Here is a 72,089-nt window from a genome sequence, read left to right as displayed (position 1 = left end):
CACAGTAAGCAATCAATAAATATTTGTTAAATGGATTTAAAAAGTTAATGCAGTGGAAGTAAGTTTGACAAATGAGGCAGCATGGTATAGTGCTAAGAACATAGCCTTGAAATCAGATATATCTTCTTTCAAACCACAACTCAGCCATTTGTTAGCCTTGTGAAGTTGATTTAATCCTGCTGAAATTCAATCTCCTTGTCTCTAATATAAGACTAATAATACCTTGAGAGCTGTTGTGAGGTTATAGAATGCCTGGTGTCCTAAATCTATAAATATCACTCTTGTGCTACCGTGATATTCTACCCATATTATGTTAAATCTAAAGAGTTGGGGTATAGGATTATAATACAAGTAGTATGACGAAAAATGCTCCTGTCACTCTACTTCTCACCCTGCTAGTCTTCACTCTCTTTTCATGCTGTGGGCCTTCCACACATTAGACAAAAGATGTATCACCATGCAAGCCTCAATGGCAAAAGGTAAATATTTCAAGGTACACTTATTAGATTTCCCCTTCAAAAAAATAGAGTATCTTCTGCATAATGTCATACCAGATGCTGGGACTATGGACCTACAAATGCACTAGTTTTCATGACAATAAAAGAAGGAAGGTAAAGGAATTAGAAAATATATTTGAAAATAATGTTCTGATAAAATCAAGCAAAAATTTACTGAGGCTCTTGGTTCACAATTAGTTTCTGGCATGCAAATTCAAATCTTATTCTTGTCAAATAGATAGGATATTTAACTTCACTGATTAATGCAATCAAACTTCAATCATGATTTTTTTTTCTTATTAAAATGTATCCACAGCCTAAATCTTTCTTTAGAATGAGGCAAATAAATCTACAATGTCAAATGGAGATCTTCACTCTGATGTCCTATATATACCTCATACTGAAAACATCCCAAAATGAATTTATTTTTCTAACCCACAAATACTGTATACTTATCCTCATTTACTATTTAACTGAATGCCTTAATTATTCAAACAGTTGTTAAAGCTGAAAATCTAAGAATAATTCTTGCCATCTCCTCATTGGCTAAATTTTCTATATTGATTTATATATTCATCAGCAAATATTTGTTGAGCACCTCCTAGACCTTATGCTACATAAAAAATTCCTGTCATCATAAAATTTATATTCAAGTGAAGTAAAGGCCTTATCAACATGCAAATCACTTATAAGCAAAACAATTTCAGATGCTAAAATTCCAATGAAAGAAATAAAAGTGTTGTGATAGAATAAAAATAGAGGGTGGTTGCGGAACCACCAAAGAAAGGTCTCTGATAAGATGACATCTAAGATGGCATTAGACATGCAAAGTCAGAAAATGGGTACTATTCCAGGAAGAGGAAAGAACTAACATAGATATTACAGGTCAGGACACACTCACAGAACAGGAAAATTAGTACTGATAGATCACCATGAGTGATGGAGAATATATTAGATGAAGCTTGATATATTAGCAAGCACATGGTGAACTAAAGATTTTGTAATTATGTGAAGACTTTTATTATTGGAGTAATGTGTGGGTTCTTTCTCTCCATTGCTAGTGTGGGAGTGAGGTTCTTGGGATGTCACTGGAATAAGAATTTCTGGAGGCCTGCATCGGAGGATAAGATGTAGTAGAAAGCTTTCTTTGCATGGAATTACATTCCTGGGATTCCAAAGTCCCATTTCCCTTAACCCAGTCCTGGAAAATGCAGAGCTGGGGATTCAGTAGAGCTAGAAGCAAAGCCAGTGTCAGAGTGTTTTTTCCATGGTGGAGCTGGATCCAGTACAGCATTAGACTAGTTACAGTCCATTAGTCCATTGTGTGTGGGGTTCACATGGCCATGTGGGCAAATGCAGGAGAGTGAGAATCCCGCAAGCCAGGACCGTGCACCAAGAGAGGGCAAACTCCTTTGTTTAAGAACTTAAGTATCTCCAGTCTTCCCTTGTTTGCAGTGGTCACACTTACTCTGGCCAATGATCTGTTCCCAGGTGTGACTGAGAAGCAAGTACTTTATATCACCCATACTTTACTGGACATGAATTTAAATTGCAGCTTCCTGGCAAAGCTGCACAAATGGCATGCCTATATTTGGTCTTCCCTTTGCTCATTTCCAGTTAATTAATAACTGGTTTAATTCGTAACAGTATCACTTTGACTTATTCCCAGTGTGAAGATAAAACGTTGAAGGAGTCACATCCATTTTCCCTACTAACATCTTACATTAATGTGGTCCACTGTTACAATGAAAGGACCAATGTGGAAACACTATCATTTACTAAAGTCCATGATTTATTCAGATTTCCTTAGTTTTAACTTAATATAATATTTTTGGGCCAAGATCCCACCAGGATACCCAGAGCATTTAGTCAACGTGTCACAAAGTTAACTTTTTGCTGACTGACAGTGTCTCAGGCTTTTCTTATTTTTGATGACCTTGACAGTTTTGAGGAGTCAAGTATTTTATAGACTAACCCTTTATTGGATCTTGGATGGTTTTCTCATAACTAAACGGGACTTGGATTTTGAGGAACAAACCACGTAGGAAAAGTACCATTCTCATCACATCATACCAAGGATACATACTCCCCGCTTGACCTGTCACTGTTGAAGTTGCCCTTGGTCACCTGGCTGCCGTGGTGTGTGTCCGATTAATGTTAATTCCCCCTTCCCTTTCCATGCTGTAGCCTTTGAAAGGAAGTCACAATGCACAGTCCACACTAAGGGAGTAGGAAGTCACGTTCCACCTTCTTCAGAGTAGAGTAGCTACATAAATTATTTGGAATTCTTGTACATCAGGGAATTCTCTATTGAAATTACTTTTTTAAATATTGTTTTGTAGACAAAAAAGGGGCCACATACTAAACCTGACAAGCTTAAGGGAGGCCTGTGTGGCAGGCCTTACAAAGTCAGATATGATGGTCTGAAATTAAAACTTCCTAACGAAAAGCTAGTCATGGTGGTATTTATGACTTAGGCTCATACTATCTTCCTTAACAAAGATCAATCTTTACCTTAACTGAGCCTGTCTATTGCATCTATGATAACATCCCTTTGAAATGTCAGAGTAATTCCCTTATCCCGGACTCCTCAGGGCACAATCTCCCACCAAAATAGGAGACCGCATAACCCTTCATTGTTATCTTGTTCTCCCACATACCAGCTCTATGTGGTCCATTAGTCCATTGCAGTCCATTAGTCCATTGTGTGTGGGGTTCACATGGCCATGTGGGCAAATGCAGGAGAGTGAGAATCCCTCAAGCTGTAAATGTTGTTAACTAATCCTGTAAACCCCTCGCTCAGTGTAAAAGAAGTATGTGTCTGTCCATTTTACTTTTTATCCAATCTCAGAGATTTCTCCACTTTGCCTTTTCCTCCCTTCCTAATTTATTACTAATAGATTTCATGTAGTCCCCTTATATCTTCCCCTTTGATTCTGATGTAGAAAATAAGTGGCAAAACTATCATTTTCCAGAGCATTTTCTCAATCCATTGAGATTTTGTTTCCCAGCAACTGTCATCAGTTTGGCTCAAATAAACTTATAAATATTCTCTATAGGTTTAAATGTGTCTTATGTAGACAGTTTACACTTTATTTTCAGATCCGCTTTAAATAAAAAATCTTAAAATGAGTATAGGTGTTTACCTATGCCATTCCTGGCCTCAGAGAATTAAATCTTAATCCATACTTAACAAAGATATATATTTTTGTTTGTCAATTTTATCAATGAGACACAAGATGAAAATATAATAAACCTGCCATTTTTTTTTTCTGGGGAGTTACGTGTTAATTTTTTTCTGACAGGTGAAAAGATTTATTTATATATTCATTTTTATCTCCCCACCCCCCATACATACATCAAAATTGTATATCCAGGGCCAGCCATAGGCCAGTTGTGAAGTAACTGAAATTTGTCAGAGTGGTACAAATCTGTCCCCTTGTCAATCTTTATGGCAGCAATTCTCCCCATCCTTTTGAATGAATCCCCTACATACAAAATTTCCCTAAAAAAACTCCTATAGGATTTAATACATCTCTGTTTACATTGTTTTTATTAGAAAATCAGTGAATTTAATTAATTAACAATAAATAGCGCTTGACACTTTTAAGAAATAACATGCCATGGAATAAATGGAGGTACAGAATACATTTCAGACTGAAGAGGGAGACATAGAATCAGATGATAGAGTATATAGTATTAATTTTGGTATCTGATATGTGGTTGACTTGAAATCCAAGATGATTTTAGATGGGAGAAGGTAAGTAAGATCTCTGACTTGACTGAAGAAAGAGAAGCAAAACTATAAGTAAGTGGTCAAAGAATCAAAGTGGTGTTTACAAACCAATTAACTTTTAATTTTGTCACCATGTAAAGTAGTTTGGTAAAGTTACGAGTAGTGGATGGAGACCTGTAAAAAACAGCCTTGCTTAGCACTAGGAGAAGACACAAAAGTAAATATAAAGAATATCCAAGCAAATATTAGACAAAAAAATTGTGAAACAAAAGATAAATGTTCTTGATTTTAACTCAGAGCTTGTTTTATTGTTTGCAGGTTGGCATTTCATTTGTTGCCTTTTAGATTCATGGATTTAAACATTTAGATTAATCTGGTTATACAGAGACATTTGAATTTTAGGGTGAATCTTCTGCCAACTCAATGCAATACACTTAAATATAATTTTATCCCTTAACAGAGAATAAGTAAATAAGATGTTTATTTATTTTTTCACATTTGAATTTGTCTTGGATGTCTAGATAATCCATTTGTCTTCATAAAAAGGCCCACAGGTAAAGGAATAGGAATGTCTGGGGATTAGGGTGGGGATTGGGGTTGGGGGTGGGGCAGGGAAAGGCACTATTGTGAATTCAAACTTTGGAATTGTTTAAACAGCGTTAACATGTTTTTATTTTGCTTTATTTTATTTTGTTTTGTTTCAAGACTTCTGTAAGACTCTAACTTGTTAATATGCATTGTGAATTTTTAGGAGGGAGAACTACTATACAGTCCTCCCCTCATTTATCTGGGCAAAAGTTTAAAAAAAAAAATTCTGATCATACAGCAATGAACCATATAGGCATGCTCCCTGCCCTCACAGTGCTTACTGTAGTCAAGAACTAGAGGGCTCATTACAATATGTTGCCTCAAATAAGTGGAAATTTGGAAACACAACACAAGTTAAACAGTATTGCTTAACTTTTATGTATACCTGAACCTAAAATATCATGTTGCATTAAAAAGTGTTCATTTGCCCGGCTGGTGTGGCTCAGTGGTTGAGCATTGACCTATAAACCAAAAGGTCAAGGTTTGATTCCTGGTCTGGGCACACGCCTGGGATGCAGACTCTATCCCCAGTAGGGGGTGTGCAGAAGGCAGCCAAGCAAAGATTCTCTTTCATTAATGTTTCTGTCTCTCCCTCTCCCTTCCTCTCTGAAATAAATTTTTAAAAAAGTATTTATTTGTCCCCTGGTTGGGAATGGACACAGCTGGGTACACTCTAATAGTTTCTTATGGGAATTAGCTTCACCATAAATACATTTTTAAAGTCCAAAGTATTTTTAAATCATTTAAAAATAATTTATGTTACTTTTTCATTTTTCTTCCTTTGGACTATGAACTGTCATCAAAATAAAGCAAAATATAAAAAAAAAATTAAGAGAATTAGGACATTACACAGATGTAACTAAGTGAATGAATCAGCATACCTCTATTTGTTTGATGTAGCAGCCAATTACATGATTACACATCATAGGATAAACCTCGTTAACAAATCATGCACATTGTTCCCTTGTCTCTATTCAGAGGATCACACGTTTAGATTATATTCTTTGATAAGTGTTTCCATTTGCAGCCTCAGAACATAGAATTGCACTTCTGTTCACTTCTCTCCCCTCCCTGATGCTATTTCGATTCTAAGTCATTTGTGCTTGGCCAAGATTAAGTATGTTGAATGAAATTTTATTCCTTCTATCCAATACAGTTCTTAGTGCAAAGATAAAATAAAAGTAAAATGTGGAAAATAGAAGACATTTTGAAATGCTATTCTGATTCATATTGTGTTTAAATTCATTTTATTCTAATACACAAAAAAACCCCACATTTTTGTAATGCTGTCTCGGTATCTGAAACCCTATCCTATTTTGCAAATGTTCTAAATTCCTTCTTCATTTTTGTGAATATTATTTGCAGACTAATTTAATTTTAAACCTGAAGCCCTACACTTTTTTTTGTCCAAGTAGTCTATATAATATCTTTATTAATTTAGATATTAGTTTAGAAGGTAGACAGTGACTTCAGGCCATCTTTTTTTTTCTTTTTTAAAAAAAAAAGATTTTTAGAGAGAGAGGAAGGGAGAGAGAGATAGAGAGAAGCATCATGTGAGAGCCATACATTGGTCGGCTGCCTCTTGCACGACCCTTACTGGGGATTGATGGGGATTGAGCCCGCAACCTGGGCATGTTCCCTGACAGGGAATCAAACCTGAAACATTTCAATGAACTGGATGATGCCCAATCAACTGAGCCACACGCACCAGGGCATCTTTATTAATGTTTGTATTACGTTTATTTATGGTGCTTTATCAAGCTTTAGTCTTAGTCTTCGAACTAATGAAGATTGCTTTCAATGCTCAGAGCATTGATTTTAGCTCAGAGCTTGTTTTATTGTCTGTAGGTTGGCATTCTGTTTGCTGCCTTTTAGAAGCACTGATTTAACCAATAAATTAATTTGGTTATGCATGAACATTTGAATTTAATAATAAATATTCTGCCAATGCAATGCAGTAAATGTAAATATAATTTTATCTCTCAAAAGATAATAGCTAAAGCCCTGGCTGGATGGCTCAATTAGTTGGAGCATTTGTAAAAGTTCATGAAAGTATAGAATTCACATTTATAACTTTTCTCTATGTAAAATTTCAATCAAATGTTTTGAATTAGACTTTTTTTTTATCTCTATTAAACATCTAAGCTTGACCTACTTTTTATATGAAATTCTAAAATTCCCTCACCACTTCTTTAAAACACATCTGTTTTTTTTATGAAGGGTAAACTCATGCTTCTTCATTCACTTCAATGACCATATTCTTACAGTTTAAATTTTAAAAAGTTTCAAAATCATATTGAAGTTATAAGTGAAGTTATAAAAATGTGCAACTTGTTCAACGTGACTGTATATGAGAAGACTAGAGGCCTGGTGCATGAAATTGTGCATGGGTGCGGTCCCTAGGCCTGGCCGGTGCTCAAAGCGCAAGCGTCTGGCATGCAAGGGCAGGTCCCAGCTGACCTCTGGGTCCTGGGCAGCACCTGGGACTGCAGGCCCCCACGCACCCCCCTTCACCTGAGTCACGGTGAGCACAGCTGGATGCCGTGGCCCAGGGTGCAGCATGGGTCTCTGGGCTGCCCAGCAGCACTGCACGGAAGCCAGGCGGCCTCACAGACTGGCTCCTGTGCGAACCCATGGAGAGCCCAACTGGCCCCTGTGGCCCCAGCAGCTGCAGCCCAGCTCACCTGGAAGAGGCCACGCAGGTGTGGGGAGGGCTCCTCACAGCTGCCCGGCACCTGAGAATGGGGTCTTCCCCACGCGTGAGCCCTGGTGTCCTGGGGGAGGGTAGCAGGTGGAGTGAGAGCAAGTTTGGCGGACCACCATCCCCGTCACCCCCACCCCCCAGGTACCTGGCTAGAGGTCGAAGCCCCCCACCTGGGTGCCATGGGAGGTTGGTCATTGCCACCCACCCCCAGTTTCCCATCCCAGCCCGGGCCCCTGCCCTGATCAGGAGATCCGGGCCTGTCGACTGCTGGTCGCCATCTGCGAGGCAATTGGTTGGGGCCAGGCCCCCCACCCCAGATCCCTCAACACCTGGGAGCTGGGTGGCAGCCCTGCCCCCCACTGCTGCCTCTGGTTGCCATCTATGGGGCGATTGGTGGGGCAATCAGGCCCCTGCTCTCACCTGTCTTGGCCTGGCACCACCTGTTCACCTGCTCCACCATCCCAGCTGCGGTCCCGGTCTTATTGGGCCCCATCAGGGCCAGCAGCGCCTCCACTGCTGCCTGCTGCCAGTGCTGCATCGCTGACACCTGCCATGTTTCACACTGCCCCCTGGTGGTCAGAGCATGTCATAGCAAGTGGTAGAACTCCTGGTCTCCCAGTTGAACTCCTGGTCAAACGACCACCCAAGGGTACAATTTGCATATTAGGCTTTTATTATATAGAACTAGCGTTCCCGTTGCAGGAAAAATCCTGCAATAGGGTTTCCTGCTGCACTCTACCCCGCCCTGCCTGCTCTCCTCCCTTGTCCCCCGCCCCGCGATCTCCGCCAGCCCCCCTGCTTTTCTAACTTCTCCGCCAGCCTGCTCTCCTTCCTTCTTCCCCGGCCCCGCCTCCGCTCCTCCCTTCTCTCCCGGCCCGCCTTCTCCGCCAGCCCGCCTGCTTTTCCCTTCTCCCCCGGCCCCGCCTCCGCTCCTCCCTTCTCCTCCCCCCGGCTTGCTTGCTTCTCTGCAGCTTTGCTCCCTTCTGCAGCTCTTGGCTTCTTTCTAAGCTGTCACGATATGCAAATTAGCCACCATCTTTGTTGGGATAATTTGCATATTTGTCCTGATTGGTTGGTGGGCGTGGCTAGGCTGGTGGGCGTGGCTTGGGCGTAGCGAAGGTGCGGTCAATTTGCATATTTGTCTATTATTAGATTAGATGTGGAATTCTTTAAAGGTGTATTAAAAATTCAGACAATTATTAAAAAGGAACATTATTTTCTAAATCCAACAACAAAGGTCCCCTGCTACACAGATAATGTAGACAGTTCTAGTTATCTAGTGGATGAGTACTTAGCCGATACTTAAGTTTTTTTCAACTCTATTGTTTTGTTCATCTGTCTCTCTCTTTTGTTCTTTATTTCTTTCAAAATATAGGAACTAGAATCAGATTCAAGTTAGATATTTTGGCAAGAATTAATCATGGGTGGTTTGTGTATTTCCATCAGAAGATACATATTAGCTACTTGTCTTGTTATTTTACTAGTGGCTGTTGATTATCATTGCCTAAATTCATAATTTCATTAGAGATTTGAAAAACATTATTTTTATATTTTTTCTTTATTAGCTGCAGGATTTCTATAGAGAGGAACATCTCCCTGATAATTATTTGGTTATTTGTGATATAGTTGTCAAGATGTGTCTGACAAGTTTATTTTCTTTTATTTTTCAGTTTTCAAATGGCAAAGTAAATCTAGATATCTCTTAAAAGTGAAGAATGGACATTTTAAAATATTTTTATATCTTGATAAACTAAAGGAATTTGACATATTATGTTTTAATATATTGCAGTGGTTATTCTTGTTAATGCTCTCATTTTTCCACTTTTGACTTGTAGAAGACTTTTCAAGGAGTTTATGATGTAACTCTAGCAGTCTTTGAAGTCCTTGCTTTCACATGGGGCAACATATTCTGCATCTTTCCTAGATTTACTAATTATTAACATTTTGTGACTTTTGTTTTATCTATCTATCTACCTATCTATCATCTATCTATCTATCTATCTATCTATCTATCTATCTATCTATCTATCATCTATCTATCTATATTAATATGTATGGATATATACACTATAAATATTATTTTGCTAAAACATTTGAGAGTAAATTTCAGAAATAATAACCCTTTTAAATGTAAGTACTTCAACATACATCTCCAAACCAATATATCCAAATCAAATTTAGGGTTTCCAGGTTGTTTTGTTTTGTTTTTCCCCAAAAAAATATCTTAAATCTTACATCTGTAGAGTCTGTCTCCTACATGGAAACTTTGTTCTCAATAACAACAAAAAGATCATTCATTTGCATTTACTTATTTCTTTTGATGGCAAGTGTTTTTAATTTTATTTTTGCCATATTTATTATTCTTATTTTACTTATTAAAGATTGATCAAAGCAATGAAAAATTTTCAAAGGTTATAACCTTTACAAATGTATATATTTTATCATTTTCTAACATCTGACCTCTTTCTATCTCCTTTAGTTCAAATCTTATTTCTGTAATTTCATGTCAATTACCTCTAGTGAATAGCAGAACTGGTTGAGATTAACGTTACTAAAACAGCATTTAATTGGTAATTCCTTGCTCAGCCTTAGAGAAAATGTATTTTTCTCATCTGGTGGATCTGATGCTAATGTCTCTGCCCTTTTGTGAATTAAGGCAGTGCTTCTTAAACTCGGTATATACACATATCATCTTGAAATCTTGTTAAAATGCAGGTTCTCATTTAGTAGGTCTGTGTGGGGCCTGAGTGTTCTGCATCTCTAACAAAGTCCTAGGAGATGCTGATGATGCTGGCCCCTGCACCACACTTTTTGAGTAGCAAGAGTTTAGGGTTTGCTGGGTTAAGTGATTTTCTTTTTTTCCCCAGATGATTGATGTGCTACATTTCTTCTCTTTGTCATCTTGTAATTTAGAGTTTTATAGATGTTTAGGTAGGTATCTGAAGATGTAGCAGTACTCACATTGAGGTGGCTATTTTCCCTGGGTTCCATTTTCTCGATTTTCCTCATTCTCTTTATTGATGCTCTCTCTAGGGTGTCATTGGTAGAGAGGCCCTCTGTGAAGTGGTTATCTGCCGGCTTAGTGTACGTTCTGTTTTACTGGTCTAATTTCTTTACCTTAACCATGTTTGACGGCACTCATAGTGACTCCACATCTAGTGAGGTGACAGTCACCAGCATTTTCCGTAATGATGGCATTATTGGGCTGCTTTCCTGGAGCCATCTTTGAATTTACCTTTCTCATGCTTATTGTGTTACTGGTGCTAATGGCAATTTGGGGTGGTTAATGCCTATGATGGTTGTCATCTGCTACGTTTTTACTGCCTTGAACTAGCATCATCTGTAACATTAGCTGCTGCTGTACCTAACCCCCTTCAACAACATCAGAATCCATAGTCTCTTTGCCTCCTAAGTTACGTCCTGATTTACCTACTTTACGGCAGTCTTCTGGACGACAAGAACTTGCACTGTGTTATTCATTTGATTATACCTTAAATATGTATTACAGAAGATGCTACTTGAAGATGTCATGAGTTTGCGGTCATTGAACTGTAGCTTCCTCTGCAACTCACTTTTGCCTGTGGTGCATTTTCCGAAATCGGGGGAGACCCAGTGGTAAGTGGCAAGCAGGTTCCTTTCTCACTGCTCAGCCACTGCTGCAGTGACCACAGCCTGCTGCCAGGCCTGCCACTCTTTTCTGTGGGAACATGGACCAGGCCAGTGATGGTGATCTGCTAAGGGCTTTCTTAGACTCACTCTTTATTCCCAGGACCAGTCACACTCACCCTAGTTCTCTTATCCAAAAAAGTAAAGAAAAAATCTATTTAAAGCACATAATATAAAGCAAATGCACAGAATAGTTGCCAAAACATTTTAAAATATAATAATATTTATGAATTCAGACAAACAGGGCTTTGACCTTAGATAAATTGCTTGCTACCTAGTTAACACTGTGCTAATCAAAATGGTCAAAAAACGAATCATGCTTTGCAGAGTAAGGCTGTCATTATCACTGTCCATTACTAATGAGACTCCCTAGACATGCGAAAGTAAGTTAATAAAGGCAGAGATGATTATGATTTGTATCTGTTGGGAGATTTTATTTTCTGCTAAGAGCCTATAATTCAACAAGTCCATCTCATATGGCAATAGGGTATATATGTTAATATGTATATATTTTTAATATTTATATTGTAATGTAATATATAAATATATTTATGTATTTAAAGTATGTGTATGTTATGTATATACCTATATTTATATGTATTAAAATATAAATATTTAATGCATATTATTATACATATATTATAATAGAAATATGTATTTTAAACATATAAATATGTGGCATATTTTAAAGAAATATCTTTCACCAGTGTCATATTTATTATTTAAGAAACATTATCCTATATAATAAAAGGCTAATATGCAAATAGACTGAACGGTGGAACAACTGGTCTCTATGACACGCACTGACCACCAGGGGGCAGATGCTCAACGCAAGAGCTGCCCCCTGGTGGTCAGTGCGCTCCCACAGGGGGAGCACCGCTCAGCCAGAAGCTAGCTCATGGCTGGCAAGCAACAGCGCGAGGGGACTTACCGCCCCCCCCCCCCAGTGCACGAATGTCGTGCACCGGGCCTCTAGTTTAATATATATTTATTTAATAAATATATATTATACATTTGCATATATATTTTTAAATATATAAGTATATAATATATTTTTATTAAGAAATGCCTTTCTAAAGTGCAATATTTTACAATATTGTCCCAAATTCAGTTGTCTCTCATATCATAAAGTTTCAATGTCTAGGAAGATGGTTGGGGAACATTATTAGGCGAACCACAAAGAGTATGACACTTGTACCCATGATTTGGAAGTGCTTATCCTTGGAGGTGCTCTACTTTCTTCTCATTTTTAGCTCTGTGTGCTTTGTGATATTTAACATTGTCCACATGCAAATGGAAGTGGAACAAAAGAGAGAAAAATAGATATAAGTGAATGGAAGTTTATATGTGGATATTGAGAAATTTCTAAGAGTTCTTGGATATATTCTTTTCCATGTTCTCTTATGACCTTGGGATATAAGATCATGTATGGTGAATGGGATGCCAATAGGTTCCAGAGAAACTTTTAAGATAATGCATATTCACTTTTGTCCATACAGAGAGAGACTACATAAACAATTTGGGGCATTTAACATACTGGAGCTTGCTCGGTAACAACTGCAGACACAATTGCTATAGAAACATCTGATATGTGAAAATACCTTCAATTATAAGGTCTTAGCTTCCCCTGTAGTAATGTTCATTCTGTAGTAACAGGATTTGGGAAAGCTCCAGTGTTTGTGATAAAGGTATGTTTAAAAGTTGAAAATAAATCATCAATGCAATGATTTAAAAAGTAGATGTTCAGACCTACGTAGTACTCAATGATAGAGGTGGTTTCAAAAATGATTAAAAGAGTATTCCTTTAAAGGTGCCTATAGCTACAAGATCTCTATGAGCTGAATGTTCATGTTGCTAAGCTCATGTTCCTGCCATCAAAAAAATATGATAGAAAAAAGAAATGTCTAAAAGTGATAATAGGAAAATACTTTTTTTTTCTTCAGAAGAATTTTTTTTAGAGATGTTCCTTTCTGATCATGAATGATGCTGCTTTCAATAAAAGCACCCGCTGTGGTCTTCCAAGCTTTTGCCTCTTTAGTATTCTAGGCTAACAGTTTAGAACAGCTCTGGATCCATTCCTTGCCCTGTTAAATTCACAACAGCAGCTAAAAGGCCTTAGGCCAATTTTTGTACTTGGTACTTCCTTAGCTTACAGGGTGGTTTCCGCTGCCATCTGACAACTGTAAAATTCAGCTTGCTGCTCTGTTTACTAATTCTTCCAAGGTTATTATGCTGCTTATTTTGCCATAAGTGACATGGATAAACTTTATTTTATCTCTTTCAGCTTCGTTACATTTGATCTCCTCTGAATTATAATAGACTCATACTTATCCAAGATCTGGCAATATTTTTCATGTGTGTTTTTTTGTTTGTTTGTTTGTTTATTGAAATTGAGGGGGACAATTCAATTCGAAGGAATTTTGGGAAAGGAGAAATGCTCACTCATTGTTTTATCTGCATTGTTGTGTTAGCCTTTAAACTTAGCCCCATGGTTTCAGTAATCTCCTTTTTCTGTTTTGTCCATCAAAGTAATCTTTGCAGTATGCACACTTGACCATGGTAGTCCCCAGCTAAACAAATGAACAAACAAACACAGAATGTTTTGATGTATCTCTATTGCCAAGGAATGGAGTCCATAATATTCAGACTCCCTGTTCTATTGTTTCTACCTTTTATCTTACCACTCCTTCCTAAAACTCCCTTTGACAACATACAACTGTTATCTCTGAATACATTTTATATTTTACTTTACTCTGTAATTGTTCATTCTGTTCCAATTTGCAAAAATGTCATTTTGTTATCAGAGAAATTGCAGTATCCCTCTCCTCACTGGATGCTGGGGGTGAAGTCCTTACAATATCTTGAGAAAAATAATTTTCTGAGGCTCACACAGGAGGATGAGTGATTTTTATTTGTGTGGAATCTCAAGTCCCATTTCCCTTAATCCAGTGCTGGAAGAAGTGTGCCTGGGGTTTCCATAGCACTAAAGGCAAAGCCAGGGTCCAGAGTTTCCATTCCATGTTGCAGCCGGGTTCAGTTCAGCATCAGGGTAGTTGCAGCCCATCAGTCCATTGCGTGTGGGACCCACTTGGCTGTGGACCAGGTGGGCAAATGCAGGGGAGCCAAGAGAGCTCCCTCCCTGCCACAAGAGTCCCAAGAGTCCACGAGGAACCAAGAATGAACTCCTTTGTTCAGGGAATTAAGTAGCATCTCAAATTTCACGTTCTTACAGTGGCCACGCCTATTCTGGCCAACAACCTGTTCGCAGGTGTGACTGACAGCAAGCACCTTTGCTAGTTCCCCCAACTTTACTGGGCATGTGTTTATCACCCCTCTGTTGGACCCCTGTTGAGTGTAAAGTTGTAGCTTCCTGGCAAAGATGCCCAAATGACATGCCTACAATATTTGGCCTTCCCTTTGTTCTTTTCCAGTTATTTATAACTAGATTAATTACAATGGTATCATTTCTTATCTTCACAATACACACACACACACACACACACACACACACACACACACACACACACGCACAGATACACTGCCACAGATTAGCAAACTATGGCTTTGTCCTTGAATCAGTCAGGCAAATTAATCTTTCTGTCACATGCAGTTATATTTATTAAACTATTTGATTATAATTGGTGCTATATTTAGTGCATGTTTTTACCTTTCCCCATCCAGTAGATTAGTGATTTCTGAGGATAGATGCCGGCTTAGTAATGAGTGTATTTCAGAAACATAAGAATTATTTTGTTTGAAGAATTAGGGAAATATTGCTAGTATGTTCTTTTTTTACTAAAAGTACAATCAGCAAAATTCTTATTCTGCCTTTCTGCAAATGTCAGATAGACTTCTATGATCATAGTTACTAATAATGAAAATGCTCTTCTCTTTTACCTGGTAACTGTTTTGCAATTCAGTGTTCATTTTACCTTTTTGAAAAATGTACTTCTAGAAAGTATGATAGTCAACTACTATTCTTATTCTTATTTTGAAAGTTATGTTTCAGAATCAGAGACAATAATATAAAGCTGCTCTTTTTCATTTCTCCCATGTTTTGCATGATAAAAAAGAATAAATAACTCACAGATATGTGAAAAAAGTTAAATACTTTTTAAAAATTATGACATGGATAACTACTAAGGATGTCAGGTGAGTTCGAGATCCAGTATTTCAATGCTCCTGGACAGTTTAATTTTATAGACATAAATTTGTACATTTTGAAAATTTTAGAAACTGCTTGATAAAATGACATACAAATGGGAGATGGAAGACATGGACACATTTCAAGTGGCTAACTAGAGAGCCAAGCCTTACATTCTCCAAATACTCATTATTCCCGAACTTGCAAGTAAATTAGTGAATCACAATGATGCATGAGTGGAAAAGAATAACACTGGGACAGCCACCAAAGCTTTCTTTGTAAGGGGGGTGGGGAGTTTGAGACTAAACAGCCTTGTGTAGTAGCACTGACAACATCAGAATCCCCCTTTCTTTGTCACTTCTAAGCATATTTCTTGCAGTTTGGTTTGGCTCCAGTCCTCCTCCAGTTGTTTGTACTTTGAATAAGGTCCAGGCTTTTTAGCTCCAGGGAAGCTGGTTGTGGCACTGAAATTGCATGTTCCTTTAAGCAGTGCTAATTGCAGCCACAGTCCCTGGTTCATAGACCTTGGAGATTAATGATTGAAAGACCTTTTAGTTCATCTCTTCCATCTGATTATGGCAACACAAGTTTATTTTTTATATTATGTCCCGTAGTATTCTCCTGCCTGGTTAATTGTAAGTGACTGAAATAATGGGGCTCTTACCATTTCCCTTGGGAGAGAGTAGTGTAGCCTAATACACTTAGGATACTGGTCTGAAGATCAGCCTGGATTTTCTTTTTACTGCATTCCATGCCATTACTCCTAGTTATACACCCTTGGGTCTACCCTAAACAATGTCTTCTCTTCTCTATTCAGCACAACAAGCTTCCTGGCTACCATCCTACAAAGAACTCCAAAATAGTTTTAGTTGCATTTATGAAGAAGGATATGGTCTTGGTTAACAGTAAAGCAAAATGTAACATTTGTTATTTTTTGAATCATTATTGTTCAAAAGGAGGCAAGTAAAGAATTTTAAAAATACATATAAAAGCAACCCTAAATAACGTGACTGCTTGCATTATATCTGTGTGTTCCATTCATCAGCTTAAAATGTAAACTAAAGCTAAAATTTTGCCAAAATATATTCCATAACTTTTCAATTTACCACTTCTATTCAGATTATCAACTCCTTGAAATCTTGACTGTGGAATCTGTTTATGGACTCAATATTTCTTCTCCATTGTAGTGTTTACTTGTTCTTTTAAGTGCAAACCTGCTATCTTTATTTGTTAATTTAAAATATTCTAGACTACCCTGGCCAGTGTGGCTCAGGTGATTGGACATCGGTTATCCCATGCACCAAAAGCCTGCTGGTTCAATTGCCACATTCCCAGGTTTCTGACTTGATCCCCTGTGAGGACATCCAGGAGGCAGCCAATTGATATTTCATTCTCACATTGATGTTTTTCTTTCTCTTTCTCTAAAAATCAATAAAAAAAAGTCTTTAAAGAAAAAATAAAATATGCTAGACCATGTTTTTTATAAATATGTTCTTTCTTATTGTGTTATTTAAATGGAGTATATCTGATTTTATATTATAAAGTAGTCCACAGTATACCATACCATTTAGATTTATTATTGAGGGGAAAATATTTATCTCTATTTATAAATGACAAATAATGAATAGAAAGCATTATTACTATAAATGATATACAATAAAAGGAAAATATTGTTGCTTTTATTGCAGATTTATTAGCAGAGTTGATAGATTTCTAGGGTTTGGAAAATGGCATATTTTAAAATCTTGCAACAATTTATCCTTATGTGTTTTTTCTAAGGCACTGATTCTAAATGAAAGAGTTATGAACTAGTTACACACTACTCACATTGTAATAGGCAATAAGAATAAGAATCATTATTTTCGCAACATAAACTTATTTAAAATAATATAGTTCATAAGAGTAAGTTACTCACCCATGTTAAGTAAAATAAATGGTCCTGCTCAACAAAATGAGGCAACAGAAGCAATTTATTATAATAAGACTTCTCATGAGAATTTAACTTAGAGAATTTCAATATATTTCAACCATAGATAATTTTCTTAAAATAATTTCAAAGAATCATTTGTAATTCCTATTCCCAAATTATGTAAGCAAGGAAAAAAATCACAAATAATTAACTTTAAGTAAGTTTCCAAATGTTCTGCAGTTGTTTTCAAATTCAATGAGATGTCATTCTGACTCTTTAAGAATAGACCCAGTAATTTAACTTGGAGATGAAACATTATTTTTCATGACTATCGAGACGGTGTTTTGTTGTTCAACACAGTCTTCTGTTTCACATTGTATTTTCATATTTTTAGTGACCTTAGGTGAGGATCAAATTAGAACATCTTTACTGGAATGTTAAGACATATTTTAAAATAGGCTGCTATATACAGAGTTAAGAATTCCCACATTCTCTCCTAGTTTCCAGTTTGGGTCGGGGAAAAGCTGAGCTTTTCTAGATTAGTTTCAATAGAATTTTAGTTTGTATTTGTTACTTGGTAAATAAGCCTATTTATCTCACTTAAAATATTATGACAAGACATACACTAAAACCTATAGTTTATGTTTAGAAGATCATAAATTTATTTCATATAATTAAAATATTAAAATGTACAGCACTCTTGATAAGAAGGAGAAATAAAAGCACTCCCTCTTGTATGCACTTTTTAAAATATTGTGTAGGGACTCCAAGCTTTATTTGCTATATTGAGGAACTCAGTTGATGTTGAAAAGTTTGTGTTTACAATATCACTGATATGTTTGGATAGTATTTTCATGATCCCTTTAATAGAAAGTGAGTCATAATAAAGAGTTTTAGTAGAGAAAGACAAGAAAAGGAGGGAAGAACTGAGCAATCAGATGCAAAAAGAGGCACAGGGCAGAGGATGTGTGACTAGTGATATGTCCTTTCAGAAGTAAAAAAGGGTATTTATGAAATGCCAAGTGGCTTGACAAAGTCACTGAACCACTAAGGTTTATAGAGATACTAGAGGTCCAGTGCACAAAGTCGTGAACCAGTGGGGTCCCTTGGCCTGGCCTGTGGGATTGGGTCGAAACCAGCTCTCCGACATCCCCCAAGAGGCCCTGGATAGCGAGAGGGCACAGGCCAGGCCGAGGGACCTCAACAGTGCATGATTGGGGCCAGGGAGGGAAGGGAGGTTGGCCAGCCTGGGAGGGACCACAGGATGGCTCAATGGCCAGATCCCAGCAGTAAGCTAACCTACCAGTCTGAGCATCTGGCCACTGGTGGTCAGTGCACATCATAGCGAGTGGTTGAGTGGCCTTAGCATATTATGCTTTGATTGGTTGCATGGCTGACCAGATGACCAGACACTTAGCATATTAGGCTTTTATTTTATAGGATATATATATATATTTCCCTACTTTAAAATGTAAATCAGTTATTCAATGTAAATATATAACCATTTTACTTATTCATTCTCTCAAAAATATTTTTTAAGTTGTCCTACTGTTTCAAGTTAAGTTTATGTAAGTTTTAATATTTGAGCAGATATTTCTAAGGGTTTTTAACCTCCTGGAATGGAATGTTCTAGACTCAGACCTATGTTGATAATTGACTGGTCTGGGATTACTGGCCACATCAGGATCCGATGGTGATATGGCCCAGCTTAAAAAGCCTCCCGGAGTCACTGCCTGCAGATCCCAATCTTATTTAAATCCAAGTCTCTTCTATTCCTAATTGCTTAAAAAATGTAAAGAATAATTACTTGTTAAAGGCAGAAACCTGCAAATAACTGTGTGACTAAAGTACTTTACATAATTCCAAAATTATAAAATTGCCAAGAGCATTGTGGAAGTAATAATCTTGTAGTAAAAAAAAAACAACTATTTTCCCAACGAGCTGTTTCTATATTTGATATTTAGAGGTCGTAGTAGTGCGTGTCTTAAATAGTCAGAGGATAGGATTAAAATGAATTTGAATGACTCTGGACATGGCTAGAAAGTGCTGTGCTTTTAAGACCCAAAGGATATGAGTCACTTTTTTTAGTGTATGTTACATATATTTCATATCAATTGTTGGTGTTTTCTGGGGAGATCATGGATAACCACAGAATATGAGCTTAATCTCCCCTGAAGTCCATTCAGGGGGAAAAAACAACATCACAAAATAAAATAGTTTGTAGAATGCTCTTGAATCTATTTATTTATCTAGCTCCATGGCTGCACAAATACTGACCTCTATATTTAGGTGCCATAAGAAATAAGACAAGAAGCAAGGTCTTCAGAGACTCATTAGGATCATTAGAAAAATGCTTCTAGCAGCTCCTTTCAAAACAGCAGAAATAAATAACCTTTGTCCCTGAGACGAGGATTCACCCTGATTCTGCAGCCCCATTTCCAGATGATGTATTACAGTCATTATAGTCACCTCTGTAGGACACTGTGTACACAAAGTATGAGAGCCTCACCTTTCAGTTCAAGGTATCTCCTGATTTATGAATCATTTGTCCTTGTCAGATTCTCCAAGGTGAAAGAATAAACTTTAAATATGAACCACTTCTAGGCATCACAAAATCTAGGGAAAGAAAATATTTTATCTTGCTTTCTCTTGCCACAAGGTAAAAGAAATAAATAAATAAATACTACAAGAGAAAATACAGTAAATGATAAAATGCCTTAAAAATAAATAGTACTTGTTTTATTTTTTTAGATTACTATTTAATAGAGACATCCCATGAAATCAAACGGCTCAAAATCTGCTATTTGCAGGAAGTTGCACTTAATAATAGAGAAAAATGTGCTAGAGATTTTTATCAGAAAGGACTACAAAGCTGAGGAAATGTCATATTTATTTCTTTATTGAGGTTAATATTATCTGTGTGATTTAAGTGAGTTTATAAATGTTTGCTAATGGATGGATATTATTGGACATTTTTCTTTGAGGAATTCTGAGAAATTCTAGCAGAACTAAATATGGAATTTTGGATTGCATTTACATATACTTACATATACAATATAAAATATGGTTACATTTTAAGAACTACTTGCTAACTAAATTTTTATTGTAAATATTTTACTCAACCATCTAGTTGTCGTTGAGGGAAACTGTGACTAAATTAGCTCAGGTCTTTCTGTCTCAGAACAGTATTTCTAAAGTAACACCTAGAGATATTATTGCCAGCTTTTTATTATTCTCATCAATCCCCTTTTCTTTGTTTTGTATAACTTGTTGCAGTAAATGATATTAACATAATGCACTTGTTTCTCCAGATTGTCATTAAAGTTGTCCATCACACAGCATGGAAGTGGTTTAAGTCAGTGTCCAGCAAGGAAACCAGAAGAATACTAAGTAATTCAATAAAGGCAATTTAAGAAAGAGTTTTAGTCCTGACCAATGTTGTTCAATGGGTAGAGCATCGGCCTGCACACCAGAGTCATGGGTTCCATTCCTGGTCAAGGGCACTTACCTGGGTTGCAGGTTCTATCCAGGCCTGCAGAAGGCAACTGGTTGGCATGTCTCTCTCACATCGTTGTTTCTCTTTCTCTCCCTCTCCCCACTCCCTCCCTTCCACGCTCTAAAAATCAATGTTAAAAAAATATCCTTGGGCGAGGATTAAACTAACAGGATTGTAAATACAAATATGCATAGAAACGCGAGAAGTGCAAATAGTAGACAGTGAGGCAATCAGGGATTAGCAAACACAGAAAGCAGCAGTCTTTCTGAGGGATGGAAGGACAAATGAAGGAGATAAGGTGGCCTGAGCTCAGGCTCTCTGGTCAGTCAGCAGAAGCACAGGGAAGATCTGGGAGGAGCTGGAACTATGGATAAGAAAAAGTCACCACTCAAGATGCTACAAATGTGGAGAGAAAAGGGGGTAGAACTAATCTGCTTTCTCACCCAGCCCTGCACACCCCAATCTCTCTCCAGTGTCTGTCAATGGTAGAAGCTTAGTCCATTGACAAATAAAATAGGAAAACCTAGTTTGTAGGATTCAGCCACTAATGGAGCAGGGAGAAGGGAGAGAAATACTAGTCGGTGTGAGAGCAGTCAGAAAAACGCCAGGCACCAGAGTAAATTCTAGGACTATTTACTAACCACATGGCAGATTAATTTAACAGCCAGCAGGAAGACTTTATATTTCCAGAAAACGACCTTAACCAAATCAGGCAATATGTATACCATGTCATTGAATTCTGATTGTGAATCAAAAGTTAATCTCACTACAGTGAAAACTTAGGGGTGATTCTATCTATCAAAAGTCATATTTAAAGCAGGCCTTGCCATTAAATTGATCAGTATCAGTAAAACACACATATGCACACTAACATACACATACACACATACACACAATCACACTTCTTAATTGTGTCCATCCGCTGTTGCTTTAGATAGGGCTTCTAAGAACAAAAATTATGTTTACAAAATATCATTAGGATTTGTTACATTGAGGAGCTTTTGCATTTCCCTGAAAAAGTAGAGCTACTCTTTTTTTCAGAAGTATTCACCCTGGGAGAGTTGGCAGAGGAAAGTCTACATAGGGGAAATAATTTGGACTAAATAGTTATAAGCTGCCTTATTAATCTAGGATTCTTTAAGTGAAAGGGTGTACAATATTGGTAATAGCTCTGTCACACAACATTAACCTTATTTCCTCAATATATTTTCAGACTGTCATATAATTTACTTTCTATGTATACTCTATTTTACCAGTTCTAAAAGAATAAACTTAAAGTGAGCTACAATATGAAAATCATAATTGGAAATTATAACAAAACTGAATATAGATATAAGTAATATATAGTAAGGCTATATATTGGTCTATATAACATTAGATTCTCATAGATATTTCATTAAATATGGAGCAATGGTTAAATAAAATAATAATTAATTTCCATGCTCTTATTCTTCAAATAAAATTTGGTATGAGGCCAGGTTACTCAAGATTCCCCATAACGATTCCTTCTCAGAATTGTGTATCACACATATTTTGCATCTCATATCTATTGTTTTTCCAGGCTTCCAGGAGGCTCAGAACTATATTTGAGATGTTTGTGGTAAATATGTTTGGCTTATTTGTGGATGTAATACTAGAAGTCTTCTTGACACCAGGTATGATTTAATCCTTGTTTTAATGTGTTTTGATATATACTTAAAGTATTTAAGTTATTTTTGGAGGTATACTTATATAAGGCATAATAATTATATAAGGCATATCACAAATGCATCTGAGATTGTCAGTACTGAGCATTTCATAAGAAGCACTCACACAATATGTTAGTCCTCTACCAGCTTTCTCTTCTGTGCCTTTCACTTTGTACCATGTGCTTCATCCATTATTGTGATATTCTGTGCCCCTCAGGTATGCTATCCCTGTCTTTTTATAAAAGAAGGAAGAATTTTTTTACTAATTTTTAGAATGATATACATTAAAATTATAAAAACAAAACAAACTGATATTTGGGCTAATACCAAAAATAATAGTTGTGTTGTTTTTCTTTTAACGGAGATGGCAGTGTTTTTCTTCTCTTCACACTAAAGAGTATAATGGCACAAATCAGATAAAAGGTGCCTTTTAGTCCTAGCTAGTTTGGCTCAGTGGATAGAGTGTTGGCTCAGTGGATAGAGTGTTGGCCTGCAGACTGAAGGGTCTCGGGTTTGATTCTGATCATTGGCAGTACCTAGGTTGCAGGCTTGATCCCTGGGCCTGGCCAGAGTGCATGTGGGAGACAACTAATTGATGTGTCTTTCTCACATTGTTGTTTCTCTCTGTGTGTCTCTTCTACTCCCTTCCACTCTCTAAAAACCAATGGAAAAATATCCTGGGGTAAGGATAAACAACAACAACAGGTGCTTTTGCATATCAAACCTGTCAAAAACAGTGGTGTATTTTAATTTGCTGCCATTGCTGTCAAATCAGATTTGCATTCTTGTCTAAGAGCATCTATTTTCTGCAAAGTGTTTAACCTCAACCTAATCTATAGCATACACTCCTCTTTCAAATACCCTTAAATTAAGTTCTCTGAAATCTATACTAATAAAGGCATAATATGCTAATTAGACTGGACAGCTGAACGACCTTCCGGATGCCATTCCGGACAAAGCCATGGCAGCAGGGGCCAAGCGAGAGGCGGTTGGAGCGATCAGGCAGGCAAGCAGAGTGGTTAGGGGCAATGAGGCAGGCAGATAGAGGCAGTTAGGGGTGATGAGGCAGCAGGCAGAGGTGGTTAAGGGTGATCAGGCAGGCAGGCAGAGTGGTTAGGGGTGATCGGGCAGGCAGGAGAGTGGTTAGGGGTGATCAGGCAGGTGAGCAGTTAGTGGTGGTCAGGCAGGCAGGTGAGCAGTTAGGGGCATCAGGCAGGCAGGCAGAGTGGTTAGGGGCAATGAGACAGGCAGACAGAGGCGGTTAGGGGTTATCAAGCTGCAGGCAGAGGCGGTTAGGAGTGATCAGGCTTCAGGCAGAGGCGGTTAGGGGTGATCAGGCAGGCAGGCAGGTGAGTGGTTAGGAGCCAGACGTTAGGAGCCAGTGGTTAGGATTGTGAGAGGGATGTCTGACTGTCAGTTTAGGACCAGGCCTCTAGTAGTTCTATAAGTTCACCAATGCAAGTTCACTTGCATTTTACTTTGAGCGTAAATATACCTGTTTGGATGAGGAAGAAGCTGACACAATCTGTGCTAAACAAGCTTGCTTGGGTTCCAATAGCACAACAGGAGGCTATTGGAAATGCCCCACCCCATTGCTATGCAGAATAATTAAGCTGAGATTGCTTTGAATTCTTTTATAATTATCCCTCTCCACATGCAGTTGGGCTTGAGAAGTTAATTACAACCATTTTCATGCCTATAATGCAGAAATGATCTCCGTTATGTACAGATTTGACAAGTCATTAGAAGAATGTTAGATGATGGAGCCTGGCTATATATATCCCCTCCCTTGACAGTTATAGACTGCCTATGAGACATTTGTTAATGTCTTTTAGAAAATATTTCAATAATTTCTGCATGGGAAACACAGGAGAGAAACAGGTGAAACTATTCAAACACTGGAGTTTCACAACAAAGATAATTAACGTAAGGCTAGAAGTCTTTCCAGATCGTCATAGGTGTTATTACTGAATGTATAGCAATTTGCTGTTTTGAAACAACTATATTTGGTCTACTCAAAATGCAAGAAAATGTGTCTTAACCACTTTCTTCTCCCTATAAAGTTGCATTACAATTTACTGTAAGAATATCTACTTTCAGAAATGAGAACAAATTCCCTAAAATCCTCTGAAATTTCTACTGCAAAAATGCAGATGAAGTTTAATAAGTGCTTTTAATTATAAAGCTACATTGTTTCAGGATAAAAGAAATGAATAGTTTTAATGTATTTTCCCTTGCTAGTGTGACACTATAGTTAAACAATGTTTTTGTATTTTTATTTGGCATACTGTATCTCTGTGTATGAATTTATACAGTGTATGTAGATTGAAAATAAAACAGAATGGATTAAACTTAAAATGCAGCTCACCGATTTATATAGTTGTAAATGGCAATATTACTGCAGTAAAATTATCAATTTTTAAAAGCTGTCTTCCAAGACTCTAGAAATTGCATTTCCAGTATTTATATGCCCCTCCCCTAAAACCAAGAATTAATACGATACTTCGTGGTTTTTCATGGTTCTTATTTTGTTTACTTTCTTCCTTCTGAAAAGTTGACTTAACTTCCAGTCTTATAGATATATCAGGATTCTCCTTAACTATAAATAGTGTGTCAACCTGCTGCTTCTTGCTAAGCAAAACCTCAACTACACAGAAGTGTCTGGGAAAGAAAATTTCACATTTTAAACTTTTGACCAGAGTTATTAGGGTTACTTTGAAGTGCTCATGGTGTTCATTTAGCTTTGTCATAAATGAATATAGAGAAGTGGGTCATCGCCACTCAAAATACAACACTCATACATTTTGAAGACAGTATTTAGGCCGCACATGAATGCCTTCTCATCCAACCAGTGTCACTCCGCTTTCAAAATTGACTCATAAGTCATTTAAAAAAAACACACAAAACTTGGATGATATCTCACATACACAATGCCCAATATATCTCAGATTCACAAAGACCTACCCAAGTGAACCACATTTCTAACAAAACTGTAATGATCAGCTGTCTAAAATATTTGGGCAATGAACTGCTTTGTATGTGTGTGTATACTTTGATAAAACTGGGGTGCTGAATCTAAAAAGACCAAGTGGAAGGTAGTTGTTAAATAGTAACAGAAACAGGAATCAGGTGATGACATTGTGGTGATAGCAACGGTTCAGAGAAAATGAAAAACATGGAGGAAGCCTTGTTCCATAGCATTTCAGGCAAGCATCTGTCACCAGGTCTCTCTGATTAGGAGCATGCACTATGAATAGAGTAGGACCGGATCTGCAAGATGGATGCACCTTGGTTCTCTGCTCCGCTTTTTGAAATCTTGATCCTCTCCACCCACGTCCCCCATTTGAGTCATTCTTGCTTATCCTTAAGATATAGTCCAGTGGTCGGCAAACTCATTACTCAACAGAGCCAAATATCAACAGTACAACGATTGAAATTTCTTTTGAGAGCCAAATTTTTTAAACTTAAACTTCTAACACCACTTCTTCAAAATAGACTCACCCAGGCTGTGGTATTTTGTGGAAGAGCCACACTCAGGGGGCCAAAGAGCCACATGTGGCTCGCGAGCCGTGGTTTGCTGACCACTGATGTAGTCTATCTTTGCCAGTGAGTAGCATTATTTCTAGACTGCTTCCTGCTGCCCAAAGAAGTATAGGGACCCAGAAGTTTCATTTCATTTTTTTATTTCTTTTGTTTTCTCTTCCGAACTAATGGCACTGTTGACAATACAAAACTCTTTTTTTAAAAAAATGGAAGATTTTCCATGAATCTTACTCAGTTTTGCATCACTAGACAAAAGCCATACACACAACTGACTCCAAGACTTTCTGCTCTCTACTTTGGACCCTCAATCAAACAACTGGGGATCGAGGTCCATGTGATTTTTAGAAGCACTTTAATTTGGAACAGAATGTCCAGGAGGCATTGCCTTAAGTCTTTCTGATATATTAAAAGAGTCTTGCAGCTGTCTACCATGGATATAATCCTTACCCTCAATTTCATTGCTGCCCTAAGCAATTTCTTACCTTGAGAACATTTTGCCAGCATAATCTTTACCCTGAAGTTCATTGCTGCCCTGAGGCAGTTTCTTACTTGGAGAACATTTTGCCAACTGGTAGAGTTGAAAAGAGAAATAGTTTTGTTTTCCAGCCAAGCAAGTCCTTAGGTAGAAATATTTCTCTAAATTTTCCTTGAAACAGGACGATTCCTTGTTCAGTACATTTCTCTCCTCCCAAATTGTAAAAGAGGCATTTGGCACTGTCTACATTCTGCCTGGAATTCTCCATAGCCATTTCCACAAGTTCGTTAGGTATATTTTCAAATTGCCCACATTACACATTACCTTAGGCAACAGTGTTACCTGCCACTTTAGAACATGTGTCATGGTTTCTGTGTTCAGTACTTTCCTCACTGATTTTTAAGCTTCCAACTAGAGTACCCTTGATGCTTACAGGTTGTTGTTTTTTTTTCTTTCTAGTTGAAAACAAGTTCCAAATATTTTAGGTTTGATACAATTTTTTTGTAAGAAAAGGCACAATTTATAACGTAGCCATGGAGACCTGAAACACCACTTCACCCTGTGGCTTTCATTCACATGGCCTGTAGCAAAAAATACGCATACATTTTTGTTGTTGAAAGAATACCATTTGCCTTAAATTTTCTAGATAGTAATTTAATTTTTGCCAGCAACTCTCCAGCTTCTGGCTAGTACTGACTTGTGAATGCTTTCAGTTACTTTCAGAAGCAATCTTAATTTTTTTCTTCAAAACCTTTCTCAAAACATAGGTTACAGGAGAGGGTAAAAGAAAATAACTATAAACACACTAGTGGCCCGGTGCACGAAATTCGTGCACATGTGTGTGTGGGGGGGTGTCCCTCAGCCCGGCCTGCACCCTCTCCAATCTGGGACCCCTCAGGGATTGGGCCTAAACCAGCAGTCAGACATCCCTCTTGCAATCCGGGACCTCTGGCTCTTAACCGCTCACCTGCCTGCCTGCCTGATCACCCCTAACTACTCTGCCTGCAGGCCTGCTTGCCCCCAATGGCCCCCACTGCCAGCCTGTTCACCCCCAACTTCCCCCCGCTCCGGCCTTCTTGCCCCCAACTTCCCCCCCTGCCAGCCTGCTTGCTCCCAACTGCCCCCCACTGCCGACCTGCTCACCCCCAACTGCCCCCCCCTGCCAGCCTGCATGCCCCCAACTGCCCCCCCACCGGCCTGATCACCTCCAACTGCCCTATCGCCCCTATCTCCTGGCCTGATCGCCCCTAACCGCCTCTGCCTCGGCCCCACCACCATGGCTTTCTCCGGAAGGATGTCTGGAAGGTCTCCCGGTCTAATTAGCATATTACCCTTTTATTAGTATAGATTAGGAATATGTTTTAGACTATGCACGTGTAAAAACAATATATCTATAAATTTCCATACATGTGTTCCCATTCTATTTGACAGGTTGTTATTTGGAAATAAAACATGTTTCATTGCTTATTTAAATGAGGATTATTTTAAATGTTGAGCCTATTCTATATCAAAGCAGTAGATGAGGCAGAAGATTGGCCTGGCCATTCTTGAGAGTTTCTACTGTTAACACATTAAATTCTAGGAATCCGTGTCTAACTACAGATTTCCACCCTTCCCTTAGTTTCTGAAACTGTGTTACCATTATTCCATGAAACATTTTAGCTTAGCCTAAGAACACCAACATGACATTAATTTCTTTCTGGTCATCATTAGACATCACAACTGATTATTTCAAACTTTATTGTCCCAGTCCTCTGATTATCCTCTTCTTTTTTTATTTGTGATGGAATTTTAAGAAAGCCTAACTTCTAGCATTATAATTTAATTATTATTTAAGACTTTTAAAATATTCAATATATCACAATAAAATGAGAGCTATTTCTTAATGTTATTTCTTCCCTTTTGTTCTTCCAATTTATTTATGACTTGAATTTTAAATTAAGTAGTTTTTCATTCAAACATTGAGATCCACACCAAAATTTCTAGTCTCTTGCTAAAGACCTGTATTTTTAATGCTATGTCAAGTCCAACACCAAAAAGAGAGAATGAAAATCTTTTCTCAGTAAATGATGGATAGCCTTCATTTTATAGTCATTTCAAAGTGGCTCTATTATTGCAGTCATCCAAGTTCAAACCCTTGGAATCCTCTTTGAATTTAAAATCAAACTCCTTCTAATTTTGATTCCACATCAATTTAAGCCTTGCCAAATCTTTTAAGTAATATCTGTTCATTTTTATTCAATAATAAAGATTATAATTACCATTATTATTTTATTAAATGAACATAGGCTCATAATAAAAAGATATATAGAGAACAGAAAAACATAATAATATAAATGCTTCAAGCCAGCTATGTGGTAATAAATATTGATGACTCTTGCTGGTATATTCTTTTATAATATTTCTACATACATACAAGAATATATGCTTATTGCATATAAGCCTAACCAGTGGACACAGACAACAGGGGGGTGAGGGCATAAGTGGGCGGGGGGTTGGGAAGGTAATGGGGGGATGAGGACAAATATGTAATACCTTAATCAATAAAGAAATTAAAATACAAAAAATAAAATAATAATAATAAAATATAAAGCATTTCTATACTAAAAAAAGAATATATGCTTATGTATTTATATTATACATGCATCTGTACAATCTCATGTATATATACATATATTTATCAATGTAGGAGTGTACTATGACACCATTCTACCATTTGTTCTTTATACTTAATATATGGCATTCATAATTTAGTTTTGCTGCATTTCCCAAAGTTGGTATTGCATAATTTAGTTTCTAATTGATTAATATCTCAATAGTTATAGTTTTTTTTATACACAGTGATCAACCAAGACCTTGGTAGAGACATTTTTGAGAACATATGTATTTCTCTATATTAAAATCCTGAATAATACTGCTGGTGTGTATATTTAAAAGTGAATGAATAGCACCAAATTGCCTTTTGAACAGGTGGAGTCACTTTACACCGTGTAAACAATGTCTAAGTGCACCCGTGTCTGCACAACCTCCCAATACTGGCTATAATTCAAATCTTTAACCCTTGACAATGCAATAAGGTAATAGAAATGGAGTCTTGATTGAATTTTCATTTCTTTATGGAGCAAGTTGAGAATCTTTTCACATGGCTGTTATCCATGAATATATATATATATATATATATATATATATATATATATATATATATATATATGTATGTATAATTTGCCGTGAACAATATGTTTGTGTTCTCTGTTCAGATTCTTCAATTACATTTTAGACTTTTTTTTTTTACTGATTTATAAAGTTCATTATATATTAAGAGAATTAGTTGTTTGTTACAAGTAATGAGAAGCTAGTATAACTTTACTTATGGTCTATTATACGTTTCTTCCTCTATAAATTCTTCATTCCATTATAATTATAACGTATGTCATTATCACTTTTTTGGCTTTTGTTCAGAGATTTGGCAAGGCTTAATGACCATTCTTAATATTTAAATCTTGATTAAATCTGAATACATTTCAGTATGAGGAGTGAGGTGAAGAATGTTTTGTTTTTCTGGCAAGATTGATAGACATACCAACACTATTTATCATGTAATCCATCACCGGACCAATTTAAAAGGCTTTATATGAACTTTCTCTATAGATGTAGCCTGCCTTTTCTCATCATTCTGTTTATGCCTATTGCATTATGAAGTTGTTTTACTATTGCTTAAATACATTTTAACATTTTCTATTGTCCTTATTTTCTGAAAATTTCTGTTTATATTGTTTAATTTCCCATGTGAATATTTGTAACTTTTTCTCTGTGTCCTCCCTTCTTATTGCTTACCCACAGATTTCTGCTGGCATTTAAATTCTAGTTGCATTGAACTTATGAATTTAATTGAATTATAGATTAAATAATATATTTAAATAATTATGAGGACTTCCTCTGCAGGACTAAAACATGGCTTTCTATGTATTTGAATCATTCTTTCTTGAGATGGAATATTTCCTCCTATTCTTTAGGAAAACTGTTTTTCTAAAATGACTTTCCTTGACTCACTACGTGAATATATTTATTCTTCCTTTTCTTCCATCAAACCCATACTGATATTTTTACATTTTCATATTTTGCTATATCCTTTCTTATTTGAGTTATGTATATTATTGTTTTATATCAAATCTCATTCTAATATTCCTTAAGTGAACTATTTGCATTAGAGCTATGTTTAGCATACTTTATAGCTAGAATAACATATTACATTTCTATTTCCTTAAAAAGGGGCTCTTCAATATTTAACGCTGAATAAATTGAGATAAGTGTACAGTAAAATCCCAGATAGGATTATAGCAAAATCTAACTTATTACCTCTGTTTGAATTATTTATCTTTCCACCAATGAGCTGCTCATCTTCCCAGGGAAAGGCTACACCCCGCAACCAATAACAGAACACTTCAGGTTCCTCACGCGTCTTTTCTGGCAGCTGTTTCTTTTCTCTCTTCCCTTCCTCCTTCCCTTCTCTTGGTGTTAGTTTAACCTAATAGACAGTTCCCATGAAGGACTCTATCCCCATCACTAATCTGAACTATGCATTACTTGTTTAGTACATTTACTTTGTAATCCAGAATAATAGTTTTAGTGCCATTTCCCCCTCTGTGTCACTGTTTTTCTGTAAAGTTAGAACCTACACAAAGTCCCTGAATTTTCTTATTTTTTTAGCTCAATTCTATAATAATCAATACCTATTTTTTTTGTATCTGTGAATCTGTTTTTTTATTTGTTCTTTTATTGTTTAGACTTTGCATATATGTGAATCATATGGTATTTGTCTTTATCTGTCTGATTTATTTAACTTAGCATAATACCACCCAAGTCCATCCATGCTGTTGCAAATTATAAGGATTCATTCTTTTTTATGGCTAAGTAATATTCCAATATTCCATTGTATGTTTGTACCACAACATTTTTTATTCAAAGGGGAGGGGAGTTGGGGGGATAGGTGAAATAGGAAAAGGGATTAAGAAGTACAAATTGGTAGTTACAAAATAGTCATGGGGATGTATAGTACAGCATAGATAATATAGCCTATCTATAATAATAAAAATGTAATATGCTAATTAGACTGGATGGCCAAACAGTGGAATGACCTTCCGGATGACCTTTTGGCCAACCTTCCAGATGACCTTTCAGATGAAGCTGGTGCCGTGTCTGCGAGGGCCGAGGCAGCCACTGCACCAGCAAGGGCCGAGCCCCTTGCACGGATTTTGTGCATCGGGCCTCTAGTCTATCTATATAAAATCCTAATATGCAAATCAACTGAATGGCAGAATGACCGGCAGAATAACCAGTTGCTATGATGCACACTGACCACCAGGGGGCAGACGCTCAACGCAGGAGCTACCCCCACCCCACAAGCCCTGATCAGCAATGGTGGTTGGGTGCAGGGCCAGCGAGCGGGTGATACCAGGCCAGCCAGGGCGGGTGTGAGCGGGGGCCCCTCGATCGCCCCACCAGTCACCCTGCAGAGGGGGCAGGGCTGGCAAGCGGGCAGCACCAGGCCAGCCAAGGTCAATGTGAGCAGGGGTCCCCGATCACCCTGCTGGTTGCTCCACAGATCAGCCCTGATTGCCGGCCAGGCCTAGGGATCCTACCCATGCACGATTTCATGCACTGGGCCTCTACTAATATTATAATAACTAAGCACGGTGCCAGGTGGGTTCTTGAAATATTAGAGGGATCACCTTGTAAAGTATATGATTTTCTAACTATTATGCTGCACATCTGAAACTAAACCTATCTAATAAAAGAGTAATATGGAAATTGACTGTCACTCCAACACTCAAGATGGCTGCCCCCATGTGTTCAAAGATGGCTGCCCCCATGTGGACACAAAATGGCCACCACAAGATGGCCAGCAGGGGAGGGCAGTTGGGAGGGACCAGGCTTGCAAGGGAGGGCAGTTGGGGGCAATCAAGACTGCAGGGGAGGGCAGTTAGGGTTGACCTGGCTGGCAGAGGAGGGAAGTTGGGGGCAACCAGGCCTGCAGGGGAGGGCAGTTGGGGAAACCAGGCATGCAGAGGAGGGAAGTTGGGGGGTACCAGGCAGGCAGGGGAGGGCAGTTAGGGGTGACCAGGCTGGCAGGGTGGGAAGTTAGGGGTGACCAGGTCTGCAGGGGATAGCAGTTTGGGGAGACCCAGGCCTGCAGGAGAGGGCAGTTGGGCGGGGGGGTGCGGGACCAGATCAGCAGGGGAGAGCAGTTAGGGGCAATGAGGCTGGCAGTGGAGGGCAGTTAGGGGTGACCAGGCCTGCAGGGGAGGGCAGTTAGGGGCAATCGGGCTGGCAGGGGAGCAGTTAGGCATCAATCAGGCTGGCAGGGGAGTGATGAAACATAAGTGGTTACATTTTTCCAAAGTGAAATTTTACAAGTGTCCAAAATATTTTATGCTGCAATCATTTTTATCACTTTCTACATAATTGGTCAATCAATTCTACTTTATTCTAGAGGTTAAGAAAATCTCTTTATTTCAAGTTGCTAGCTTGGATTTCTAATAATTATCCATTCTGGAATCTTTTTGTTGTCTCCTAACCAATACTGATCACAAAAGCAAATAATTTGGACCCTGGTACCAGGCCAACTATATAGGCGTGCATCTTACACAGTTGCAAAAAGCCTAATCTCAGAAAGCCCTAATGTCTGTTTAATGCTCAACTGTTACTGTCTTAATATTCTTAATTTTTAATAAGAGACCCTAATTTTTTTTTTCTTTGAGGGGCTTGACTCTTTCAACTTTAATTGGAGCTCTACTAAGCTGGTTAAATTACTCTTGTTTTCTGAACTAAGCGATTCTTGTCCCATCTCTTGAAGGAGTGTGTAATGCTAGCACCCTGCTACTCTCTTTGAGTTGTCTCCTTGCAAATAAATATCTGTGCATTCCATAATATCAATATAAAACATTAATTACAATTAACTGGCATAGGATATAAAAGAAATGTTCTATAATTCTTTTTTCTTCATTGATTTTTACGAGACTAAAATATTAAAACACATATATCAGTTGCTCTACAGTTATACTTTCATTAATTATATTATTTCTGAAATCTTATGATTTCCATATGCCAAGTAATTTATAAATGTTGTTTAGTCTCTGGTGTAACATTTTATCTTTAAAGTCTGCTGTCAATGTCAATATATATATATATATATATATATATGCTTGGGTGCAATATAACATTTTGATTATTTCATATTGGTTATATTACATATTAGTTTACTTAATTTACTATTTTGGTTTAAAAGTCACTTTATCAGAAACCTCTTGCTGTCCTCATTGAACCATGTAAATGAAAGTAAATGTAATGCTGAAATATAACATAAACACAAATTAAGTATGAAGATAAATGACTGCAATACATTCATTTGCATTTGTCCTTTCTGGAAAAAACAACAACAGTTTTTTAAATAAATTTATGTAGAAAAAAACCGTAAAAATAAGTAGAAATATATTCTGAGTGTCCACTATTTAGGGTAGGGTATCAGCAAACCCTTAAAATCAGGAAGGCAATACATGCCAATGAGTTCTCAAAATTGCAAGTTACATAGTAACTAATCTTTGAATTACTTGGTAATGTCGAGTATAATTATCAAGTAATTTGTAGAAACATGTAATTCCCTTATAATTATAGAGCTATTACAGATGCCCTATAAAATAGGATGCTAGTACAGCCTTATCAATCTAGAATCAGTGCCTTCTTTTAACATTCATTGACTGCAGTATTCATGAATGAAACATCTGACTTCTAAATGAAAAGCTCCAGATGCATCATATACAATAGCCATTCTTTCAATCAAAAGTATGGTTTGTTCTCATTGTATGAAAAAAAAAAGATTCCTCCCACTAGTGACTATAAAAACTTTTGTAATTGCTATTCTGCATGTATAATTTTTGCACGAACAAAATAGCATAAATATATAAAAATGGCTTACAATCTTATATTTAGTCTTACCTTTCTTAAATAAACCCTGATTTGCATACACTCTTAAAACTCTCTCACATCAAAGAATACTTGAACTAAGTGATCTTGTATATACTAGTATTTGGCAGAAATCTGCAAATAAATAAATATGTCTTCAGTAAGTGCTTTTAACAGAAGTGACAATAACATGACATAAAATAACATAATATAACAAAATAAAACTAAAAATTATAGCATTTAAGCATTTTTTTAAAAAAAAGTAGACCTAAGGTTTCTGTCTGTAAGATTTATTTTTATCTATGTGCTACTTTTTCACTGAGATCATAGCCTATTGTAGTTATATGACCCTACATCTCATCCTTCATTTTCATGTCTTGGCATTAAAACTAAGAATTGTGTGTCCTGACACTAGAAGTAACCAGCACTATCCAAAACTATTATAATATCATCTCATGTGCTCATCACTCCAATTGTCAGTTCTTTCTTCTTTGGCCAATAAGAATGTTATTTGTTTTCCTAGCAGCTCAGCTATATTTTTTAAAGGTGATTCATATAATTGAATCTGCCACATTGTCATAAATAGAAGTCTTTATAGTTGATCCTCTGCATTTAAAATGTATACAAAAACAAGTACATGGATTATGGTTTTTAGAAAAATCCTCAGGCCTAATTGGTTCCATGACCAGTAATCATTAATTAGCCAGATTCTTTTAAAACTTTGCCCAGACATTCATTATTTGACCCTGATATAGGACATCTGATAAAAATATATTCTTTCCAATAATTAAATTTTATTTTCGAAACTCTGCTAGAGTTTTGAAGAACTAGTTCTAAAAGTAAACATGAAAGAACTTATTTACCTTGAAGAATTGAGGAACAAAGATTCAGTGGTGTTTTCAATAGTCTTTAATTAAATTGCAGTGATTTAAGCAGTTGATTGGTAGTCTACATTCATTTAAGTAATAGCATGTTCTTTGAGTTATGTTATAATATGTTTTCAGTGAATATTGTGTCTTCTTTTAATTATTGTCATTATTTTTTTAATTTCAGCTTATATAAAGTGAGATCAGTGAAATAAATTACAAGACCTGACATTTTTCATAGTAAAAAAATTCATCAACATGGAATTTATGAAACAGATACAACATTAACAAAGTGAGCCAAGACCGGTTTGGCTCAGTGGGTAGAGAGAGCGTCGGCCTGCGGACTCAAGGGTCCCAGGTTCGATTCCGGTCGGGGGCGTGTGCCTTGGTTGCGGGCACATCCCCGGTGGGGGGTGTGCAGGAGGCAGCTGATCGATGCTTCTCTCTCTCATCGATGTTTCTGACTCTCTATCCCTCTCTCTTCCTCTCTGTAAAAAATTAATTAAAAATATATTAAAAAAAAAATAACATTAACAAAGTGAAGTTATTTGTCCTTGTTCCACAAGATTAAGGAAAATAAGGACCAATGAATGTTCGGTGACACATATCAGTTACAATGCTAGATATGGTATATGACCTTCTAACTCCCATTTATTTTTCTTTGTAGCATATTAAGCTATTTCTAATCATCAGCTTTATTTAAAGTTAGTTTTTATTGCTACATATTTTCAGTTATAAAATAAGTTATTGGGATATAATGCACAACATGGTGATTGGAGTGGATACTGTATTGCATATTTGAAAGTTGCAAAGAGTAGATCTTAATAGTTTTCATCATAAGAAAAAGAAATTTAATGCTATAAATTGATAGGTATTATTTGAGCTAATTGTGATATAATTCTACAATGTATACAAATATTTAATCATTATTTTGTACACCTGAAACTAAAATAATAATATATACCAGTTATATATGGAAAAGATATGAAAGAAAAATTTCTAATTCTACAAAATAAGATTAGCTTTTATTTATTTTATTTAATGTTAGCTTTAAGATTATGCCTATTCATAAGAGAAATAGGAGATTTAGAAATGGAGGGCTAGAAACACTCTGTGATGATATCTTAGCCAACCCCAAATAAAACACTGTCCTGACCATGTTCTATTCTTTTTCATTTTGCTAAATATTTAGAATTCATTAAAATTACTTATAGATAAGAAAGTCTCAGAATTTAATTATTTACCTTCTTACCTGTAGGAGCCGTAAGATTATATACATCAAATATATACGATTGAATCAGATATTATGGTTATTCATCCTATCTAATAAAAGGGTAAAATGCAAATTAACCATCACCCCGTCACAAAGATGGCGACGCCCATAGCCACAAGATGGCGGCACCCTGTCCTCTCAGCCTGCTGAAGTCCCCCAGTCCTGGGGGGGCGGCCGCTGAGACCAGGCAGCATGAGCGGCCTAGCGGAATGCTTGTTTAGTCGCTATGGTGATGAGGCAAGCATTTGCCCTGCTGCAGAGTGGCCAGGGCTGGACGCTTGCTTTGAGGCAAGCGTCCCACCCCTGCCCCAGAGGGCCTCTGGGCAGCATGTGCATGTCACCTTCTACATGGAATTTGGTAAGCACCTCTCTCTCAGGCATCCCTTAGGCTTCCTGCTTAGGTTGTCTTTCCTCCTGTGTCTGGAGGCTGAGGACCTGCCATTGCTGGGTGTTTCTGTCCCTGGGACCGCAGCACCGCAGGATGCTGGCACCCTCCGGAGCTGGGTGCTGCTGTGGGGAGCAGTGCCCACTCTCTGGGATCCACCTGCGCCTGGCATGTTCGGGGGAGGCAGCTGTGAGCAGACATATCCTGGGCTCGGGGAGTAGGGGTTGGGGTAGGGAGCAAGCGGGAGGAAAGGAGGTCAGGGCAATTCATTCCAATGGATCTCACTCCAAGACTTCATTCAAATGCAGAAAGTTCTCCTGTGACGTCAGAGCCTCAGACCTTGCCTCAGGCTTCTCTGACTCCCCCACCCTTAGGCTGCAGCTCACCAACCTCAGGGAGGGAGGATGTTTGAGAAACCGGCCTGTCTGGGTGGAAAAGAGTGCGGGAGCATCCCTCTGTTCGCTTCTGTCTGTTTTCTAGTTGTAAATTCCATTTCCGGTTTTCTACACTCTTTCTAAGGGTGACCTGGCTTTTGACAACAAAAACAGACTCCTCTACCATTTCACAGCAGACCTCATGAACTGATTCTGTTGCCTCTCCCTCAGAAACCAGCAGGTGTATATGTCGTGTTCATGTAAAAACATTCAAACTTGTAGAGAACTTTTTTATGAGTTTACTTGAGCCAAACTGTCCACACTTGCTGGGAAGCAGAATCTCAAGGGGTTGGGACAATGACCTGAAGAATGGTTGTTTTTCACTTTGTTTTATTCATTCATTCTTCTTCTTTTTTAAAATTTAATATATTTTCATTGATTTCCTAGAGGAATGGGGTGGAAGAGAGAGACAGAAACATCATCGATGAGAGAGAATCACTGGTCTGCTGCCTCCTGCACGTCCCCAACTGGGGATCAAGCCCACAACGAGGCAAGCATCCTGCCCCGGCTGCGGAGAGCCTCTGGGCCACGGAGAGCCTCTGGGCAGCGGGTGCGGAGCGGCCAGCCCCGCAGAGAGCAGAGAACCATGGGGAGTGGGCCTAAGCCGTCAGGGCTCCCAGATTGGAGAGGGCTCCCCTGAGGGCTCCCAGATTGGGGAAGGTGCAGGTCAGGCTGAGGGAATCATCCCCCATGCACAAATTTTGTGTGCCAGGCCTCTAGTATAATTTACAATTATATTCAGGAAAATATACTTACACTAAGGATATTAGTATGATGGAAAGAAAAAGGACTTCAAAGTTTTGAAATGCAAAATGTTAAGTATTTGACCCCCATTATTTAGTACTTTGGTTTTCTTTCAATTAATAAAAAAATGAAAAAATTATATTTTAAATTATATTTGAAACTAGTAGTTTAAAATATATATGCAGATACTTAATTTTTTTATTTTTATCAGAGTTTATACATTTTCACATACAGTTGATATAACATTGTCACATTTTTCAAATTACCAGCCTAATGAAGTAAAGGATGTGTTTTATTGAAAATAAAGATGCCTAGATTCTAGCTCAACTTAGTTCTGAAACTAAGTATGCTTGGGAAATTTGAGAAGCTATTTAACTTAGTGTTTTGTTTTTTTCAGTTCTGCAAAACAACTCCCTTGTCCATTCTATACCATTTGAAAAATGATAAAATTGGACTAAATGACCTATAAGGTCCAAGTCTAATGTGTTATGATTTTAATGCATATGCAAGTAATACATTTCTACACAGCTAAGATACATTTGTATTCATTGTGTTGCAAGGTTCCCAATTTTTATTTAATAAACACATGAATGAATAATGCAGAGTCCTTGATCCTTAACCCTTGCCAACATCTCTCATTAATTGAATGCTAATTTTGAAATAAGCAACAAATACAGTATCTGGCTCTTTCAATTTTACTTTTAAATGAAGAAGTTCCTACTGAGAATTTAAAATATAACAATGTATTACTTGAAACAAAGCATTATGTCCATAACCTTTGAATATTACCCTTTTATTTTATTCTGATATGTTCATCTAGGGGACATTCCAGACCATATTTATGCCCCATTTCAATCCAGAGCTTTTCCACCAATTCCCACCTATTGCAGAACATAAGAAAAGGCTTATTAGTAAAACACATAAATGTTCTCCCAAAGTGGAAATGGAAAGAAAACAAATTTGTATATATGATACCATCTCTAAAGTCTAATAGTTAAGAAACAAGCACTTTTTTTAAAAAAATTTAAGAACAGAGTTAAATCAGAAAAACAAAAACAAAACACCAAACCCTGACAAATGCTTTAATATTGCCTATTTATAGATTATGAAATTTAGTTTCTCAGTTCAGGCAGACTATGAAATTTAAATTCTTATCTAAGCTACATGAGTTATGGCTTTATCTTTTCTTTCTCCCTCTATTTCATCTACTCCAATATAATCAACACAAAGCCACATCATTTCACAGAGAAAGTTTGCACTTGTATCCCAAGATGATACCACTCTAAGTATCTGGTTACATGTGAGTTTCTGTTCAGATGTTAGCACGTTCATTAGAGGACAGAGTGACTTTTTACTTTGATCTCCCCTGCAAAATATTCATCCAGGAAAAAAAAAATCAATTGAAACAGTTTCCCTGGAAATAAGAAAATAACTTTCCCCCATTTTCAAGTATTTTTCTTTTATTGCTAAATGGTAGGAAATGTATATATGCTTAAAAAAAAAGTCCTTTATGGAGGGTTTTATGAATATTTTTTCATAGTCTGTGGTTTATTTATTCATATTCTCACTGTTTTCCTTTTTAAAAATAAACTTTCTATGTTATAACAGTTTTAGAGTTTTAGAAAAATTGTAAAGATAGAATACGGAATTCAAATTTACCGTCTACACAGTTTCCCCTTTTACTAACATCTTACGATACTAGAGATCCAGTGCACGAAATTTGTGCACGGGCGGGGGGTGTACCTCAGCCCGGCCTGTACCCTCTCGAAATCCGGGACCACTCAGGGGATATCCGACTGACGGTTTAGGCCCGAGCCTGATCCCTGCGGATCAGGCCTAAACCGGCAGTCAGACATCACTTTCACAATCCTGGATGCTGGCCCCTAACTGCTTGCCTGCCTGCCTGATCACCCCTAACCAATCTGCCTGCCTGCCTGATCACCCCTAACCATTTGCCCGCCTGCCTGATCGCCCCTAACCACTTGCCTGCCTGCCTGATTGCCCCTAACCCCTCTGCCTGCTTGATCACCCCTAACCACTCTGCCTGCCTGTCAGATCGCCCCTAACCACCTCTGCCTGCCTGATTGCCCCTAGGCACTCTGCTTGCCTGATCACTCCTAACTGACTCTGCCTGCCTGATTGCTTCTAACCCATCTGCTTGCCTAATCACCCCTAACTGCCTCTGCCTTCCTGATCACCCCTAAGCACTCTGCCTGCCTGATTGCCCCTAACCACTCTGCCTGCCTGTTGCTTCTAACCCATCTGCCTGCCTGCCTAATCACCCCTAACCACTCTGCGTGCCTGATCACCCCTAACCAACTCTGCCTGCCTGTTGCTTCTAACCCATCTGCCTGCCTTCCTAATCACCCCTAACCACTCTGCCTGCCTCCCTGATAGCTCCTAACTTCTCACTTTGCTGCCTGATCACCCCTAACTGCTCACTGGGGGGCTGCTGGCTGGGATGAGGGGCTGTGGTTGTTCTGGTCTCTGGTCATTCTGATCATTCTGCCATTTTAGTCACTGGGCTTTTATTATATAGGATATTTGTTATAATTAATGAATTAATGTTGATATATTATTAACTAACTAAAGTCTATACTTTATTCAAATTTCCTTAGTTTTTGCCCAGCATTTTTTTGTGTGTGTTTTTTTTTTTTTTTCTGTTTAAGGATGCCATCAAGGATATCACATTTCACTTAGTTGCCATGTCCCAAAGCTAAGACTCTTTTGGACTGTGACAATTCCTGAGACTTTTCTTGCTTCTGATGACATTCACAGTTCTGATGATTAGTCATCCTAGTACTCAACTGGGCTTTCTGTTAACAGTTTTCTTATGATTTGTCTTATAATGGATTTTTGGAAGGAAGACCAAAGAGAAAACATACCATTCTTATTATCTCAAATCTAGAGTACATGCTATCACTATGACTTATCACTGTTGATATTAACCTTGATCACCTGGCTGAGGTGCCATTTATCAGGTTTCTCCAGTGTAAGTTATTGCTTTTTCCTCCTTTGCATACTATGCCCATGGAAAATACATCCCTATGTGTAACTCATATTTATGAGTAGACACTAATGATGGCTGATAGTCTATATAAATTACTAAGAATTTGTATCCACTGGAGATTTGTCTCTGTTATTCCCATTCATATTTTATTATAGTAAAATATACATACCATACAACTTGATTATTTTAATAATTTTGAAGTGTACCGTTTGGTTACATCAAGAACATTCTCGTTGTACAAACATCACCACCACTCACGTCCAGAACCTTTTTTTCCTAAACTGAACCTCCTACCCATTAAATACTAATTCTCAATTCTCCTCTTTCCCCAGGCCCTGGCAACCACCATTCTGCTTTATCTCTCTATGAACCTGACTACTCTAGATATGTCATATAAATAGAATCAATGAACAAAATAGCTCAAGAGATATAGAAACATGGAACAGACTGTTGAATCTCAGAGGGGAATGTGGGTAGGAAGAGATTAACCAAATACTTGTATGCATATGTGCATAACCCATGAACACAGACAATAGTATGGTGAAGGCCTGGGGGAGGGTGCGGGCTAGAAGAGGACAATGGGGAAAAAAGGAGACATCTGTAATACTTTCAACAATAAACATTTAAAAAATAATTATCACAAATCTCTATATTTTATTCCAAATATGTAATCCATGTGACATCCACCAGGGAGCAATGCTTCATAGATCCTTGGCTATTATGTACTATAGATTACCTTTAGCTAGGAACATCCTGCTAAGGATATTTCAGAGTTTAGCTCTCTTAATCCTAGCAAAATATCACTAGTCTGTTTACTTAGAATTCAGATTGATTAACTTGACCTGGTCACTTGCCTTCATCCTCCCTCTCCCCCAGTGACATCCTTTTAATAAAGGAAGTCAGTAAAGAGATGTGGGCTTGCTGCTTCTATAGGGTTTTCTTAATGACTTAGCAAGTCACATCCTCCAAGGGGAGCCACCAGTTCACAAGGCCAACCCATGCTCATGACCTTCTAACCAGTTTCAAAAAGGTTTATCTTACTAGTAAATATGAATGGAGGTTTCCAGATCATCAGACATTTGAGAAAAGTCTTTAATACAATAAACCCAAACCAAAATACTTAAAAAGAAAAACAAACGAAATGTAAACAGAGACAATCAAGAGGCTCAGAGAAAAAGAAAAGGCTTAGAAAACTAATCAGAGATAAATGGAGATATTTCAGCTGAGAAAAAATACTGGGGTGCTATAAAAAGAAAAATTTAGAAAATAAGAAATATCTCCTAAAAGTTAAAATATTATCATTGTAATTTATAAAAATAATAATTAGAAGATTTAGGAATTTTTTCATAAAACAAAACAAAAAAGGAAACATTTTAGAAAATATCACATAAAATCTAGTGATCCAAGTTAATAATATACCCAGAAATTAAAAATATAAGAAAAAGAGAAGGTAATCCTACATAATAAAAGCCTACTATGCTAAGTGTCCAGTCATCCGGTTGGCCGTTCAACCAATCAAAGTGTAATAAGCCAATGATATGCTAAGGTTGCTCAACTGCTCGCTATGACATGCACTGACCACCAGGGGGCAGACAGTAGACCAGTCGACCAGTCACTATGACATGCACTGACCACCAGGGGGCAGACACTCCGACTGGTAGGTTAGCTTGCTGGTGGGGTCCGGCAGATCAGGACTGAGCAAGATGGGCCGGACACGACCTGGAGCCCTCCCACAGTCCCTCCCAGGCTGGCCAACCTCCTGTGTCTCTCCCTGACCTCGATTGTGCACCAGTGGAGTCCCTCAGCCTGGCCTGCGACCTCTTGCAATCCGTGCTGAGGGACACCCCTCCTCCAGTGCACAAATTCCGTGTAACAGGCCTCTAGTAATTAAATACTAGTAAATGCAAAAAGTTTCCCTAAAATAAAAATATAAGTCACCTAGGCCACCAAGAAAATGAATGAAAAAAATCTTTAATTGAATTAAACATTTAGAATACTGGGAATAATTAAGAGGTCTTAAGAGCTCCCCAAACTATAAAGATATGACAAATAGCAAGTATCAGTCAGAAACATTAATAAGTCACTGGGTTGAATAATAGCATTTTCAAGTAGTAAAAAATATACAAAATTATTAAGAGCTACAGAATTAGATGATATCATCTACATAAAGAAAGCATCAACTAAAATATATGGAATTTAGAATTTTGTATCCAATCAGGATCGAGATAAAGGAATCCCAAGGACGATCATAAGGGATATCTCAGGATGGAAATGAATAGTACACCTAGAAACTCCAGTACAGACTAGTTTAGATGATGAGACTCCAAATTGTGTGCGGTATGTTGGTAGGGTGAGGTGTGAGGGCAAGTGACGGTGATGGGGTTTGAGAAGATTTGATGAAATGAAACTGTGAAGAGCACCTGGGTAAGAAATAATGATAAGCAGGTTGAAAATTAGGAAATCAAAAAGAAACACATCAAATTACTTCAGAAGAAATAAAATATTATTAAAGAATGACATGAAAGCATAATATACTATGCAGCTATTGTTTGAATTAGTATTTACATAGTTATAAATTGTATTAAAATACCCATTTTGCTCACAATGTTGACTAAACCAAAATTGGAATATAATTAGACAATTGTGATATTGGAATTTGGAAGGAGTGTGTGTGTGTGTGTGTGTGTGTGTGTGTGTATGTCTCTGTGTGTGTGTTTTGTGAGTTCCCTGATCTCTTTTCATCCCCCCTCTCAACTAATACACAAATGTGATTTGTTTCTTCCAGCATTTATTATTTTCTTCACCTCAGTTTCTTCATCAGCAGATATTACATCATACTGCAGTTACATCCTCTATACTAATAAAAGGGTAATATGCTAATTAGACTGGATAGACCGGACATCTTGCAGACGTCATTCTAGACTTCCTTCCTGACAAAACCCGGGGTGTGGACGGCCTGCAAACCCTTGGCAGCCCCAAGCCCAGGCTGGCACTGCCCCCCAGCAGGGACCCCCACCCACCCTGATCCAGGGACCCCTTCAGGGCAGGCCAGCCAGACCCGACCCATGCAACAGGCCTATATCCTAGCTAATAAAGAGAAACATGCAAATAGACCATACCTCCGCTATGCCCACCAGCCACACCCACCAGCCAATCAGGAAGGAGTATGAAAATTAACCCAACAAATATGGTGGTGGCCATGGAGCTGGAGAGAGCAGAAAGCTTGGGTTGCTCCAGGTGATGGAGGAAGCCAAGCTTCCCGCCCACCCTGGCCAGACCTGGCCTTCGCTCAGGCTACAAAGTTTCAATTATAGAAGATAAATAAATCCCAACAAAAATGGCAGTAGCCACGGAGCTGCAGCCAGCTGGAGGCTTGGGTTTCCCCTGTCGATGGAGGAAGCCAAGCTTCCCTCATGCCCTGGCCTGCCGTGGCCTCCGCTCAAGGCTACAAAGTTTCAATTATAGAAGATACATAAATCCCAGATACCAGGGCCTCCGCTTGGGTTGCTGGGGAGTGTGGACGGCCTGCAAACCACCACAGACTCCTCGCCCACGCTGCCCCACACCCCAAGGAAACCCTCACCCTGATCTGGGACACCCTTCAGGACAAACCAGCCGGTCCCCATCCATGCACCAGGCCTCTATCCTATCTAATAAAAGAATAATATGCAAATTGACTGTCACTCCAACACACAAGATGGCTGCCCCCATGTGGCCAAAGATGGCTGCTCCCATGTGGACACAAGATGGCCACAACAAGATGGCCAGCAGGGGAGGGCAGTTGGGAGGGACCAGGCCTGCAAGGGAGGGCAGTTGGGGGTGATCAAGCCTGCAGGGTAGGGCAGTTAGGGATGACCAGGCTGGCAGAGGAGGGAAGTTGGTGGCAACCGGGCCTGCAGGGAAGGGCAGTTGGGAGGGACCCAGGCCTGCAGTGGACGGCAGTTAGGTTTGACCAGGCCAGCAGGGGAGGGCAGTTGGGGACAATCAAGCTGGCAGGGGAGCAGTTAGACATCAATCAGGCTGGCAGGGGATTGGTTAGGGGGTGATCAGGCTGGCAGGCAGATGCGGGGGCAATCAGGAAGGCAAGCAGGTGAGTAGTTGGGAGCCAGCAGTCCTGAATTGTGAGAGGGATGTCCAACTGACCGTTTAGGCTCGATCCTACTGGGATCGGACCTAAACAGGTAGTTGGACATCCTTCGAGGAATTAGCATATTACCCTTTTATGGAGAGGGTGCAGGCTGGGCTGAGGGACACACACCCCCATGCTCGAATTTTGTGCACCAGGCCTCTAGACCTATATAATAAAAGGTTAATATGCAAATTGCCCCTAACAGCAGAACGACCAGAACAACCACTGGACCAGTCACTATGAGGTGCACTGACCACCTCTTGGTCCCTTTCTCCAGCCAGCAGGCTCCAATCACCTGATGGCCACCCACAGCAGGGGCAGGGCCGGCGAGTGGGCGGGAACAGCCAACCTCTCGGTTCCTTCCTCCGGCCATCAGGCACCGATCACCTGATGGCGAATGGGGAACTGGGGGTAGGGGGTAGCGCTGGCTGTGGGAAGCTGGGGAATATGGCTCTGATCGCAGGCCAAGCCTATGGACTGTACCCACACACAAATTTCATGTGCTAGGTTCTATCTAATAAAAAGGTAATATGCTAATTGACCCTCATGCCGTCGCAAAGATGGTGGCACCCACAGCCAATAAGGAGAGAATATGCTAATTGATTGTCCCGCCCTCAAAGTTGACTGTGCCCACACTGACCAACAGGGGGCAGATGCTCAATGCAGAAGCTTCCCCCCGGTGGTCAGTGTACTCCCACAGGGGGAGCGCCGCTCAGCCACAACCCGGGCTGACCGCTGGTGAGTGCAGCAACCCGCCTCTGCGGCAGTGCTAAGGATGTCTGACTGCAGGTTAGGCCTGCTGCCTGCGGGGATCAGGCCTAAGCCATCTGTTGGATATCCCCCAATGGCTCCTGGACTGCGAAAGGGCACAGGTCGGGTTGAGGAACCCCACCCTCCCCAAGTTCATGAATGTCGTGCACCAGGTCTCTAGTACTACCTAATAAAAGAGTAATATGCTAATTAACCATACCTTCGCTATGCCCACAGCCAATCAGGGCGCTATGCAAATTAACCAAGCAAAGATGGCGGCCCCCACACGCTGCCCCACCCCCAATCACGCGAATCCCGCCGCCTGAGCCTCCCGCCTCCCCATCGGCCGCCGCTGAGAGGGTACCAATTGGGCCGACAGGGGGCACGGCGGTGGGACTCGGGGCGGCCGATCGGGCTGGTGGGAGGCGTGGGCGGCAGGACTCACAAGTCCTGCCCCCTGCGCCTCCTGCCGGCCGGATTGGCCGCTGCTGAGGGGGGACTGATCGGGCTGGTGGGAGGCACGGGTGACAGGACTCAGGGCAGCCAATTGGGCCGGTGGGAGGCGCAGGCGGCGGGACTCGCAAGTCCCGCCCCCCGAGCCTCCCACCGGCCAGATCAGCGGGTGGCCAGAGCCAAGGCCTGGGTCCCTGGTGCCGGAGGAAAACTGGTGCTGACAGCCATGTGAAGGAAGGTCTATTGCACAAATCTTCGTGCAACGGGCCTCTAGTATTTATATATCTATCCCTTTCAGTAAGCTGTAAGCCCCTTGAACTTGTTAATTATCTTGGCATAACTTGTTAATTACCTTTGCATCTGACATGTGTATCAGATTATCTTTTATACAATGGACCTTGATAAATACTCCAACAATTTGTAAATGAATGAATATATTTATGTTTTCTGACTATGTATACTTCTCACATATTTTTTACATCAAAAATGGAATTATATTCTAAAGCTTAAAATATCTACAATGAAATATAGGTAATGAATATTTACTTCTGAATAATGTAGTGAATTTATATGTGCTTAAAAGTAATGATGACTTGGGCAACTAAAAAATCCTGAATAAAACTGACCTTGAAATTATATTTAAAAAATTAAAATGTTTTTCAAATATTATTTTTTAAAAATTATAATATTATACTACCTCTTTCCTCCCTGACATTAAGATAGATAGATGATAGGTAATAAATAAAACATTGATAGATAATAAATAGAAGATTGATAGATTATTGGTAGATTGATGCTACATAAATAGACAAAAGATAAAAAAATAATAAAACAAATAATTTGGGAAAGCTTGAAAGACATTGCTTTTTCACTTTTGTTACATAGCTCCACCTATTTCCATATATCCATATTGTAATCTCATTACCTCATTTTTACTGAGAAAATAATTTGATATAGTAGAGACAGTCAATGAGCTGTACAGGAAGACATTAATTTTCTTGAATGAAGCTGCTAAAGCTAATAAGATCAATCATTTTATATAAAGTAACATTGTACTTTCTCTAAGTCATTAAAATTATATCAAGAAAGAAAAATGTAGTAGACTAAATTAATAGGGCAAATACTAGTTAAAAGAAAATGCTATAGAATGAATTTTATCTGATTTCAATATCAGTATAGGATATTGTCACAAATTAGGTTCTCCAGAAGCAGAAATTAAGGTAGAGCATAATGTGCAAACTATTTTTATAGGACATAAATCCTGTGAAAAAAGCAGGCAAAAATACTGGAAAAAAATAATTAAAATCACTCAAAAACAAAATGAAGAAAATAATTAAAATTTTGAATTAATTTCACTCATTCCATGTTTTCTGTGTTCTTTTTGAAAACTTATAATTTTGAAATTAAACATAAAATATTTTGTGCAAACTTAATTTACCTTAGCATGAAATGCTAACAAATTAATTAAAAATAAATTTAAAAATCAAATAAATATTTATTTCTACAAATTTCACTGTTTATAGCTCACACTAATAATTTAATAATGAATTCATCACTATAATAACACTTAAGTTAGCTGAGAGAATTAATAAATTAGAAATCATCTTAAATAGGCATTTCTTAATATATGTATTAAAAATTAATATAGAGTTTTGCTTCATATATGAAAAAATAAAGGAACTAGAGTTAAATTGTATACACTATTAGAACAACAACAATAAAATGACCCTGAGGAACATCATTATTTTTTTCTAGTAAATAAACATTTTAATGTAAAAAGAGGAGCATAGACTTTTCAGTTATGCTCACAGATAATTTATTACTACTTTGTGTCAGTATTTTTACTTTAGGACCTGAGGGCTGTGACTAATTCTTGTTAATACATAAGAAGTAGCACACAAGAGACACCTTTAAACTCATCTTTGCATAAGTTATATTTTAGTTGGCTTGATTCCTTACATTTTGTTTTTCTTTTCCTAAAATCATGACTTCTTTTTTCCTGGGTTACTTCCAATTGTGTTCTGCAGCTGTTAGTTCAATTCAAGATAAACAATTGATTATACAGATCATAGAACAAGTTAATCAGTCTGGGACTTTAGTAATGAAAAATAAAGCTCCAACAAGTTAATCTATCAGTCTTAAGTAGAGAAGATATCTAGAACTAATTAAACACTGACCCCAGTGACAGTGATCTAAGCTCTCGTCTTGAAACCTTTATACTCCCTAGAACAACAGTTATAAAATCTTATAAAATCTACCTTGAAATCAAAGTGTATAAGAAGTACTGAATATCATATAAGGACATACATTATCTGATCCAATATTTCCCTTTCTCCTGGAGTAGCTAATTACTAATGAGTAATGTTCCTTGTTAAAATAAGTTATAGGAAATATTCAACCCCGGTTTAGGGAAGGTTTTTTAAGTTCTCTCAGTCATTATTATGAAGAATACAAAAATTTCATAGAAGCCCCAAGCAGATTTAGATTTTATAATGCATACTTTCCAGGAAAGCTGGGGAGGTTAATATTTAACCTCACCAGACAAGGAAGAATGAGCTGGGAAATTTTTGAGTTAACTAGATATTAGTCTCTGCTACAGGCACAATTCTTTCTGTAATAAATTATTTGTTTTAAGACACCTAAACCTACCTTAAGTGCCATATAGATGCAAGTAATACCAAGTTATATGTTCAACTCAAACTAAATCTTGAAACCAAGCTATGGAAACATCAATGTATTATCTCTGGTCTGATCTCATTTATTTTCATTTTTCTTCACACATTTTATATCTTTCTACTCTTCCTTCTATAGGGCAGAGCAAATATTGGTCACTTTATAGTTTTCAGATTCATGGAGATAGGGAATATCTCAGTACAAATTTTAAATACTGAAGAAATAGAATTTCTTCTATTTATGAGTCAAAATGTTTAACTCTGGTCATTTAACTGTGCTAGGTTTAAAAAGATATGCTAACATGGCTGTCAGGGCTAGAGATCTATTGGATTGGGGGTTATTTTTGTTTTGGGGTTTACTAATAATGATTTTCCCACACCCCTCTAATGTCTCAGGATCAATTAAGAAATCAAGCAATGGAGTCAAAAGGAAGATATCAAATTATTGGTATTGACAATAAATACTGAATTAGAAATTGTGGATTAAATATAGATCATAAGCATGCATTATTTTAATTTCTATGCATAATTAAATGATTGAGTCTTGGTCAATCCGACCAAAGGAGATTTTGCATCTATAGAGAAGATACACTCAATTTAGAATCCTTACCTTCCATCTTTAGAGTCTTATCACTTGGAGAAGAGAAAAATGTGCTTCCAGATTTGCATTAAAAGAAGCCAGATTCTGGGGGGGGGGGGGGGGGGGGAATGTGTGCAAATCTTTTGAAAGAAGTAACAGAATAGAATGAATACTTTTTTATATGAAAAGATACAAAGAGAACAAGACAGAAAAAGCAAGATGTATAAGAAAGGAGAGAGGGAGAGATTTTTCTGAATCTTGATCAGACAACTTATTCTTTATTTGGAATTGAGTGTATAAGACTATGTAAAGAATCATGGTACAAAACAAGTGTTGGGCCAGGCAAGACTAACTTTTAAAAAAATTCCCCTCTATCATAGAAGATAAAACCATATAAGACCAACTTCAGACTGGCGAAGGCCAATGAATTTGCCAAGAGTCTGTGTGAATTATAGGAGGAAAGGTTATGCAGAAAAGAACAGTTCAGCATTAGCAGTGCTGGTAAAGGACAGACAGCTTTCTTTGTAACCCATATGATAGCACTCAAGGTATTCACCACACTCTATTACTCTTACTGTCAAGGTCAAAGATCATTGTCCCATTGAAATAAAGATCCTATAGCACTATGAGTGGTATGTTGAAAATAAGAGCATTTTTTCAAGGTAATTAAAGTAATACATCTTTGAACTTAGGAAGTTGTCGTTACAGAGAAACAACAAATGAAAGGGTAGCTTTAAGACCCAGAAAGAAGAAACTTTAAAACAAACATAAAGTATATTACTCTTTCAAATTTGAAACCAACAATTTTCATGTACATCTACAAAATATTCCAGAGAATATCTTCAAAATAACATTTCCTAATATTTTAAAAACATTTTATTATGTATTAATAAATAATAAATTATTGATAACAATAAAATTTAATTATTAATAATAAATGAGTAATTATGTATTAATGATAAGTAATACTTATTATCTATTATTTATTATTATTCATTTTTAATTTGCTTATCTCCCAGGGAGTTATTCAGATAATTAAGTTAGCAAAATTTTCAGAACTTTTAGGTTTCTAGGAATTATACTTAATACATTTAAATTGGAAATTTTTAGAAATTTGAAATTTAGGACAGTGGAGATAATTTATAAAGAGAGGAAATGAGAACAGTTTGTTGTTTTTTCTTGGACACCATTTGGACATGAATGAATAAATACTTATTAGAACAAGAACTAGGATCAATCATGTCACATTCATCTAGTGACTGTCAATCTGCATTAAGAATGTCTCCAATATAGTTTGTTATCTTGAATGTTGATTCAGTATTTATATGTAGTCCTGATCCCAAATCAATTCTGTTAAAGCAACATTGATTTTGGATTTGCCTTTATATAAAAGAAACATGAGATTAGTTTCAGTGAATAATCCTGCTTTTCCCCATGTCATCCTGAGCTCAAGGCAGGTCACTTATTAAGACCATGCCAAATCTTAGAGCAGTTAATTTTTAAGGTGTTACTTTAGTTAAAGTTTAAAATAAGGTTTTAAAATAGATTTGTTTGTTTGATTCTTTATTACCTAACTATAACATAGGATTAGCTATGAAATTTCTAGGGCAAAGATTGAATTCATTTAATTTTTTCTTATTTTCAATGTCTAAGGTTTAAATTCTCCATTCAGGATTATGCCTGAAGAAATGCAAATTTACCTGTGAACTAAATAAAGTATGCATTCAGTCATATCACCCCCTAGATCAGTGGTTCTCAACTTTTCTAATGCCATGGCCCTTTAATACAGTTCCTCATGTTGTGGTGACCCCCAACCATAAAATTATTTTCGTTGCTACTTCGTAACTGTAATTTTGCTACTCTTAATGAATCGTAATGTAAATATCTGTGTTTTCTGATGGTCTTAGGCTCTACAGCAGCGGTTCTCAACCTGTGGGTCACAACCCACAGGTTGAGAACCACTAGCAGGGTTGGTCGCCTAAGACCATCGGAAAACACAGATATTTACATTACGATTCATTAAGAGTAGCAAAATTACAGTTACGAAGTAGCAACAAAAATAATTTTATGGTTGGGGTCACCACAACATGAGGAACTGTATTAAAGGGTCATGGCATTAGAAAGGTTGAGAACCACTGCCCTAGATAATCAAGTCTCACAATATCTGAAGTTAAAAAGAAATGATAAACTGGAAAAAATGCAACATATGTAACAAAGATTAATGAGTTTAACATATATATATTAAAGTAATAAAAAGAATAAAATACTGATGGAAAATTAGAAAAAGAAAATAGTACTCACCTCTCACTATGGAACTGGAGGTGTGCTAATCACTTAATGAGTTGTCTCACATAATTATCAAATAATCTATTATTACTGCTTGTGATAATATATTATTATTTTTTTATTACCATCACTAGTGCTCATAATAGTATCTATACTAATAAAAGGGTAATATGCTAATTAGACCGGGAGACCTTCCAGACAAAGCCATGGTGGTGGGGCCAAGGCAGAGGTGGTTAGGGGCGATCAGGCCAGGAGTGGAGGGCAGTTGGGGGTGATCAGGCCAGCAGGGGGGTCCAGTTGTGGGCAAGCAGGCCAGCAGAGGGGGGCAGGTGGGGGCAAGCAGGCCAGTGGGGTGGGCAGTTGGAGAAGAGCAGGGGGGCGGGGGCAGCAGTTGGGGGCGATCAGGCTGGCAGTTGGGGCAGTTGAGGGCAAGCAGGCTGGCAGTGGGGAGCAGTTGGGGGCAATCAGACCAGCAGGCAAAGTGGTTAGGTGTGATCAGGCAGGCAGGCAGGTGAGCAGTTAGGAGCCAGCAGTCCAGGAATGTGAGAGGGATGCCCAACTACCGGTTCAGGCCTGATCTCACAGGGCCTAAACCAGCAGTTGGACATCCTCCGAGGAGTCCCAGATTGGAGAGGGTGCAGGCCAGGCTCAGGGACACCCCCTCCCCCAGTGCATGAATTTCATGCACTGGGCCACTAGTAACACATAAAAATACAAATAGGTAATATATTTTTATCCTCACAAGCTAATTTTAAGTAATCACAATATTTAAAAATAAGATTCTATTTGTATCACACATCCAATAGACAATACACAAAAGCAATCAAAACTCATTTTGAGGTAAATTCTACATATAAGGAAAATATTTCTTAAAATTTATTGTTTTTGGAAATATATAAATTTTCTAGAGTCCAATCTGAGTAAGAAGTAAAAACATTAGAGTATGCATATAACTTTCATAAAATATTTGTCAAAGCAAGGAATTATGTTTGGAGGTAAAAATACAGTACCCATGAGCATGCAGGAGGCAACCGATTGGTAATTCTCTCTCATCATTGATGTTTCTATCCCTTTCTCCTCCATTCCTCTCTGAAATCAATAAAAATGTATTTAAAAATATATAGTACCCAAGAACATGTTAAATCTGAGATATGTACATATTTAACATGGAAACTATGAGATTGGAGATAGCTTCTATTCAGTAGAATATTTCCTGAAGTTATTAAGTATGTCAATATCTATACAGAGAATATTTTATTGATTAAAATGTCATGATCTACAGAAAAGAGTCAATTAGCCATTAAGTGGCAGTTTGAAGAATATTGCTGCCAAATGTATAAAGAAATAATTATACTATGTAATACACTCATAAAATATAGGGAGACCAATAATAATAATTAGACCATATTTGAGAAAAAGCATTTTCAGAAAAAAACTATGACTAGTATTAGAGACATTAATGACTAAGAAAATGATTACAGTAAATGACTACATGCCAAGAATAATTATTCTGCTTATATTTTTTCATGATCAGAAAACAAATATGAAGAATTATTATAAACTTTGCTTTCTTAAAATATATGGATATATGATATTATATTAAAAATAATTTAATATTTTAAAAATAATGTTGGGTAGAAATATTTTATAAGTATGCCAATCACTGATAACTACAGTAAATATTTTGAAAATATAATTTAAAATATTTTAATACTATCTTTCATTATCAAAGATATCCCGGGTGGGATGATTAATGTTATAGTATATCGCTTCACTCAATAACAATGCTAGGCTCCTCTCAGCCTGGTATGAATTAGACTGCAGGGTTGATGTATGCAATGTGATATGAGGAGTACACAATGAACATCTGTAAAATCTACACTAATAAAAGAGAAATATGCAAATTGACCATCACTTCGTGACGCCCACCAGCCAATCAGGAGTGAGTATACAAATTAACCCAACAAAGATGGAGGGGGCCCTGCCCCCCAGGTGCTCCGGGCCTCTGGGCTGCATGCATGCAGGCACAGAGTGGCTGGGAAGGGTGGGACGCTTGCTATGAGGGGGAGGTTGGGGGGGCAGAGGGAGCTACAGGAGCTGGGCTCTGGCTGGAGCCAAGACTGAAGGCTCCGGCCGGAGCAAAGATGGAAGGCAGTGGCCAGAGTGAAGGCCTGGGTCCTGGGTGCTGGAGGAAAACCGGTGTCGGCAGCCAGGGGAAGGAAGGCCTATTGCACGAATCTTCTTGCAACAAGCCTCTAGTTATATAAATAAATGTGATAGTTCTTTCACAAATGATTAAAAACACATTAATCTGTAAACTAGTTATTGGATAATATGCTTTAAAATGTTTGATTCTTTTTTAGTCACGCTACACTAGGAGAGAAATAAAAGTTCATTGGACAATAGAAACCATTAATTATTCAGGCATATATTGCAATAGATTATTCCAGAACTAGATGGATGTCAATTATCTATATATATGAAAAGCCAGCAACCGGAACGCTGTAATGACCAGTACGACCGGTCGCTATGACACCCAACTGGCCCAATCGAGGGTCAGGGGTGGGACTGGCCGGCCAAACTCCCATGGCCCCTCTCCCCAGCCTGCCCCACCCCTGATCACCTTACCTATCCCAATACGGGGTGGGGCCAGCCGGCCAACCTCCTGCAGCCCCTCCCTTCAGCCAGCCCCATCCCTGATTGGCCCCCACCACCCCAATCGGCCCGCAGCCCCTCCCCCTGGCCGGCCCCACCTCTGATCACCTCCCACCCCAATAGGGGGCAGGGATGGCAGGCCAAACTCCTGCCGTCTCCTCCTCCCGACAGGCCCAGCCCCGATCCACCCTGATTGGGGCTGGGCCAGCCGGACCCCACCTGTGCACAAATTTGTGCACTGGGCCTCTAGTGTTATATAATCAGGATAACTTGCATCTATCTATAGAACATTCTACAATTTACATATTTTACCTTAATTTGACTCTCACTACTCTGTAGAAGGCAAAACATGTTTGATTCATTTTCTTTTTACAGGAAATGGATTTGAGATGAAATGTAAATGACTTTGTCAAGATCAATCTTGACCTGGATTTTAGCTTAGGTCTTTTTCCAAATTCATTAGCTATGTCTTTATAACACACAATTTCTCATTGTTCCTGAACAGTTAAATAGAGGAATTTTTCACAATTTCTAACAACCAAGTTACAGTTTTTGAACTTATGATTGATGGTATCATCATACAGGCAGTAATTTTTCATTAAATCATAGATGAGAAATAATTGCAATTAAGATACTTTTTCTGCTCTCTTGAGATTTCCTAGATTTCTCTTCTTATTAGTAAAACACATGCACCAATGGGATTTTTAAAGTATTCTATGTCATTGGGATTAACATAAAAATGTTTTCAAGTTTGTCAGTTATAATATGATTTATTTTATTATATTACTATTCCATTTAAAAATAAATTAATGAATGGCACAAGTATGGCTATAAAGACCAAGTATTGTTTGAATTCTTCATTTATCCTTTTCTAGCTTTAGAAAAACTTAAGTTACACCTGTTGGGTCAGCCCAGTTATTGTCCTTTTATCAATACAACTCAAACATAATAAAACCACTTGATAAACAAGTTAGAAAATAATTTCTGATTCAGGCTTAAGTATAAATTATTAATATTTCCTCTTTGTTTCTGTTTTTTAGATTCCATGGTTTCCAAATTTATGGGTACCCTCTATCCTATTTAATAAGTTCTTTAACATCTTTTCATTGTTTTCTGGCTTCCATCAAGACTACTTTGAATGAAGATTTATGAACATTGAATAAATCTATACTATGCATACAGAACTCATGTTCTCTTCATACCATATCATTACAATCTATAATTACTCATTATGATACCTTCATTATCTAACATGACTTCAGTGAGGAGTGCTGTGTTATATATATTTGATGGTCCCAGTTGATTTTGAATCTCAATCTCCTTTGTTTTAGATAGAACACTTTATAATATGTACCAGAGGCCCCGTGCACGAAAATTCATGCACTTGGGGGCGGTGATCCCTCACCCCAGCCTGTACCCTCTCACAATCCGGGACCCCTCGGTGAAGGTCCTTAGGCCTGGCCTGAGATCAGGGCCTATCGGGGCTTTCCTTCTCCCGGCTGCAGGCAGCTTGCAGCCATCTGTGCAGTGCTGCCCCCCCTTCCCTGCCACTGGTCACCTCCCTATGCAGGCAACAGGCATGGGATACATTGGGTTGGTTGGCCTGGGCCTTCCTCTGTGGGGCAATCGCTGGCCGGCCACACACCTGCCACAGCATCACTGGCAGGTGTCCTGGGCCCCCCTCTTTCTTTCTTTTTTTAAGTTAGAGTAATGTTTACTGAGTGATACAGAACTGAGTACTATGAAGAGTTAACCAAGATGGAGATGCACCACCCTCCACCCCTGCCACCCCCAACACCCAGAGACTACAGTACTTAGAAGTTACACACAACGGCCATAACTGCTGAATATCTGTTCGTAACAAACAAATCATAGCGTATTTATGTTGTATCACATCAAGTGATTATAGAAATCCATTTATATATTGCTTGTATACAATTTTTTTTGTAAAAAATATTTTTAAAAAAGAAAGTATAAAAAACATGTGTAATTGAAACCCCTGCCAGGACAGCCAGTCTGTAAACATTCAGTGAGTATGTGCTTTGGAAGGGCACCCGTGCCTCGTGCCCACAGCAACTGCAGCAGGGCCAGTGAGGGTGCGCCCTGGCTGTCACTACGGCAGGACTGAGCTGGACCACGGTGGGTGGGTACAGCAGGGCCTGGTACTGTGCGCTTCCCCAGCCTTGCATCAGGATCAGGGTCAGGGTCAGGGTCAGGGCTGGGGGCAGGCAGATTGCAGTTTCACTCTGAGTTCCATACTCAGCCTAATTTTGGTTGCAACTCATGGCTTTTCCTGGCTGCCCAGAGGTCCTTTGGGTGGGTGCCCTGGTGGAGAGGCCGGAGAAATGCCCACAGCTACCTGGTTGGGCATCTCTCCAGCCCAGAGGCTCGGTCCTGCCTCCTGCAAGCCTGGACCCAGGCAGAACAACCCCCACTCAGGACTACTTTGGTCTCAGCATTTGATCCTGTGTTTCATCAGCATGGGTTTCTTCCCCTGGTGTGGCAGATCTGAGTTTCACAAAAAAAGCCTGGCTGACTATGTTGAGCCTCATTGAAGAGTTTTTCATGCAGCAAGTAAGAGCCCTCTGGTACCCTCCTCCTCCTCCCTCTCGTATACTCCTCCTCCTCCTCCTCCTCCTCCTCCTCATCCCAGCCCATGGTCACTTCTTCTCCAGATGCTCCACCAGTGGGTTGCCTTCTGAGTCTGGGGTCTTAATGCTATTGGTCCTGATGATGCAGGTGGGGCAATGCCTGCTGAGCATCAGGATGAGCTGCTGCTGTTCCTGCTTCAGCTCCTCCATTTAGGTTTTTAGCTCTGCATTCATGAGCTCCAGCCACTCAGATTCCCGCAGAAGAAACTCTGTCCGCTCCTTCTTCTTATCCCAGCATGGGGCTGCCACCACTTTGTTCTTTTCCCTGCGCCTTTTCCTCCACTCCTCTTCTTTGTGTAGCTCACTTTTCACAGGTTGAGGCCTCTTGCCCAGTTTCACTTCCAGGAAAGTGCAAAGAGGCGATCATGGCCCCAATGTTGTGGATGTCAGCGTATTTCAGCTCCTCTGCAGTCAGGGCTGAGCTGGGGATTCCAGTCAGGGGGCTGAGCCCTGGCAGAGAGCCCACAGTTATGGAAGGATCTGGGATCTACCCAGGCATCATAGCAGGAGGAGTGGCAGTCCAGCCCTGCAGAAGCCGCAGGGAGAGGCTGCCACCCTGGGGCCTGGGCCAGGCTGAAGGCACCATGCCCACTCAGGAGCCATGATGGCGCCAGCCCCACCCTGCAGCGTCCACCGGGGCCAGCGCCTCCCATCACAGCCGCCCAGCATCCCTCCCGCAGGTTGTGGCCTGGGTCTCCCTCTTTGAGGCGAGCGGGGCTCTGCCTGCCTGCCTCATCACCCCCAACCACTCGCCTGCCTACCTGATTGCCCCCAACCACTCGCCTGCTTACCTGATTGCCCCCAACCATTCGCCTGCCTACCTGATTGCCCCCAACCACTTGCTTGCCTACCTGATTGCCCCCAAACACTCACCTGCCTGATCACCCCTAACTGCTTGCTGGGGGGCGGGGCCAGCACAGCGAGGGGGCGTAGTGGTTCTGGTCTTTGGTTGTTCTGGTTGCTGGGCTTTTATTATACAGGAATATAAAGTTTACTAAACATAGTTTATCTTTCATGACTGAAAATCAACAGCAGTAGTATCTAACCTTGTCCATGATGCTATGCTTCCTCAAAGGATACTGAATAGCTCTGGGCTCATCTTTTATTTCATTCTAAACCTTGGCACAATGGTGCTTCTTTAACAGTGCTTTCCCCTTGGGATTCTTTGAGAGCTCTAAGCTTTTCTGCCATTGCTCAGTAGCATGGTTTAGTCTGCTGTTCAAGAACCCCATTTGTTCTAATCAGCACCATTTTCTTTTTTCTTAACTCTTGTATTCTCTCTTTGCTTTTCACTGTAATTTTCTGTTTCATTCCTTACCCAAACCTGAATTTGATGCACAAACTTTGATTGCCTCCAAGTCAACATTTCATAAAGTTGAAATGATCAGGAGGATGGGAAAAAGTTTCAGGGCCATGAGCTCTATAAAATTACCAAGTTAGTGACTTAACTGCCTTCCTGCTGCAGGTAGCTCTTATCTCTTTATTACATCTAACCCAACTGGTCACTGCCTTGATTTGAAAACTTTCTTGTTCATGATTCCAAACCTCTATTTTTGCTCTGTAAGTATGCAGACAGCATAGTGTCATAGTGTGGTAGTTATGTCTTTAAGCTCTTCAGGAAAGTTCCTTGACTTTGAAGCCAAATTTTGCCACTCCTGGTGACTTTAGAAAGAAAAAAAATGTTTCCTTAGTTTCCCAAAATCTGTAAACTGGAGATGATGATTAAGATAATGTTACCTAACTTATATTGTTGCTGGTGTTAAATAAGCTAATTGTGGTAAGGAGTTAGAACAATTATAGCACAGTAAGGATGGACTATGTAAGCATTCAGTATTATTTAATGTATAGTTTCATATTCATCTCCTTTTCTGCATATTCTCTATCCACCATCTACATATTTGTAATGTACAGAATTATATAGATAGCTCTTTCACCTCATCTGTACATACTTCCCTGAAGGACTTCATTAAGTCCTGTGGTTTAACCAACATCTATGGGTTTCTGACTCTCAATATTATATTTAACCAGAGGCCTGGTGCATGAAATGCGTGCACAGGTAGGGTCCCTAGGCCTGGCTGGTGATCAGGGCTGATCGGGGCCTTCTGGCTGTTGGTGGAGGCTTTCCTTTCCTGGATGCCAGCTGCCAGCTGGGGCCTTCCTTCATTCCACGCCACCGCCTGGTGGTCAGTGCATGTCATAGCGAGTGATTGAACTCCCAGTCTCCCAAACTCCCGAGGGAGTTTGCATGTTAGCCTTTTATATATGTAGACTAGAGGCCCATTGCACGAAGAATCGTGCACTAGGCCTTCCTTCCCCTGGCTGCTGGCACCTGTTTTCCTCTGGCACCTGGGACCTGGGCCGCAGCGGAGCCAAGCCTTCACCCTTCAGTGGAGCCAAGCCTTCAGCCTTCAGCAGAGCCAAGCATTCAGCCTTCAGGCTTGGCTCTGGCCGCAGTGGAGCCTTAAGTCTTCAGTCTTCAGTCTTCTCTCTGTGCCTGTGTATGCAAATTGACCCGCCATCTTTGTTGGGTTAATTTGCATACACACTCCTGATTGGCTGGTGGGCATTGCGGAGGTACGGTCAATTTGCATCTTTCTCTTTTATTAGTGTAGATATTTTGAACCACTGTTTATGTGAGGTTATTATCTTTTCTTTTTCTGTTCAATGATCCTCTTCCTTCTACACCCCATTCCCCTCCCCAACAATAAGCAACCATACAATTCTGTTTAATATACACTTTTCATGTTTTATAAAATTCCTATGTACATGTACTTCTAAGTAGATTGTATTGTGTTAAATATCTCATTGTTTCTTACTTTCCCCTTTCTTTTTCTACTATATACACTGTTGTAAGAGCTATAATTATTGCCATGTTTACATCTAGTTTGTTACTTCTGATTGCTCCAGTGTGTGTATCTACCATTTGCAGCTACCACATTTTTTACATATTTCCTCTCCCATGATGAACACCCACATTACTTCCAACTCACTGATCTGAGTAAAGTTCAAAGGAACATATATGTATATGTGTCTTTCAGGATTTTTGAAATAGTTTATTTGGAATATTTAGGAAAAGAATTACTAAAACATTGCTCCTCAAATATGACTGTATTATTTACATTTCCAACATTAACACATGTTGTGGACAACAGCAGGCAATATCCAACCTTTCAACTTTTACCAGTCTAATATTTATAAAGTGATTTTTGATCTTAATTTACTTTTTCTGTCTATTAAAGAGTTTGAGAATCTCTCTATATATATGCTTCTGAGTCTTCTTTGAAGGTATAATAAAAGTGTTAAAATGTAAAACTATTTGTTAAGAAAAAGCACAATGCTCCAATATAATAGATAACTTGGACTTTTGCATGAATCTTTTAATAATACCTTAGGTATATAAATGTAGTATAAATTGTAAAAAAATCTGCAAGTCTATCATTCTAAAGAAGTACTCACATAAAGTCCCCATAGTCATAGGGGCCAATTATCAGTAGGAAAATGTGGCTATTTTCAATAAAGATGGATGCATGTCTAAACATTACCTGCAATTTAACTTTTATTATTATTCTTGCTCCTCTACAGTTCAATAGTGCAGATAAAGACACATATATTCTACCTATGTCAACAAGTTAGATAATATTTCTAACTTCTACTGTGAAACACAATTTCCCAGTAACTCATTTCATTTCTATCAATTGAAAAAAGAGAAGAAAATCTTAAACACCCTTCATTTTCACATAGAAATATTTCATGAGTTATTGGCAAAAAGAAAACTATGATCTAAAAGAAACTAAGTGCTTTAGATATTCACTTAAATGAAAATGAGTACATAAATAAAAGATAACACTGATCTTGTAAATTCCTTCTTTCAACACCCCCCATTACCTGTTTTGAGGTAATTTTCTTTTCTTTTTCTACCCCAATTTTATTTTCCAATTCTTTGAAATAGTTCTCATTCTAAACCATGAGGCTTAGCAGTAAGAGAGATACATCAAATAAAATTAGCTTTCAAGTCACACTCAAGTGTAAAAACAAATCAATTTTTTTTCTAAAATGTATTATCTTTTTATATTTATAACACATTCAGTGCTGTCTCAACTCCTAAGATAATGAAAAACTCTTTTCTCTGTCAATTTTAACTCCTCAAGCAATTTTATTAAAGCTTCACAACTTTATATATAATTTATATGTTGAATAATCCCAAATTTATATCTCCAGTTCCAATGCGTTTCCAGGCATTCAGACACAGACAAGCCATTGCTAATTTTACATGTTCACTTTTAAACACAACTGGCTTCTCAAACATAAAACATAAAATGATAAGTTGTGTATTTCTTCCTACAACTCTGAACATCCTCCTGTCTTCAGCATTAGAGGAGTTGGCATTATTATCACCAATGTGATCAGGCCAAGAAAAAAAATTCCAGGAATCATCCTTGACGTTTCTCTTTCCCTCACTCGCTTCTTTCTCTCTTCAGAGAGCTTAGCCTCCAGTGATGAATGAAGCGAGGGGGCAAAAGAGCAAGTGCAAAGGCAAGGATTTCTTGTTTTGTCTTGTTTACCAACGTTTAGTCACCCAGTATGAAAACAAGAAACGATTGTTGAATGAGTGGATTAGGTGATCAAACAAAATGTGAAAATATTTTTCTTAGTCCTTTTTAATTAAGCTTTTAAATACAGTTTGCTTTGCTCTTGTTGGCTAAAAACGTCTTCAAAAATTTTTTTCCAATTAATTTGGTGATTATTTTAGTTCTGATTTAGTAGCAAATAAGTGCCCTCTATTTGGACTATGGAAATATACTCAGACTTCTTCATGACAGGAAGTGTGTGTCACTCATTCTACTATATACTCAGGAGGGACTATCTGCCGTTAACATTTGCAACTTCAAGAGATGTTTATTGAATAAATTAATGAGCCAATTCATTGCAATTAGACTTATTTAAACCTTTTTATCGCAATTACTTTTTTGTTTAAATTATACTTTTATTTAGAAACGTAATTATAATAAACTAGAGGCATGGATTCCTACACTGGTGGGGGGTGTGGCCTGTGGGGATCCGCCCATTGTGGGAACCCCACTCATCCTGGTCAGCCAAGTGACTGTAGACCCGCCCTCTGAGCGGTTGCTGAATGAGTAAATTAGTCTGACCTGATATTTCGGGGTAATGTCTTGGGTAAAGGTGTGTTCTGTGTCCTGGAGGAACTTGGCGGAGAGCTTTGTACCCCAGAGCCACTCTGTGATTGTCCTTGATGTGTGATGCAAGGGTGGTGACACCATGGGGGATGTTCAGGGCAGCTGTGCTCCAGGATCCTCAGCCATCAGGACAGACTACAGGGGTGGGAGGGATAGTCCACCTAAGCCAGCCCCCCCACCCCCCTGCTCTTTCTGGAACATACCTTAGAGGGCCTGCATCAACTGGTGGGGTCAGGCCAGAGTCTGGATTATCTTAGGTATTTGATAGGTACAGGGACTCGGCCTCACCCTGGGTCTGCTAGCAGCTGCTTCCACGATGGGGCAGCTCCTGCATTGAGTGACTGCCCCCTGGTGGTCAGTGTATGTCATAGCAACTGGTTGACCGGTTGTTCTGGTCGTTCTGCCATTCAGTCGCTGGGCTTTTATATATGTGTATAAAGATTCATGGGATTGTAGAACAGAAAAGGACTTTAGGACTATCCAATTCAACCTCCTAACTTTAGGGATGAAAAACCAGTTTCATACAGCTTGTTTTTTTCTCAGGGCTTTATATTTAGTTATTATTAGGCCAAGAGAAAAGTCAGGCCTCCTAATTTCCAGAGTGGAATTTTTGCCAATATTTTGTGTTTTTTTACCATGGTTAAAGGCAAAAATGTATGAATATTCAAGAATCTCTTCTGAATATTCTAAAATAAAGAAGAATGGTAACATAAACTATAGGGGGAGTGATTTGTTTGAAGCTGCTAAGAGATGCTAATTTTCTAAAATTATTATTGCCTGTATTCATTATATTGAAATGAATGCAGAAGATAAAAATGGATATAAAATTGAGCATCTGGGAGGACAGTAATGAGTGCTCAGCAGCTGAAAATAACTGAGTGCTTCAATGACCAAATTGATTCATTTTCAGAGTACCAAAAAACATAATGTTAACAATTAATGAGCAGGTCATACCCAATATATTTAAAAAGTTAAATGGTTAAATATGGATAGCAGTTAGAACATGGGATGCAGCTTTTAGAATTTATTGTTGTTCATGTCCATAGGAAGAGGACTAAGAAGAAACCATAGGAGGGGATCATAATATAGTCAAAGGGTAGTCTTCCTGTCAGCATTTTATCGAGAACTGCATCCAGTTTTTCCCACTCAAAACAGTGGAGCCAGCACTTATATAGACCCTAGTGCTGATGAAAAACAAGATAACTCTCTGGAATGCAATAGTTGAGACAGACGGTGTTAGGTTAGACTATTGGCCAACTATAGTGGTCCTGAATTTCAACCTAGATAACTAAGATGTAATAAATTATTAGTTGTAAATGGGTTAATCTTTAGTGACAGAGTGACATGATTTCTTATTTGCATTTTTCTGGTGTCAACCTTAAAAATAAAGCAGCAAGGTTATTTGAGTGGCAACCAAGTCTATTTGAGAATACCAGAGGAATTGCAATTCAGGACATAAAAACTATGGTAAACTATAGGCAAATGAAAGGAGATAAAAAAGAGGTCAGGACCTAGCTGCTTTTGCTCAGTGGATAGAGCACCAGCCTACAGACTGAAGGGTTCTGTGTTCAATTCCAGTTAAGGGCATATGCTTGGGTTGCGGGCTTGAATCCCAGTAGGGGGTGTGCAGGAGGCAGCCGATCAATGCTTCTCTCTCATCATTGATGCTTCTATCTCTCTCTCCCTCTCCCTTCCACTCTGAAATAAGTAAGTAAATAAATAAATAATAAAAATAAAAAAAGAAGTCAGCTGTTACAGGGTTTAAGATAAGATTGTGGTGGTCTTTTATTGGTGGCTGGTGGTAGCTGATTGCTATTGCTGGGGAAAGAGGATGGGCAGTTGGCTGTTACTTAGGCAAACAGTAACAAGAGGTTCTTCCTTCTCCCTGTTGAGTGGATAGGTGCTGACTATGTAAGTTGCAATGAGTGGCACAAGCAGTACATGCGTGAAAACTCTCCCTTCTTGGATTCCCAACTCCATCTCTATTTTAAATGAGATTTCTTTTATTTATTTTAACACCAGAATGTGACATTTTCCCCAGTCAAAGCAAGATTTGAAGCTGGAGTTGAAATAATGAGAGTTTTGTGTCATTATCAACTAAGTATAAAATAAAAATACTAATAATATTCAGGTTTTGACATTCTATATAAAGATTTTCCTGTAAGGCAATATGTTTGAAAGATAGGCTTTGTAAAGAATAAGAAGGCAAGGGTTTTCTAAGTTGCTATAAACAAAAAGAGTCAAGGGGTAACTCAAATAATAGCATTTGTTATAGATGATAGATAGATTAGATAGATGATAGATGATAGGTAGATAGATAAATGATAGATAGATAGATGATAGATAGATAGATGATAGATAGATAGATAGATAGATAGATAGATAGATAGATAGATAGATAGATAGATGAAGTGATACACTTTTGACATAAAAGGTGATTGAAAGTTGAAACATGAAGTCCAACTCATAGTGCATGATGGGGAAAAGGTTGGGGACAGACACATGGGGTCACTTAGGTTCTAACCTCCCCTTTATGGCCTTCAGCTGTATGAAAGGTAAACGTGTAGGTTAAGGATAACCTGAAAATAAAGGGCCCTTGCTCATATTTGCATGTAGATTATACAATGAGATTACCTGACAAGTTGCTCCTACTCCACCTTGTTGCCAAAGTCAACAAGAAAAACTGTGGTTGAACAGAGATTGAGCTGCAATTTCATTTTTTTTCAAGTCCTAAGGAGAGTTTGGAGGGTATGTGAATTGAGCTAATGGCCATGGGGTCATGTAGCAATGAATGAAGTAAATCTGCAGCAGAGGCTTAGAATAACAGCTAAATCAGGGGTTCAGTGCAGATTATAGCAAATTCTTAAATGACCTAAAGTGCTCTCAAGACCCAAGTTGGAGCAAATTAGGCAGTGATACCCACTACACCCAACTGTTGTGGCAGGAGGAAGTGTGTGTGTGTGTGTGTGTGTGTGTGTGTGTGTGTGTGTGTGTGTGAATCTTGCATGATGTTTCTACAGGTCTTGTAATAGGTTTTGTCCTGAACTGTTTTTCCAATGATGTCTGGACAGCGGTCTTAGAGGCTAGAGATAGTGTCTTTGTGTGCCAACTAACTCCCTTTGTACTAGTATGTGTGTGTCAGGCAGTAAATTTGCTGCCGAACCAGAATAATAAAGATAGAGAATGTCTTTTTGCTTCCTTCTCTTATATTCCAGGATTATAAAAATATCTCTTTTTGGAGGGGAGGAGGACAGTTTTGCCGACAATCCTCTTACAAGATAGGAGAGTTTCTAATGTCAGAAATCGTTAGCTATAAAACAGACCCCATGTGCACAGATACAACTGGGACCACCTCTCATCACCCCCCTGAGACTTGGGGAAGGAGGAAGGCAGATGCATACATGCTGTTATTGTGTACTGCATAGTTTAGCAAAAGGTTGTTTAAAGAGCATGAGTTTGTTATGTGTGGAAGACTAATTACTACATTACTCTAGGCAAGTTGTTTGATTCCTTACAGGCCCACTTTTATCATCTAAAAAAGAGGAGTAAAATACCGGTAATACATAGCTCATAGAATTATCATGAAGAGCAAAATTTTTGCATCATCTATGACGCTTGACTATTAGCCTTGGAGATGGTCTCTAAAAAAAGTTTGAATTGAAAATGATTCGATTTAAATTTTATTTATAAATTCTTAACATATTGTTAACTCTGCTACCATGCAATAGAATGTGCTAAATTAAACAGAGGCAATTTTCAATGTTATATCATTGGTTTTAACAATCCTATAGGTAGATGTTCTTAACTCCCATTTTACAAATGAGAAATTGAATCTAAGAGGTTAAATAACTTTTCAAATATTATCCAGCTAAATCCTCAGAGTTGATCTTTCTTGTGTTGTAAAATCTCTGCTTTCTCTATTATAGTTTTACTAAAATATAGTATTATGAAAAATTTGGGAAAATAAGAAATGAAAAAATCACCCACAGTCCCACTTAACTATCACAATAATTTTCCTTTTGGCAAATATATATGCCTTTCAATTGTTGTACTTTAAAAATTCCTTTTAGTCATAAAAATATCCAGTTAGAAATGTATTGTTACATAATTTTTATTGATGTGGAACTTCTAACTTCAAAAACGTTATTTTAAATTGTTTTTCACTATGGAAGACATTATTCTTTGGCATTTATTCAAGAAATTTTTAAGTTTGATTTAACAATTAAAATCAATTGGAAAAAAATAAAATCAACTGGACATTTTATTTATGAGTATTTAATTTTTTATTTATTTTAAAAAGATTAGGAAGTAAATCACGTGCCATTTTAAACTAGATTAAAATATGTAACTGTACAGTACAAATAGCAAAATAGGACAAAAAAGAAGGGAGTTAGTCCATAGCAAATGGCTTTAATTTATAAAGAGCTCAGTATTTAAAGCTTATCAGCCAGAGTGAATGAACAAAGATATTTTTGTGCTGTTCAGGTATCAAGCAAAAAAAAAAAAAAAAAAAAATAGCCTTAAACTGCTTAGGTTTATATTTCTATCTCTAGAGCTCTGGTGTTTTGTGTTTCTTTTAAAACAATTACAATTGATTAAGTTTATGCCACCTGAAAGAAAAATGTGGGCATCTGTTCACTTTGGGCAGCCGGGAACATAAAAGTTGCTGAACTGCATAGAAATAGGACAAAGTCACCAAGGGTTTTCTCCTGACTTCATATTAACATTACTAGTTAAGCTGTTTCCTTTCTTCTGGCTCATACTATCTTCTACAGAGAGCATTATCACATATGTCATCCTGAACTACACAGATAATGATGTTCCTTCAATAACTAAGTTTGAAAAGATTTCCACTTTGGAAAGTGGAGGGAAGCCTCCCTCTCTGAAGGAGGCAGGAGTTCAGCCTGTGCTCAGAAACCAGTTCAACATTTGTAGCCCCAGTCATTGGAGCCATTCCTAGCAACATTCCTAGCATTAAATACTGAGCTCTTTACAAATTAAAGCCATTTGTATGGACTAACTCCCTTCTTTTTTGTCCTATTTTGCTATTTGTCCTACACAGTTACATATTTTAATCTAGTTTAAAATGGCACATAATTTATTTCCTAAATCTTTTTAAATAAAAAAATTAAATACTCATAGATAAAATTTCCAATTGATTTTAATTGGTAAATCAGATTTTCCTGAATAAATGCCAGAGAATAATGTCTTCCATAGAGAAAAACAATTTAAAATAAGTAATGTTTTTGAAGTTCCTCAAATATATATATATATATATAATGGAAATGCTTTGAAGGAAAAAATTTAGCAGATTAATGCATAAATGATTGAGTTAGTATCAAGGCTTAAAGGAATTTTCTCTTCATTTAAAATAGTATACCTGTAATGTAATGTAATCATTTCACAGTAGAGTGAGTCCAAAATCTTACTGCAAATCATCTTGTTTTCATTAAATTCTTATCTATCACTATTTGATCTCAGCAGTTTAAGCCAGGTCAATTAAGTCAATTGTTTACTAATTAATAAATAATTTATAGGCAACTGGTAAGTTGTTCTTATTAAAATAGTTAAAACGAGAATAAAAATAGATCTAGTATACTCTATGCACATAGGACCATATAAGAGGGACTGTTATAAACTAAAGGAAGTTTTAGAATTTTTCTTGGAGATGTCCTCCCACTGAACCATATTGTCAGTGCAAATGCACTTTGAAGACAATTTTTACCTGATAAAAGATCTAGCCCCAAATTATGTGAAAACATAGGATAGACCTATATGGATTCTTACTACTTACTTCCTTTCAGCTTTGTTTAAATGTCACTTCATCACTCAGTCTTATTCTGACCACTCCATTTAAAGCTGTGTTCTATCCTCCCTGAATCTGGGTTCTCATTATTTTGCTTTTCTTTCAACTTTTTTTTCCCCCATGCACCTATAACTTCTATGTACTACATAATTTACTCAGGTATTATGTGTATTGTTTATTGTCTGTCTTCTTCAACAAAATTTAATCTCCATAAGATTATGAAAGATTTTGTCTCTACTGTCTTCCAGATTCCTAGAAAAATATACAGATTGCTTTGTTGATTAAATAAATGAATTCAGAGCAATTCAATAAATGTTGGATGAATGAATATATAAATGAAAATTAACAATAGAATAGAAGGTGAAAAAATCTGATACACTCAATATAGCTAAAATTTGTAGGTTGCTTACATTGTGAAAATAACTCTACTATGTACTTTACAAATGATATATAATTTAATTTTTACAACTTGATGAAGTAGATACTATACTCATCTTCATTTTGAAGATAAAAAGAATGGGCTGCCGACATATTTAGTTACTTACCCAAGATCACATTACAAACAAGTTATTAGACATGGGGTTGAATTGACCTATTGTACTTACATTAGAAGAGAGAAATAAGATGAGAGAGAGGAAAAAATAAGAGAGAGAGAGAGAAATAGACTATAATTAAATGCATTGGAATGGAGCCCTATATGACTGGGCAACTTTTTAGAAATCCTGTACTTTGAGTTAATGAAATTTTAAAATTGGAAAAGAACTTTAAAACAGTCTTTCCCACTTTATTTTTTCAATGACAAAATCAAGGCCAGGTGCAGTGAAGATTTGGAAAAAAAAATTGTACCTCTCTAACTTATTTAATTATATTACTCAGATTCCCAACTATAAAATAAATTATATTGTAATTAAATTTTATATAATCGTTTCACATGTAATCTATACTAATAATAGAGGAATATGCAAATTGTCTGGGACACCATCACATAACGACAGTTCAGCAGGCTGCATCCCCGCCCCCTGCTCAGGCAGCTGCAAGGCCCAGGGTAGGAAGGATAGGATATGATAGGAGGGGATAAGAAAGGAGCAGAAGAGGAAGGCAGGCCTGCATGCAGACAGGCTGAGAGGAGAAACAGAAATACAGAAAGGGAACAAGAAAAAGACCCAGGAATGGAAAAGGGAAGGAAATGTGGGAAGGGATGGCGAACGCAGGAAGGCAGAGCAGCTGTGCTAGCGAGGGGCAGCTGTGCTAGCGCAGGCAGTACAGAGCAGGGAGCCCTGCCCAGACGTGGGAGGAGGGCGGTGGCCCCCAGCGTGGGCCATTGGGATCGAGGGATGGACTGTCCGAGGCCTTCCGGGTGGAGGCACTCCTGCTTTGCGGAAGCAGCGCCCGGGCTGTGTGGGCCTCAGCCACCCTCGCTGGGCCGGGTGCCCTGAGCTGGGAGGGAAGGCTCAGGTTAGCTGGGACAGAGTTAGATACTAAGGAGGGTACTGCTTTTGTCCCCAAGAGATGGACCCCAAAGACACTGGCCAGGGTTAGGTTGGTGGCACGCTAAGTGTACTTTATTGACTAGAAGTTGGGGCGTCCCAGGCAGAGAATGGGAGGAGGACTGCAGTGTGCTCAGACAGGTCCTAGAGAGGAAAGGGGAAAGTTTAAAAGATAAACCAGTGAACATGGTGGGGGGTGGGGGAGTAATAATAAGGAAGGAGGGAGGGAGACAGGGTTCAGGCTCACAAGGGAAAGGCGAATGAGGGGGGAGGGGGAGGAGTAAGAAGGAGACAGACATGGGGAATGAAGGGAGAGAATAGAGGAGGGAGGGAAGGAGAGGGGCTGCAGGAGGTACAAAGGGAGGGAAGGAAAGAAGGCAGGAAAGAGAAGGATGCTAAAATGGGGTGAGGCCAGGAAAATAGTTAAATAAAAAGAAGAAAAAGAATGTGAGAGTGAGGGGAGTTTAAAAGGAGGAGTTAGTAAGAAAATTAAGTACAGGGTGATTTTTTAAAAATGTAGTCAGACATCCCCTGAGGGCTCCTGGACTGTAAAAGGGTGCAGGCTTGGCTAAGCCCCTCTCACCTCATGCACGAATTTCGTGCACTGGGCCTCTAGTCCTATATAATAAAAGGCTAATATGCAAATTGACTGAATGGTAGAATGATCGGTCACTATGACGCACACTGACCACCAGGGGGCAGACGCTCAATGCAGGAGCGGCCCCCCCTGGTGGTCAGTACGCTCCAATAGGGGGTCAGAAGCCAGGCTCACAGCTGGTGAGTGCAGCGGCAGTGGTGGGAGCCTCACTAGCCTCAGCAACAACGCTAGGGATGTCGACTAATGGCTTAGGCCTGCTCCCAAGCTGTCAGTCAGACATCCCCCTAGGGCTCCCGGACTGCGAGAGGGTGCAGGCCGAGCTGACAGACCTCCCTGAGTGCAAGAATTTTGTGAACCGGACCTCTAGTTATTGTATAAGTCCACATATAAACAAGTTACTTAGATCTGCCATAGCAAATAAAGCCAATACAAAGTTGAATGACATGCAGAAAATCTATTTCCTTATAAATAGTTCATTTTTATTTATTCAAGTTTTAATTAGCACTTACTCTCTGCAGCACACATAATGCTAGTTAATAAGAATAAAGAAATGATATATTCTCTGACATAAAACTCTATTCTTAGAAGATAAAGAGTTCATCAATAATAATAATTTTAAATACAACTCATAAAGGGAAATGAACAAAGTGTACTTTTCAGGGGAATTTTAAAAATCCATCCCCAAAGATATGAAGTTCTTCTCTCAAAATATAAACCTAGTCAAATGCTCCTAAGCCATGTTAAAACCAGAACAAACATTTTGAAAAGAATAATATCATACATTCAGTAGAATCCTCAAAGGGCAATGTATATGGCTATAAATTGATTTATTGAACCTCTTGTTGGCAGATGTTACATAAAATTATTCCCACTCTGTTATCATTTAAAGTAAGTAAACTTCACATCCTGAAGATTTGAGGCTAAGGACAGGCCATCTAAGGAGAACAATAAAATCTGAGAGGCTACTTTGGTGAAAGGCACTGGCTTTTACATGCCATTGTAAGATAGTCCAAAATAGAAAAATTATTCAACATAACTGTTATATTTGATTTCTCTTTCCAGAGATATAGCAAAAAATAGAGTTTCAAAAACATTCACATTAAAGATGTTTCCTTTTCTTGTAAACTTTTACTTTTTAATACAAATATGTGTTTTTATGTTACATTTCATTAAACATTAATGTGTTCCACCAGCTTTAATCACTTATAACTGTCTTGTTAGCATTATCAATATAGTGCCATTTGCACATTAATGTAGAAAATCAGTCTCAGAAAGTATATTTATGTAAACTTTTATTTCAACCAGAGATTAGGGATTAAAAACAATAAGAAACTGAAACCCCCGCTTCATTACAGTTCACCCTGGAGTACAACTTGTTACAAGTTCACCACACCAGGTCCATCATATAATAGATGAAATATATAATTCCATATGAAATTTTTACTATGAGGTATTTATCAAAATAATTTATTTAATAGATATTCGTATGTACCAGGCAAATTTATAGGTAGGTATTTGGCAGTCAATGGTAAAATTGTCTCTCAACAATAAGGAAATGAGCAAGTAATTATATAAAACATCAGAGAGTGAGAAGTGCTGCAGAGGAAAATAAGGCCAGGAAGGAATGAAGTGTTGCTATTAGTTTATATAGTACGATTAGCAAGGTCCAGATAATATCATAACATGTGAGCAGGGATCTGCAATAAGTAG

The 72,089-nt window shown here is 38.2% G+C and overlaps 1 pseudogene across 1 annotated transcript; it reads right to left on the bottom strand.

Annotated features, from left to right (window-relative positions):
• Positions 1–57,302: 57,302 nt before the first annotated feature.
• LOC307099874 (jun dimerization protein 2-like) lies at positions 57,303–57,795 on the bottom strand (annotated as a pseudogene). Its single transcript has one exon. The product of its transcript is annotated as a jun dimerization protein 2-like (transcript).
• Between the last annotated feature and the right edge of the window lie 14,294 nt (positions 57,796–72,089).

The sequence above is a fragment of the Cnephaeus nilssonii genome (genome assembly GCF_951640355.1).
Source record: "Cnephaeus nilssonii genome assembly, chromosome: 1".
Classification (NCBI taxonomy): domain Eukaryota; kingdom Metazoa; phylum Chordata; class Mammalia; order Chiroptera; family Vespertilionidae; genus Cnephaeus; species Cnephaeus nilssonii.
Note: the sequence above shows the minus strand (reverse complement) of the source record. Positions and strands in the feature narration are given on the sequence as shown.